At 35.2% G+C, this 72089-nt stretch overlaps 3 protein-coding genes, 2 long non-coding RNA genes and 1 pseudogene across 8 annotated transcripts; 4 read left to right on the top strand and 2 right to left on the bottom strand.

Moving 5' to 3' along the window:
* The first annotated feature begins 20838 nt into the window (after positions 1-20838).
* LOC101893056 (cap-specific mRNA (nucleoside-2'-O-)-methyltransferase 1) lies at positions 20839-23470 on the top strand. The gene is made up of 2 exons (XM_005175389.4): positions 20839-21657; positions 21724-23470. The coding sequence occupies exons 1-2, from the start codon at positions 21015-21017 to the stop codon at positions 23415-23417; spliced, it is 2337 nt and encodes a 778-aa protein (XP_005175446.2). The 5' UTR covers positions 20839-21014; the 3' UTR covers positions 23418-23470.
* A 3162-nt stretch (positions 23471-26632) lies between these two features.
* Positions 26633-31361, bottom strand: LOC109612370 (uncharacterized). Its single transcript, XR_009342278.1, has 2 exons — positions 27907-31361; positions 26633-27851 (listed from the first exon to the last, which is right to left on the bottom strand). It is a non-coding gene; the product is annotated as an uncharacterized LOC109612370 (long non-coding RNA).
* A 7930-nt stretch (positions 31362-39291) lies between these two features.
* Positions 39292-39931, top strand: LOC101891313 (cap-specific mRNA (nucleoside-2'-O-)-methyltransferase 1-like; annotated as a pseudogene).
* A 3239-nt stretch (positions 39932-43170) lies between these two features.
* On the top strand, positions 43171-56106 carry LOC109613909 (uncharacterized). Its single transcript, XM_059122934.1, has 5 exons — positions 43171-44238; positions 50501-50838; positions 50897-50978; positions 55771-55866; positions 55941-56106. The coding sequence occupies exons 2-5, from the start codon at positions 50698-50700 to the stop codon at positions 56033-56035; spliced, it is 414 nt and encodes a 137-aa protein (XP_058978917.1). The 5' UTR covers positions 43171-44238; positions 50501-50697; the 3' UTR covers positions 56036-56106.
* LOC131802596 (uncharacterized) lies at positions 50164-65378 on the bottom strand. Of its 4 annotated transcripts, XR_009342281.1 has the most exons (4): positions 65306-65378; positions 65117-65242; positions 62840-63913; positions 50164-50330 (listed from the first exon to the last, which is right to left on the bottom strand). It is a non-coding gene; the product is annotated as an uncharacterized LOC131802596 (long non-coding RNA). The 4 variants fall into 4 exon arrangements; XR_009342280.1 differs by lacking the exon at positions 50164-50330 and having other exon boundaries at positions 62648-63913; XR_009342283.1 differs by lacking the exon at positions 50164-50330 and having other exon boundaries at positions 62648-63913; positions 65117-65256; positions 65322-65378.
* A 40-nt stretch (positions 65379-65418) lies between these two features.
* Positions 65419-69661, top strand: LOC131802595 (uncharacterized protein K02A2.6-like). The gene is made up of 2 exons (XM_059122933.1): positions 65419-69488; positions 69555-69661. The coding sequence occupies exon 1, from the start codon at positions 65516-65518 to the stop codon at positions 69059-69061; it is 3546 nt and encodes a 1181-aa protein (XP_058978916.1). The 5' UTR covers positions 65419-65515; the 3' UTR covers positions 69062-69488; positions 69555-69661.
* Positions 69662-72089: the final 2428 nt, after the last annotated feature.

Below are 72089 nucleotides of genomic sequence, written 5' to 3'. Positions count from 1 at the left end.
CGGACGGACAGGGCTAAATCGTCTTAGAATTTTACGCTGATCAAGAATGTATATACTTTGTTGGGTCTAAAATGATTATTTCGATGAGTTACAACGGAATGACGAACTTAATATACCCTCCACCAAAAAAAGTATGGGGCATTTGTTGTTAGCATATTTGATGTTAAGAGACTCTAGCTTCAGGGTTCTGTTTCTCAAATTAATCATTCTGCCCTAGCTTATAACTATCGTGCCATGCCAATAAGTACTTTATGAGATATGTACACATATATACAGTATAATATATTTAAATAACACAAAAGGTTAGATAGCAACAAGTAATTTATCTCATAAAGTAATTATTGGTATTTAAGTGTTTGTGTTATTTACAAATATATCCTGTCTTAATTTTCATACCCTCCACCCTACATATATTATATATATTTTTATACCCTCCACCAAAAAAGGTAACTCATCGAAATAATCATTTTAGACCCAACAAAGTATATATATTCTTGATCAGCGTAAAATTCTAAGACGATTTAGTCCGTCCATCTGTCCGTCTGTTGTAATCACGCTACAGTCTAAACGAATTAAGATAGGAAGCTAAAATTTTGCACAGATCTCTCTTTTGTCTGCAGGCAGGTCAAGTTCGAAGATAGGCTATATCGGTCCACGATATCGTATAGCCCCCATATAACGGTACCCTCCGATATTCGATATTTTGAAGATGTTAGCCACATTTTTCAATGGAAATGTCTGACAATTCACACAAGAAGTTCCTTGTGGGTACTTTATACCTCGGCAGAGAATTGTTCATATAGGTCCACGATATCGTATAGCCCCCATGTAACGGTACCCCCCGATATTCGGTATTTTGATGATTTTACCCACATTTTTTAACGGAATTGTCTGAAAATCCACACAAGGAGTTCCTTGTGGGTGCTTTATACCTCGGCAGAGAATTGTTTATATAGGTCCACGATATCGTATATCCCCCATATAACTGTAACCTCCGATATTCGGTATTTTGATGATTTGACCCACATTTTTCATCGGAATTGTGTGAAAATCCACACAAGGAGTTCATTGTGGGTACTTTATACCTCGGCAGAGAATTGTCCATATAGGTCCACGATATCGTATAGCCCCCATGTAACGGTACCCCCCGATATTCGGTATTTTGATGATTTTACCCACATTTTTTAACGGAATTGTCTGAAAATCCACACAAGGAGTTCCTTGTGGGTGCTTTATACCTCGGCAGAGAATTGTTTATATAGGTCCACGATATCGTATATCCCCCATATAACTGTAACCTCCGATATTCGGTATTTTGATGATTTGACCCACATTTTTCATCGGAATTGTGTGAAAATCCACACAAGGAGTTCCTTGTGGGTGCTTTATACCTCGGCAGAGAATTGTTTATATTGGTCCACGATATCGTATATCCCCCATATAACTGTAACCTCCGATATTCGGTATTTTGATGATTTGACCCACATTTTTCATCGGAATTGTCTGAAAATCCACACAAGGAGTTCCTTGTGGGTACTTTATACCTCGGCAGAGAATTGTCCATATAGGTCCACGATATCGTATAGCCCCCATGTAACGGTACCCCCCGATATTCGGTATTTTGATGATTTGACCCACATTTTTCAATGGAATTGTCTTAAAATCAACACAAGTAGTTCCTTGTGAGTACTTCACCCCCTGAGAGAGAATTGTCTATACAGGTCCACGATATCGTATATCCCCCATATAACGGTACCTCCCGATATTCGGTATTTTATGATTTGACCCACATTTTTCATCGGAATTGTCTGAAAATCCACACAAGGAGTTCCTTGTGGGTACTTTATACCTCGGCAGAGAATTATCTATATAGATCCACGATATTGTATAGCCCTCATATAACGGTACCCCCGATATTCGGTATTTTGATGTTTTTAGCCATATTTTTCAACGGAATGGTCACAAGGGGTTCTTTGTACACAAGGGGTTCTTTGTGAGCACTTTACCCACCGACAGAGAATTCTCTATATAGGTTAACGATAACGTATAGCTCCCATATAACGGTACCCCGCGATATTCGGTATTTTGATGATTTTAGCCACATTTTCCAATCGTATTGTCTGAAAATCCACACACGAAGTTCCTTGTGAGTACTTTACACGCAGACATAGATTTGTCTTTATAGGTCCACAATATCGTATATCTCCCCATATATCGACACCTTCCTATATTAGATATTTTAAAGATTTTAAAAGAATTTTTATTGGATTTTATTTTTTTGAAAATTTTCTAATTCGTTCCAAATGGTGGAGGGTATTCAAAGTTCGGCCCGGCCGAACTTACTGCTTTTTTACTTGTTTCTTATCAATTTTTAAATAACACAAAAGCTTAGGTAGCAACAAGTAATTTATCTCATAAAGTACTTATTGGTATTTAAGTGTTTTTGTTATTTACAAATTTATCCTCTCTTAATTTTTATACCCTACATAGTATGGAGACGATATTAATTTCGTCCTTCCATTTGTAACTCGTCGAAATAATAATTTTAAACCCAACAAAGTATATATATTCTAGATTAGCCTAAAATTCTAAGACGATTTCCGTCCGTTCATCTGTCCGTCTGTTGTAATCACGCTACAATCAAAACGAATATAGATAGGAAGGTAAAATTTTGCACAGATCTGTCTTTGGTCTGCAGGCAAGTCAAGTTCGAAGAAGGGCTATATCGTGAGTACTTTACCCCCTGAAGGAGAATTGTGTATATAGGTCCACGATATCGTATAGCCCCCATACAACAGTACCCCCCGATATTCGGTATTTTGATGATTTTAACCACATTTTTCCATAGAATTGTCTCAAATTCTACAAAAGGAGTTCTTTGTGGGTACATTATCGCCTGGAAGAGAATTATACATATAGATCTACGATGTCGTATAGTCCCAATATAACGGTACCCCCGATATTTGTTATTTTAATTATTTTAGCCACATTTTTCAATGGAATTCTCTGAAATACTATACAAGGAGTTTTCTGTGAGTACTTTACCACCTGAAGGAGATTTATATAGATAGGTCCACGATATCGTATAGCCCCCATATAACGGTACCCCCGATATTTGGTATTTTGATGATTTTAGCTACATTTTTCAATGGAATTGTCTAAGATTCTACACAAGGGGATCTTTGTGAGCACTTTACTCCCTAAAATAGGTGCACAATATGGTATATCCCTCATATAACTGTACCCCCGATATTCGGTATTTCGATGATTTTAGCCACATTTTTCAATGGAATTGTCTGAAATTCTACACAAGGTGTTCTTTTACTCCCTGAAATAGAATTGTCTATATTGGTCCACAATATCGTATATCCCCCAAATATCGGCATCTTCCGATATTCGGTATTTTAAAGATTTTAACAGAATTTTTAATGGATTTTTTTTTGAAAATTTCCAAATGGTAGAGGGTATTCAAAGTACGGCCCGAACTTACTGCTTCTTTACTTGTTTTGTCCAACAATAAGCACATTTTTCTTATTCCATTTTGAATTAGTTGTTGCTATTTTGTTTTCCTATCCTTTTTATTATTTACTCTTGCATTTCAAAACAGAGTTGACATCGTACGTTTTTAAGAAAATCAAGCGATTTGATTTTGGTTCAATTTAGAATTCAATGGACTAAAATGTCGTCTTATAAATGTAAAATTTTATATATTTGCAATTTGCTTCTGAAATTAGTGAAATAGGTAGAGATATCTGGCATACTTATTTGAGGATGTCTCGTTTTAATTTTATTTATGAGTAATTTCCAGTATTGTATGAGATATTGACTTCTCCACTTTTATCTGAAACAAAGCTTAAACGGAATTCTAACATATAGTAACTCATTGAATTCAGAAACACAGTTGTCAATGTTTACACAAACTACCATAGAGGCATTACGTGGGGTAAAAAATTTAATTTTGTATGGTGAATCATTCGTTAATTTGGGAGCATTAAACACATCACGGAACAACTCTAGTTTAGTAAAAACTCTTCGATTTTTTCGAAAATTTTCCCAGAAGTAGGTATTTTTACCCTGATTCCGGGAAACTATTTTTTTCTTGGGTTCAAGACCCGGCCTGGACCCGGATCATATTACCCAATATAGACAACATAGGTATCCTTGGAAAGCTTATGAAAATATCTATCCAACAAGTTGTCACATTATCGATTTTTTGTACTAAATTATAGCTGACACTTTTACCTTTCCAAAATGCTACAATTTATGCGAATACCTTTTTCGGGTTCAAAGATTTTTTCAATCCGCATAACCAGATTCTAACCAGTTCAGTAAAATTATGTTTTCAGTAAAAAAATGTTTATTTCGCGTAGCCGTCGTTGGAATTACAAAAGTTTTCTAAATTTGACACTTTTTGTAAATAGCCAGCCTCCGGCCGGTGCTTGAGATTTGCTGCTCTGGGTATGTCTCACACCGGCTAACGCGAACCAAAGTTTTCTAAATTTGATACTTTTGGTAAATAGCCGGCCTTCGGCCGGGGCTTGAGATTTTCTCCTCTGAGTATGTCCAACACCGGTTAAGTCGAACCAAAATTTTCTAAATGTGGTGCTTTTGTAATCCAACGACGGCTACGCGAGATAAACCTTTTTTTTATTGATAACATAATTTTAATGAACTGGTAAGAATCGGGTTATGCGAATGGAAAGACCCATATCTCTGGACTCAGTAAAGGCATTAGCACAAATTGTAGCATTTTTGAAAAGTGAGAGTATCAGCTATAAATTGCCATCAATATTGTTGACCCCATAATGAGCCCTTTTTGACCTTTTGGGGGTTTTATAAAAAATCCGGGTCCAAAAAATCAATTATTTTAATATAACTTCCGAACCGTGACCAATTACCCCATCATGAGACCACTTGTTGGAAAGGCATTTCATAAGATTTCCAACAATACCTATATTTTTTAGAAAACACAATATAACAACATAATTGGCAATTTTGACACACACAGAGATACACATGGGTTAAAAAGTAACACCACATATCTAAAACCATCATCGCCTGATATTGTAAATCTCGTTGAATAAACCCGGATTAAGCAATAAATCCTGACAATGAAGGTTACAATACATTTATATGGTTAACCCACTGGATTGGGATTAAAATTGTCATATACTTTACGTATACTTCAAATAAATCCTTTTAAACTAAATTTAAAGCTAAGGGCTGTCCGCCCTTCTCGAAAAGACCAAAACCCTTAGGCTTAACCAGGAAAGTGTTTCATCCGATTTTGGGAGTGATTCTCCTCTTTCTGATGAGGAGCTCGACATCACCGTCATACCCTCATCTGAGAGATGAACCAGTCCAAGAAACTGGAGAGGTTGCTCATATCGGTGCCGAGGTGAGGCCAATACTCGACGAAGGGACTTCATCGGAGCACACCGATGCTACCAACCTCCGGTTTAAGGAAGGCGTCGTGGAAAGAGGCACTAATGCCAACCGCGACGATGCCGGATCGAACGAGGGTAAAGCAAGGAGGGGCTACAAACGGTCGGTGAGGTATTGCAAATGCTTCTTTGGTCGCGACTCCCTACAGATTACGGAGAGTGAAAGGACCCTGATCAAGACGAACCTGAAGGCAGTGCGAAAATTCGAAAAGAATCATCCGCAACTGCCAAAATGTTCTCTTGAAGGGGAACTTGCCTTTCATCTTACAGACCTCGGGAAGAAGGTGTGTCCTGTTGGGGGCAAACCTACGTGTCCTGTTGGGGGCAAACCTACGAACGAGGCTGGGGTGGGAAGCAGTAAAACTCCTGAGATTGGAATAACAGCTTCGGCTGTTGCACCAACGACGGAAGTATGCGCTGCTCCCACCGTATCTGGCGCAGGAAAGCAGAAAAAGAAAAGGAAGAAGAAGACCACTGACGGAAAGAATGCTCCGGTGTTTCCAAAGGAGACCAAACACTCGTCGCGGTTAGCACTGAAGATAGGACGGTCAACTGAGGAAAGTTGACGGCTTCTTTCCTGCTATTGGCGAGAAGGACGTTGCTAAGCCAGCTCAGACAGCCTCTACGGCCCTAGGCCTGTAACTGCTAAACCTTCAACCGCCAACCCGCAGCGTTCGAGCCAACCTAACAGGAAGAGGAAACATTCCAAAACCACCTACCCGGACAACCTCCGTGTAGCAGTCATCAACCGAGCTCAGCCGGAAGGCAAGATCAGCGAAAGTCGGTGGTTTCTCGTTGAGGACCGTCTGAGGGAGTTGTTTTTCCTAGGGGAAAATCCTTCACGTTTAGTCGGTTTAAGTACGGATGGGCGAGGCCTGGTCGTCAAAGTATCTATCGATACAGCCGGCCAGGACTACCTCCAGGCTCGTGGGGGTAAGCTGCACTTGGCATAGGATGGATTCGATTCCGCCTAAGTCCGATGTCGCAGTAAAAGGAAGGAAGCCACGGCTGCTCAACGTTGTGCAGATTAATTTGCACCACTGTAAGGCAGCCGCAGCTGAACTTCTCTTGTCCCTCACTAAGTTTGAAGTAGACATAGCCCTGGTCCAAGAACCCTGTATAGTCAAAAATATGATGACTGGGAGTTAGCGGTACATTACCTACGTCACCTCCAATGGAGATAAGGTTAGAACGTGTATCGTCGCTAAAAAGGACCTAAATTTAATCTTCCTCAACAATTTCAGCGGAGGAGACCCCACGGCGGTTGGGATGGAAGCACGAGGTGGAAGGGTACTCTTTTTTGCTTCCATCTCAACAGGGGAAATGAGGCGACTTTTCAAAATAAGAATAGGGAGGAGCTCATTGATCTCACCCTTACTAACTTTAATAAATCACTCATACTGAGCTGGAAAGTGTCGGCAGATTGTTCCTTTTCGGATCATCGGAAGATAACATTCCAGTTATTCGTAGAGGGATTGCATCAAAAACCGCATAGGAACCCGAGAAAGGTTCGATGGGATAAATTTGCGGAGCACACTGCATGGAAGCTGAGATCTACTGGTTATCTCCCGGTAGACTCCGCCTCTAATGTGGACGAGTCCGTCAATTTATTAACTAAAATCCTGATTGGGAGCTATGAAAGAGCTTGTCCGCTTACCTTCCCGGGAAAAAGGTGCCAACCTGCCTGGTGGTCGAAAGACCTAGCCCAGCTCAGGAAGATAAGCAGACGCGGACTGGGAGGCTTACAAATCAGCCTTCAACAAGTACAACAGTGAAATCAAGAAGGCCAAACGAAGGTCTTGGGTTTGCTTTACTGAGTCCATAGAAGTTGTCAACGCAGCATCCAGATTCCGTAGAATGCTTTCAAAGGACCCCAAATCCATTGGTTGCATAAAGCGGAATAACGGTAGCTGAACTTACTCTGGTCTGAAGACACTCAACCTGATCTGTAGATCTAGAGATTGTGAGCTCAGTGAAACCACCCCTATGTCACTTTTTCCCAATTCTGCATGAGCATTATTTTCGGAAATTTCAGCAAAACTGGCTATTTGGAAGGGGATGTAATGTCTCCAAAAAGATCTGGCCGGTGATCTCCGAAAGGAGGTCAAGGTCACTCATATCCATAACAAAGCTGGACTTGCAACTTGTGGTAGGCCTAATTACAGAACACTGCAACATTGAGGCCATGACATTCAAATGGGGGTGTGACGATACTGAATACGGCAGACTTTGTCAGGACGAGGAAGAAATTGAGACGGTGGAACACTTACTATGCCACTGTCCAACTCTTATAGGAGCGAGACAGAGGGTAGGCAAATTCTGCCGGATTTGTCCGACTTTTCATTTTAATCATTTTAGACCCAACAAAGTATATATATTCTTGATCAGCGTAAAATTCTAAGACGATTTAGCCCTGTCCGTCCGTCTGTTGTAATCACGCTACAGTCTAAACGAATTAAGATAGGAAGCTAAAATTTTGCACAGATCTCTCTTTTGTCTGCAGGCAGGTCAAGTTCGAAGATAGGCTATATCGGTCCACGATATCGTATAGCCCCCATATAACGGTACCCTCCGATATTCGATATTTTGAAGATATTAGCCACATTTTTCAATGGAAATGTCTGAAAATCCACACAAGGAGTTCCTTGTGGGTGCTTTATAGCTCGGCAGAGAATTGTTTATATAGGTCCACGATATCGTATATTCCCCATATAACTGTAACCTCCGATATTCGGTATTTTGATGATTTGACCCACATTTTTCATCGGAATTGTCTGAAAATCCACACAAGGAGTTCCTTGTGGGTACTTTATACCTCGGCAGAGAATTGTCCATATAGGTCCACGATATCGTATAGCCCCCATGTAACGGTACCCCCCGATATTCGGTATTTTGATGATTTTACCCACATTTTTCAATGGAATTGTCTTAAAATCAACACAAGTAGTTCCTTGTGAGTACTTCACCCCCTGAGAGAGAATTGTCTATACAGGTCCACGATATCGTATATCCCCCATATAACGGTACCTCCCGATATTCGGTATTTTATGATTTGACCCACATTTTTCATCGGAATTGTCTGAAAATCCACACAAGGAGTTCCTTGTGGGTACTTTATACCTCGGCAGAGAATTATCTATATAGATCCACGATATTGTATAGCCCTCATATAACGGTACCCCCGATATTCGGTATTTTGATGTTTTTAGCCATATTTTTCAACGGAATGGTCACAAGGGGTTCTTTGTACACAAGGGGTTCTTTGTGAGCACTTTACCCACCGACAGAGAATTCTCTATATAGGTTAACGATAACGTATAGCTCCCATATAACGGTACCCCGCGATATTCGGTATTTTGATGATTTTAGCCACATTTTCCAATCGTATTGTCTGAAAATCCACACACGAAGTTCCTTGTGAGTACTTTACACGCAGACATAGATTTGTCTTTATAGGTCCACAATATCGTATATCCCCCCATATATCGACACCTTCCTATATTAGATATTTTAAAGATTTTAAAAGAATTTTTATTGGATTTTATTTTTTTGAAAATTTTCTAATTCGTTCCAAATGGTGGAGGGTATTCAAAGTTCGGCCTTACTGCTTTTTTACTTGTTTTCTATAGTCTACTCTTATATTTTCCTAATTAGGATGAACACAATGGACCAAAAGGTCTCCGAGTGGAGTGGCTGTATTTCTTACAACGACGCATCCTTTAACCTAACCTATTGTGGCGTGCAGTGGAACACTGGATTCGCTCTCTATTCGTTGTTAAACCCTTAACTATGAAAAAACTATTTAATTCTTCACACAAAATTTCCTGAGCGAACATATTTGTACATTATTCAAATCAAAGCACTTCCACAACCACGAAAAAATATGTCCCATCCCTAACAAATGAGAGCATTTATCGAACAAAAAAAATAAATTATTACAATTAAAAAAATTAAAAATCGAAAAATTTAATGAAATTTTAAAAATTTTTGGGAAGACTGAAAATTATGAATGAAAACTACAATGTTGAATGGCGTATGTACATTCAAACGAAAGTACATCTTGTTTTCTCTCTCATTCGAGGTACGCATTTGTCCACGAGTTGAAATTTCCACAGCAAAGTGCAAACAAAAAAGGTAATATCGTCAAAATTTTGTATCGGCAAAAAAATGTTTGACAAGTGTCTCTCCAGCTGAATTTAAAAATAGAAAAATTCAAAAATATGTTCAAAATGTCAACATTTACACAAAAAGTTGAAAACGCGAATGAAAATTGTAAAATTAATGATATAATAAATCATTGGGAAGAAAACAGCAATTTCTTCTTTTCATATTAGTGAGAATTTCAAGTATTTTCGTATAAATTCCCATTAAAATCAACAAACAACATTTTTGAAAAAAAAAAAAGAATTATTTTACTATGAATTACTAATCGGGTTAATTCATGGTAAAAGAATACAGGTAGTCACATCGGTACAGCTGCTGGTACAATGAACTGTCAAACCAACTTTGTAAGTGAATTTTTTTAAATACAAAATTATTTAAAATTGTAAACATTTTTAAAAATGCATATCATAATAGCCTACGGATGGCATCGTATAGGAAAACATATACAAATCTACTTATTTTTGGAAAAACATTTTGAAAATGTTGATATATCAATGTTCCCAAACGCTGATGCATCTACCTGTATTCTTTTGCCATGGGTTAATTCGTGTACAGAATTCTGAGAGCGAACAACGTGATTGAAAGTGTAATGAGAACATAGCATAACCCAACCTACACATACGGTCATTTCCAGAACTGCAACAATGTAAAAGTTGTAACAACGGTGATCGACTTTTTCTTTATAAAGTCGAAAAAAAAAAATTGCACCTGCGTGAAATTAGCAACGTTGCTAACTATCGAAATTTCACATTTAATACTTTTTTTCAACTGTGCGTCAGAGAAAAAACCTTGAACTGATTTGAAAACAAAATTAATTTATAAAATTTTGAATGAAAAAGTCCATGAAATTAACAAATTTTGTTCGATAATGAATTCTCATACCCCAGTTATTAATTCCATACATAACATCGTAAATCAGTTTATTATGCAACAACATTTTCAAATTCTGATATTTCACTAGTGGTTAGGACGGAAATCTGGCTCTAGAAGCCTCCATATAAAAACGTCCAAAAAACTGTGAATGCCAAATTAAAGTGGGAGCCCTTACGAGTATTTTGGCATACAAAATGTTCCCCAAGTCAGTTTTTGGTAGAACAATTTTTCCAATTTTCTCATATTCCACTGGTGGTCAGGACGGGAATCTGGCTCTGGAAGCCTCCATATAAAACGTCCAAAAAACTTTGAATGCTAAATGAATGTGGAAGCCCTTACGAGTATTTTGGCATATAAAATGTTCTCCAAGTCAGTTTTTGATAGAAAAAATTTCCAATTTTTTCGTATTCCACCGGTGGTCAGGACGGGAATATGGCTCTGGAAGCCTCCATGTAAAAACGTCTAAAAAACTGTGAACGCCAAATGAAAGTGGAAGCCCTTACGAGTATTTTGGCATATAAAGTGTTCTCCAAGTCAGTTTTTGGTAGAACAGATTTTCCAATTTTCTCATATTCCACTGGTGGTCATAACGGGATTATGGCTCTGAAAGCCTCCATATAAAAACGTCCAAAAAACTGTGAATGCCAAATGAAAGTGGAAGCCCTTACGAGTATTTTGGCATTTAAAATGTTCTCCAAGTCAGTTTTTGGTAGAAAAAATTTCCAATTTTCTCATATTCCACTGGTGGTCAGGACGGGAATATGGCTCTGGAAGCCTCCATTTAAAAACGTCCGAAAAACTGTGAATGCCAAATGAAAGTGGAAGCCCTTACGAGTATTTTGGCATATAAAGTGTTCTCCAAGACAGTTTTTGGTAGAACAAATTTTCCAATTTTCTCATATTCCACTGGTGGTCATAACGGGATTATGGCTCTGAAAGCCTCCATATAAAAACGTCCAAAAAACTGTGAATGCCAAATGAAAGTGGAAGCCCTTACGAGTATTTTGGCATTTAAAATGTTCTCCAAGTCAGTTTTTGATAGAAAAATTTTCCAATTTTCTCATATTCCACAGGTGGTCAGGACGGGAATATGGCTCTGGAAGCCTCCATGTAAAAACGTTCAAAAAACTGTGAATGCCAAATGAAAGTGGAAGCCCTTACGAGTATTTTGGCATTTAAAATGTTCTCCAAGTCAGTTTTTGGTAGAAAAATTTTCCAATTTTCTCATATTCCACTGGTGGTCAGGACGGGAATATGGCTCTGGAAGCCTCCATGTAAAAACGTCCAAAAAACTGTGAATGCCAAATGAAAGTGGAAGCCCTTACGAGTATTTTGGCATATAAAGTGTTCTCCAAGTCAGTTTTTGGTAGAACAGATTTTCCAATTTTCTCATATTCCACTGGTGGTCATAACGGGATTATGGCTCTGAAAGCCTCCATATAAAAACGTCCAAAAAACTGTGAATGCCAAATGAAAGTGGAAGCCCTTACGAGTATTTTGGCATTTAAAATGTTCTCCAAGTCAGTTTTTGATAGAAAAATTTTCCAATTTTCTCATATTCCACAGGTGGTCAGGACGGGAATATGGCTCTGGAAGCCTCCATGTAAAAACGTTCAAAAAACTGTGAATGCCAAATGAAAGTGGAAGCCCTTACGAGTATTTTGGCACTTAAAATGTTCTCCAAGTCAGTTTTTGATAGAAAAATTTTCCAATTTTCTCATATTCCACTGGTGGTCAGGACGGGAATATGGCTCTGGAAGCCTCCATGTAAAAACGTCCAAAAAACTTCACATTTAACTAAATGAAAGTGGAAGCCCTTACGAGTATTTTAGCATATATCATGTTCTCCAAGTCAGTTTTTGGTAGAACAGATTTTCCAATTTTCTCATATTCCACTGGTGGTCATGACGGGATTATGTCTCTGAAAGCCTCCATATAAAAACGTCCAAAAACTGTGAATGCCAAATAAAAGTGGAAGCCCTTACGAGTATTTTGACATATAAAATGTTCTCCAACTCAGTTTTTGATAGAAAATGTTCCCAATTTTCTCATATTCCACTGGTGGTCAGGACGGGAATATGGCTCTGGAAGCCTCCATGTAAAAACGTCCAAAAAACTTCACATTTAACTAAATGAAAGTGGAAGCCCTTATGAGTATTTTGACATTTAAAATGTTCTCCAAGTCAGTTTTTGGTAGAACAAATTTTCCAATTTTCTCATGTTCCACTGGTGGTCATGACGGGATTATGGCTCTGGAAGCATCCATATTAAAACTTCCAAAAAAAAACTATGAATGCCAAATGAAAGTGGAAGCCCTTACGAGTATTTTAGCATATATCATGTTATCCAAGACAGTTTTTGGTAGAACAAATTTTTCAATTTTCTCATATTCCACTGGTGGTCAGGAGGAGAATCTGGCTCTGGAAGCCTCCATATAAAAACGTCCAAAAAACTGTGAATGCCAAATGAAAGTGGAAGCCCTTACGAGTATTTTGGCATATAAAATGTTCTCCAAATCAGTTTTTGGTAGAAAAAATTTCCCAATTTGGCTCTGGAAGCCTCCATATAAAAACGTCCAAAAAACTATTGTGATTAGAACTAAATGTAAGATTGAATTGAAAAATATTTAATACATTTTCTAACAAACACTTCGATTTAAGACTTAGTTGACAAAGGTCAGCATGTATGGGCATGTATGGGGTTAAGTTGCGTATCGGATGTGAGAATTTTATCAATGGCAGCGGACAGTGTTGTAAGACCTAGAATGCAGCGAGGCTGACCAACCATTACATTTGTAAACTGATGACAGAATTCGTAATCTAAAATATAAGAAAATTGGTAAGAAATTAAAAACTGACTAAAACACAGCAAATTTCTCGTATTTCTGCAACAAATGCCGGTGTGGATCAGGTCAATGCAAATTGCTAAACTGTCACAATTTTTGAAAAGTAAGCTGCTCATCCTTTTATACCCTCCACCATAGTATGGAGGGTATATGAAGTTTTTCACTTCGAAATATACATGTTAGACTCCACAAAGTATATATATTCTTGATCAGCATAAATTGAATTGTCAAACCAATTTTGGAATTGAATATGTTGAATGAAAAATTACGTAAATTTGTAAAAATTGTTGTAAAACGCAAATTATATTCTAAAATACTCATAAGGGCTTCCACTTTCATTTGGCATTCGCAGTTTTTTGGACGTTTTTATATGGAGGCTACCAGAGCCAGATTCCCGTCCTGACCACTAGTGGAATATTAGAAAATTGGAAAATTTCTCTACCAAAAACTGACTTGGAGAACATTTTATATGCCAAAATACTCATAAAGGCTTCCACTTTCATTTGGCATACACAGTTTTTTGGACATTTTTATATGGAAGCTTCTAGAGACAGATTTCCGTCCTGACCACCAGTGGAAAATCGGAAATTTGATAATTTTGTTCTACCAAAAACTAATTTAGAGAACATTTTATATGCTAGAACACTGCTAAGGGCCGCGGAAATTCGTCGTATGGAACACAATACCGACGAAATAGAAAACAGCTGATGAAGTTGTTTACTTGTTTGCTCATTTGTTGACTACAATAAATTATACAAGAACTCGTAATTCTTTACGTTCTCTATTTTAATTTCATCCACCCTTCACTGATATCCATCTTCACTCAGGCGCAAGTACACAAATAAAAAAAATTAATTATGTTTTTTTATACGGGTAACAGATAGTAGAGTGACCATAACAAATTTTAAAGTAAAAAGTAACTTTATTTACTAAACACATAAAATTCGTACAAGTATGGCCACCTTGTACAGTTTTGATCGCCGTTCGCCGGCGTATGAAATGGAAATAAATCTAATTGAGTTCGCGGCGTCCGACGAAATTTTTGCCGGCGCCGTGATTGTGTGCATTTCCATATACACATGTGTTTTCTTATTTTTGACGACGAACATACGCCGCGAAAAATTCGTCGTTCGCTCCAATTGTGTTCCTAGCATCACGCAGGTAATTCTTGCAGGCATCTGTTATAGCATGTTTCCATTGGAAACCGAACAACGTTGTTCGCTCTCAGAATTAGGTACACGCATTAACCCGTTCATACGGCACGATTCGTAATTCATAGTAAAATAATTCCTTTTTTGAAAAATTTTGTTTTTATTTATTTTAATGGGAATTTATACTAAAATACATTAAATTCTCACTAATATGAATAGAAGAAATTATTGTTTTTCTCCCGAAGATTTATTATATCATTAGTTTTACAATATTCATTCATGTCTTCCATTTTTTGTGTAAATGTTGACATTTTGAACATATTTTTGTATTTTTCTATTTTTAAATTTGGCAACCCTGTTGTGATTAGTCTCAAAAAATTGTGGTGCTTTCGAAAAAAATTATAAGTTATAGAACAGTGTGGCTTGTTTGTTCGGGATACCGTAGTATTTTGTTGTTGCAAAATGGTCAGGCTTTATCCCTTTATTGTTGTTTTTATAAAAACAACGTTTGTTTATTAGTGGAGAACGATGGTAATGTTTACCAGGGGGTAAGGAAGGGAATACCTAGGTTTCGGAAAGAGCCACCAATCCTCATCAGTTCCCTTGTTATTTGTCTGGGATATTCTCCCCAGAAGTTATTTTAAAAATAACTTCTTGTTTTATAAAAACAACAATAAAGGGATAAAGCCTGACCATTTTGCAACAACAAAATTATTAGTTATATTTTTTATTAAATTAATTAATCTCGTAAAAAAGTATTTAAAAGTGTTCAATAGTGATTTTGTAACTCAAAGTGATAATTGGTGTAGTGTTTAAAATCTTGTTTTGTGTTTTAAAGTAATATCAATGTTCAAATTGTGTAGTTTAACATTCTCTTTTATTCTCATTCTTTTGTTACATTAGCTAATTAGTTGTTGTAACATATCGTCTTGTTTGTCATTTCTTAAGAGTTACCAACATTAAAACACAATTAAAAAAAATTAAATAAATAAGTAAAAAAAAACAGATCTAATCTTGAAAAATATAGTTGTAACTTGTGTATTAAAAAAGAAATAATTATAATTAAAATAAATAAAATGTCGTGCCCTTTTGAATTGTGTAATATTGTTGCAGAGGATGAATTGTGTGTTACCTGTTGGTTTTGTCTTAATCAATGGCATGCAAAATGTGCTAGGATTAATGCAAAAGTCGTAGACACAATTAGAAATAATGTTGGTGTTCGTTGGTGTTGTGTGCAATGTAGGAAACTCTCTGCAGACTTTTATAATTTTGTAAAGGATTTGCAGTCGGAATTGACATCGATGAAAAAAGATTTTTCCTCACTATCACTCCGATTTGAGAATTTCTCTACATTGTTTGAGAAATACTAAGAAATAGATGAGTTTGTGTCGTCACCGCCAGTTTCTGGCCAGAAACGCAAAAGGCTGCGAAAAAGGCACCAACTAAGAAAATGCCTAGTCACAAAGCAATAGTTTCTGTGGAGAACACTGTTCCACAACCGGTTTCAGTTAATACCACTGATACAACTGAGACTGGACGTGAACAGTCGTATGCCAGTGTTGTTACAGACCCAGTTCCGGTAGATAACAGCGGTATAGGTAAAGGGGTAAATAATCCTGATGTTATGAGTATTGATAGTGAGGTTTCTAAGAAAACCTCACAATCTGAATATATCAAAATGCTGAAAACCTCACAATCTACTCGTGGCAGACATGAATTACCACTTCCTTCACTTATCACTAGTGATCGTCCCGAGACTGCTACTGGCAAAACTCAACCTGTCCAAAGATCATTATCTATGGCCCCCGCCATGAAAATGATATTTGCAACAAGGTTTGCACCAGAAACAATAGCCGATGACTTAAGCTATTATATAAAATCAAAAATTAAGGAAGATTACTTTTTGAGATGTTATAAGCTCGGATCTGCATTTTCTGAAAGTAGATCTTCTTTCAAAATCGTTGTGCCTGAAAATATTTTTGTACAGTTGATTTTAAAAGAATTTTGGCCTGCTGGGGCATTTATTAAAGAATTTTTAGAGTGATCCGATAATTTAGCTCAGATTCGGTGCCAAAAAACTAAATGACTCATTTTCTATGTGCTATCAGAATGTAAGGGGGCTTAATACAAAATTAACCAGTTTATATACTGATAGCATTGGTTTCAATTATAATGTATTGGGTTTCTCCGAAACTTGGTTAAGAATATCTACATTAAATAGTGAAGTTTTATGTTCAAAATATCAAATATTTAGAGCAGATCGTGTTTGTAAAAAAGGTGGTGGCGTACTTATTGCAGTTGATACCAAATATACCACTAATTTAATTGATCTAAACCATTAGGTGGCTTCCAATGCCAGATTCTGAAGCTTTGATTCCTTTACCATCCGAAATGAACAGTACCCAGTATACATTTGATGTTATAAATAGTTTGTGTGACTTAAATCTTTATCAAATAAACAGTGTGAAAAATTCCCACGGCAAAATTCTTGATTTGGCGTTTGTAAATATAACACAGCATTTTGATAAATTCAGAATTCCTCCAATATGCTCTCCTGAAGATATATACCATTCAACTTCATATACCTCCATGACCCACAGTTATGTAATTGAAGAAAGTCAGTCCGACTCATTTAAAAATGTCCTTACTTACAAAAAAAACTAATTTTCGAAAACTTAATAAATTCATTTCCTTCATTTCCTCCGTAAATTGGGCATCTGTGTGATTGTGTAACAGCTATTAAGATTTAGAATATGTAATTGATAAATTTTATGATATTTTAAATAGATTTAAACTGGAATGTGTACCAACCACTAGACTTAAAAATTCAAATAAATATCTATGTATAACCCCTGAGTTATCAAGTTTAAAAATTCTAAAAATAAGCTTTTTCGTAAATATAAAAAATCAGGCTTAACAACTACACTAATTACTCTGTTGCTAGGTCTAAATATACTTTAAAGTCTCGAAGATTGTATAATCTTTACCTAGACAAGATTAAAAATAATTTTAAATCCAATCCTAAATCTTTTTATGATTTTGTTAATCTAAAACGAAAAGTCTCCTCAAGGACCTCAGTATTGAAATATAACAATAAGGAATTTGTCACAGGCACAGATATTGCTGAATGTTTCGCAGATTTTTTTGTCCCAGCCTATTCCAGTACATCTTGCCAAATTAAAGATTCGTATCCCTATAAGTTATCACAGGCTGATCAAATTTGTATTCCTTTTCTACAACGTCAGGATGTGTCCAATAGTCTGCGTAGTTTAAAATCGATTAAATGTCCAGGAACGGATGGCATACCTAATATAATTCTTAAATATTGTTCAGAAGCATTAGCACTTCCGTTAACTATATTGTTTAATTATTCACTTAAATTTGGTCACATTCCTACTTTCTGGGAAAAATCTTATATCATATCTTCACATAAGTCTGGTAGTCTTACTAATGTGTCAAATTATAGAGGAATTGCAAAATTAAGTGCCATTCCAAAATTGTTCGAAAAATTAATTACTGCAGTAAATTCACAGAAAATTCAATCTATATTGAGTCAATATCAGCATGGTTTTCGTAGTGGTCTTTCAACTAAAACAAATCTTATACAATTTACGTCAACAGTAATAAAAGGATTTGTTCAGCGTAAACAAACTTATACAATTTATACTGATTTTAGTAAAGCTTTTGATGGGGTTAACCATGAACTCCTAATATATAAATTAAATTATATGGGTTTCAACACAAACTTAGTCAAATGGATATCATCTTACTTATAAGATAGATCACAACTAGTTTTGTTTGAAGGGTATCTATCCAAAACAATTAACGTTCCATCGGGTGTTCCGCAAGGAAGTCACCTTGGACCGGTCCTCTTTCTTTTACTTATCAACGATTTACCTAATTCCATAAATTACTCGAAATTGTTAATGTACGCAGATGATGTTAAATTATTCATTTCCCATAATTGTGATAAACGAGCTAGTTTACTTCATAACGATTTAGATAGTCTCTTTAAATGGTGCAGGTTAAATTGTATGGAGTTAAATTTAAGCAAATGTAAGCATATGTGCTTTTCCAGATCTTCTTCTCTGATATTACAATATAATATTAACGGTCATTCATTATCAACTGTAAATTCATTCGTCGATCTATGCCTCTTGATGGATCCAAAACTAAATTTTAATAGCCATGTAATAATAATGGTAAATAAAGCGAATGGTGTTTTAGGTTTCATTAAACGGTGGGCAAAAGAATTTTCTGATCCATATATAACAAAACAGTTATTTACGTCTCTTGTTAGATCTATATTGGAATACGGTTCTGTTGTATGGGATCCTCAATACGCAATATACTCAGATAAAATAGAATCCGTGTAAAAACAATTTCTGCTATTTGCCTTACGAGGTTTACATTGGAATAGTGATTTTGTTTTGCCTTCTTATGCTAGCAGGCTAAAATTAATTAGATTGCCTACACGTAAAAGCAGACGTATTATGTTGAACTCCATGTTTGTACTAAAACTATTAAATGGTAATATACCTTCAGATTACCTAATCTCATTTATTAGAATTAATGTTCCGTTTAGATCTAGTAGATACTACCAATTATTATATACTGATTTTCACCATACGAATTATTCAATGGGCGAACCTCTTAGTAAAATGTGTGTTAACTTTAATTCTGTGTACTGTAATGAAGATTTTGGTATGAGTTTAGAAGTTATTAATTCTAGAATAATTTTATTTTTAAACAATTAACATACATGTTTTATTATTTGACAATTTTTTTAAAAATTTTATTAAATGTTTCTATTTTCAATTTTGAAATGTCATAACTTATTTTTTCGATAAATGCTCTCATTTGTTACGGATGGGACATCTTTTTTCGTTGTTCTGAGAGTCAACAAACAAAATTTTTGATAGAAGCAATTATTTTACTATGAATTACGAATCGTGCCGTATGAACGGGTTAATTCGTGTACCTAATTCTGAGAGCGAACAATAGTTGTGTTCCAGAACCTGCAAATTAGTACCAATTAGCACTAATTCTGCTACAACGCGTTCCCGTACTCAAAAAACTAGCAAAACTTGCAGCTCTCTCGAGAAAAAAATGGCGCTGAGTGGTGCACATTTCTGCTCGTTTTAGCTACATGAATTTGGCCGAGCAGAAATGTGCATATTGTAAATTTGACATTTCATTGGCAGGGCTAACAAGGTTGAAAAATGTATTGATACATTTCAATTAAGAAAATGATCAACTTGAAAACTAAAGGAAAAACTAATATTTGTCGTGCAAAAAACAAAAAGAGAAAATATGGAGCAACTGATGTATTCACTTTTGGATGATTCCAGCAGTGAAGAGGACTGGCTGAATGAGGAATCAGATTATTAATTATTATTATAAATTATTAATTTTAACTTATCGTCTTCAATACTCATTTTTTAAATGTTGGCGCTCTTTTCAGTAGGGTTTCACCAGTCCGATTTAGGCTGTTTACTTTTGGAATTTTGAATTTTGACATTTTATCGCATTTCTGCTAATTTTCCGTTCCCTTATTTTTTGAGCAAACCTAAATGAGAATGACAATTCGAACTGTTCTCTCTTCTGCTAGTTTTACTACTAAAAAAGTACTGGAACACAACTAATATGATTGAAAGTGCAATGAGAACATAGCTCTACATTGAATCTACTAGTTTTGAAATATCTTTCGATATCGTACACGGAAAATCGATTATCGTAGTAAAAACTTGCAGTTCTGTAGTGGAATCATGGTAGAAGAATACAGGTAGATGCATCAACGCTTGGGAACATTGATATGTCAAAAAAAAAATTAAATGTTCTATCAAATACAAGTAGATATATATTTGTTTTCTTATACGACTACATTTGAAGGTTACTATAATTCGAGTTTTTCAACAATTTTTGCAAATTTAAATAACTTTTCATTCAACATATTCAATTCCAAGATTGCTTTGACAGTTAATTATTATTATTAATTAATATGCCTAGCTATGATGCCAAGCTGCTTTTGTACCATCACCTTAAAGGTGAGAATACATAAAACGCTTTTTTGACTGGCTTAAGTAAACGGCTGGCTGCTTCGTAGAGGAACAAAGGAGTTTTAGGTTGGCTTAGTTCGATTTTGGCTCTAGACTCCTTTGTTATTTTCGAAGAAGCCAGTCGACGATTTAAGCCAGTCAGAAAAGCGTTTTTTGTATTCTCACTTTAATTCATTTGTTGACCGACTTTTGTCGGTAACTAAAAAATTAGTTAGAGAATTCCACTATAGATCACTAATATTAGGGTTGTAAAAACTATCAAACAATATACAGGAGTAAAAATATCAAAACTATCGATAGCATCAATCTACTGTTTGTTAGCTCCAATACATACACCCGCTAATATCTATAAAACCAATTTATTGTCAATAGTATTAAAAAAAAAACAAATAGTCGAAAAGGGTTCAACATTGTATCGTTGCTGCCTTAGTCTTGATTTTCAACTGTATCAGTTTCATTTAATAAAAAGAACCACAAAATGGAGGAAAACATTGAAACAGACTTGTACGAAAGTCCTCCCAAAAAAATGAAAACAGAATGGTCACGAAGCTATTCAAATAAAGCCATGGAAATGATGAAAAAGATGGGTTATGAAACGGACAAAGGTCTTGGAAAGCAAAGTCAAGGTCGACTTGAACCAATAGTAGCATTTCAACAAGATGGTAGAAAAGGCTTAGGCTTAAAGCAGGGCACCTTTCTAGCTTTGAGTGACAAGTGGGACATAAGTTCAGAAGAAATCCTTATTCCTGAAGAAGTTTCTTGGATTTCAAGCCCGTGCGCTTTCCCATTCACGCTAGAACACCTCTTGACTTTTATAAAATACGGCGCACATAAGAGAACTTTGGAAGGTGAAACACAATTCGTGGAGCCGGATATATTAGAGGGAATACTTGATGCGAAAAACGTGTTTGATAATCTTAATGAAGTTGATTTAAGAAGAGCCCGCTCGCGCAGTAATCCTTTTGAAACTATACGTAGTTCAATATTTCAAAATAGAGCAGCAGTTAAAATGGCAAATATTGATTCGATGTTGGACTTTATGTTTACCAACCCTAAAGATAGCACAGGCCTTACGCTAATACAAGACAATGATTTACTCTACTTTGCAGATATTTGCGCAGGTAAATAATGCTGAAATCTAATTTACTAATAGGCCTATCCTAAATTATTTTCTATTCACATAATAGGCCCTGGAGGATTTTCCGAATACATTCTATATAGAAAATCATGGGAAGCTAAAGGTTTTGGTTTTACGTTAAAAGGGCCAAATGACTTTAAATTGGACAAATTTTTTGCTGGATCTCCCGAATCATTCGATCCCTATTATGGAGTAAATAATGATGGCGATGTTTACGTGGAATCAAACCAAGATTCTTTCAATAGTTATATACGCAAGCATACTAGCGAAGGGGTGCATTTTGTAATGGCTGATGGTGGGTTTTCGGTCGAAGGAGAAGAGAATATTCAAGAAATACTTTCTAAACAGCTTTATCTTTGTCAATGCCTAACAGCGCTAAAAATACTTCGCAACAAAGGAAGTTTTGTGTGTAAATTGTTTGACATATTTACACCATTTAGTGTAGGCCTGATATATTTAATGTACAAATGCTTTGAACGTATTTCAATTATTAAACCAAACAGCAGTCGCCCGGCGAATTCCGAGAGATACCTTGTCTGTCAGTGGAAAAAAAATGATACACATACGATTAGCCATTATTTAAATCACATCAATAACATTTTGAATCAGAACAATGATGAAGATGTACTCGAAATTGTTGATTTGGATCTTATAAGAGCTGATACAGATTTCTTCGATTACATTAAGAAATCGAATGATGCAATTGGAAAAAATCAAATTCTGGGGTTAAGAAAAATTACCGCATTTTGTAACAATACACAGCTTAAAGAAATGAGACAATCAGAGTGCCGAAGGAAATGTCTTGATTTGTGGAATTTGCCGGATAAATTAAGACAAGCTCCAGAAAATAAGTCCATTGAAAAGTTTGTTGAGGAGTTTCTTTGCGACTGGTTTGATGATAAAGCCTTTTTTCACTCATCGTCAGACGAAATTTTGTCCATAGATGATTTATGCAAAAAAATTGACAGTGTGTATGACTGGTTTTTTGTACCAGTAGGAAGAAGAGAAACAAACGCAAATGCTAGTAGTTTCTTTATTTGTACGACCAGGGGCAAATTATTGCGGTATACTGATATGCGGAAATGGGAACCAGTTGACCATATGTTTGAGATATCTCCCAAATCACTTTTTTATGGAGAATTAGTGTTTGAATACAGCGGGGAAGGTCGAACACAAACAAGAATTTGTTGCCTTCATATTATTGACGGCATTCTTTTGGGAGGAAAAGATATACGTAGGTTACCTTTAAGTGAACGTTCTAAAATGTGTGAAAAGTTTGCTAAAAGTGTGAATAAACCGTATAAAGAAGGCAATGTGCTCATAGTTCGCAGCAAAAAATTGTTTAAGCTGAGAGAACTAGAAAACTTTTTTATGGAAATGCGACATTACACATTAAAAGATAATTCTTCTCGCCTAGGTATTTCTTTAAATAACGAGAATAGCAAATTTTTCGTACCTGGTGGTTTATTATTACTGTGTGAGATATGTCACAATTTTTCATCAAAGATGTCCAAGTCACGGAACGTGTTATATTACGTAGATAAAATGAAAAAAGTATCTTACTATAAAGATCAAATGCCAACCGAGGTGCACAATATTCTGTATGCTTCATTTCGTAACACTTTTGCGAGAAGATTAATTTGGAAATGGACCAACACATGTCAGGTGGAGGAGCACAGTAGAAGAGTGGATGATAAGGTTTTGTATCGGGATGACCTTAAACACTTTATTTTTAATAGATAAAATTAAATAAATGTAATATAATGAATAAAAATATATTTTTTATTAAATACCAAGTTTTCAGATTACCTATCTATTATATGAGTCAGGCCGTAATATAAGATGAAAGTGTGGCTTAAGTTTAGTTTCGGGGCTACGCTCGGATTGTAACTCGGTTACGGCAAAGTAATTTTTCATGAGGGAAGTACCCGGTTATTCCACCCGAAAGTTCAGACACAAAATCGGGGTTTTATCCGGTTCTAAATAAGTGGGTTTCATTTGAAAGGAAATACCTATCCAACAAGTGATTATATGATGGTGTTGTTTGAACCGGTTCCGGAGTAATAAAAGTATTTTGTACCGCAATTTTTTGAAAAAAACTAAAAATCGAAATTGGACCCCTTATTGTATAAAAAATCGACCTACTACATTTTAGCCTAAACTCTTGCCTTTCCAAAATGGTGCCAAATGTGTTGATATCTCCTGTAGTTTATATATATTAGCAATAAAAATAATGAAATTCAGATTTTCTGCACCAATAAATATCTAACTTTCATATTGATTCGGTGTTTGACTTTGTTTGCCAACACAGACCTTCCACTAATACAAGATAATGATTTACAGGTAAACAGCATTCGAAAATAAACAGTACACAAAAATAAAAATAAATTATTTTCAAAATCAATGATTGGAAGACGCGTAAATTGTGGGACTGTTTAGATCACATTTTTGTAAGAAAATCTAGGCATTTCATTCATTTTTCCCGCTATTCAACAGATTTAAAATGAAGATAAATATTGAATAAATGAAAACAACTTGTGGTATGCAAATCGTAGTGCACCGGAGCCGGAGCACTAAAAAAACGTAGTGTTCCGCAATCGGAGCATTAAAAAATCGTAGTGTACCATATGCACCACATTAAAAAATTTAAATCATAAATAAAATATTTTTAGTTTTTAGAACAGTGTTGCTTGTTTGTTCGGGATACCGTTTTTCACATCTACATTCATTGTTTTTTCGGTACCACAAAATAACAGGTACATTATTTGCATAATAACCCATTACAATGCAACGACTTAAATACCCTTTTTCGCGGAAAATCCCCATATTTTCCTACTTTCTTCAATTTCGCAACAAATCCAAACATTAATGACAAATAAAATAAATTCAGCTTATATTTCCATAATATTGAATTTTATTAGTTTTTTTTGCATTATCAAAAACATCAAACATCTAATTTTTTGTGGTACACTACCGGCACATTCGCCATGTGGTACACTACTATTTTGTAGTGCTCCGACTGCGGAACACTACGACTTCGTAGTGCTCCAACTGCGGTACACTACGTTTTTAGTGCTCCGACTGCGGTACAGTACGATAATCGTTGTGCTCCGGTACAGTATCACTAAAATATTTTTAAGGATTGTGCTCCGGTAAGGTACATTATCTTAGTGTACCACTCCACCTCGGAACGGTACAGAACACTACGGTACAGTACCATACTGTTTATTTTCGAAGGCTGAAGGTAAATAACGTTGAAATCTAATTTACTAATCCAATTTATTTTCTATTCACATAATAAGCTGTGGAGGATTTTCCGAATACATTCTATATAAAAAATATTGGGGAGCTAAAGGTTTTAGTTTTCCCTTAAAAGGGCCAAATGACTTTAAATTGGACAACATTGGACAATCTCCAGAATGGACAATCTCCAGAATAATTTGGTCCCTATTATGGAGTAAATAATGATGGCGATGTTTACCTGGAATCAAACCAAGATTCCTTCAACAGTTATATACGCAAGCATACTAGCGAAGGGGTGCATTTTGTAATGGCTGATGGTGGGTTTTCGGTCGAAGGAGAAGAGAATATTCAAGAAATTCTTCCTAAACGGCTTTATCTCTGTCTATGCCTAGCCGCGTTAAAAATAGTTCACAACAAAGGAAGTTTTGTGTGTAAATTGTTTGATATATAGCATTTTCAGATTAAATGAAACCTTTTGCAATTAAAATGAAACTTTTTGCAACCGAAATTAAACTTTTTGCAAATCAAATGAAACTTTTACATTTATAGTAGGAAAAATAACAAAACATTTTTATTTTTAGTAGGTTTAGAGCCACCAATCTTCATCAGTTCCCTTGTTTTTTGTCTGGGATATTCTCCCCAGAAGTTATTTTAAAAATAACTTCTATGACAAAAAACATTTTTACCCAAGTGACGAGATCGTAAGCTCAATAGAAGAGGAACCAAAGAATTAAATAAAACTAAAATTCTTTTGGAAAGTCTTCTAAATCTTACAACCGCACTTATAAACATTTACATCTTTCTCCACTTGTTATGCTTTCGTTCAACCTGAACGAAGTACACTACCGGCACATTCGCCATGTGGTACACTACTATTTTGTAGTGCTCCGACTGCGGAACACTACGACTTCGTAGTGCTCCAACTGCGGTACACTACGTTTTTAGTGCTCCGACTGCGGTACAGTACGATAATCGTTGTGCTCCGGTACAGTATCACTAAAATATTTTTCAGGATTGTGCTCCGGTAAGGTACATTATCTTAGTGTACCACTCCACCTCGGAACTGTACAGAACACTACGGTACAGTACCATACTGTTTATTTTCGAAGGCTGAAGGTAAATAACGTTGAAATCTAATTTACTAATCCAATTTATTTTCTATTCACATAATAAGCTGTGGAGGATTTTCCGAATACATTCTATATAAAAAATATTGGGGAGCTAAAGGTTTTAGTTTTCCCTTAAAAGGGCCAAATGACTTTAAATTGGACAACATTTTTGCTGAATCTCCAGAATAATTTGGTCCCTATTATGGAGTAAATAATGATGGCGATGTTTACCTGGAATCAAACCAAGATTCCTTCAACAGTTATATACGCAAGCATACTAGCGAAGGGGTGCATTTTGTAATGGCTGATGGTGGGTTTTCGGCCGAAGGAGAAGAGAATATTCAAGAAATTCTTCCTAAACGGCTTTATCTCTGTCTATGCCTAGCCGCGTTAAAAATAGTTCACAACAAAGGAAGTTTTGTGTGTAAATTGTTTGATACATAGCATTTTCAGATTAAATAAAACCTTTTGCAATTAAAATGAAACTTTTTGCAACCGAAATTAAACTTTTTGCAAATCAAATGAAACTTTTACATTTATAGTAGGAAAAAGTAACAAAACATTTTTATTTTTAGTAGGTTTACAATTAAATCAACTAATTATAACTTATGTATATTAAAGAGGATTTTTTATTGATTATTCATATCTACATTTTTATATTATTACTTAAACTTTCAATTATTGTAATAACAAATGGTTCTTTATTGATTTGATATAAAATATTTCCATATTATTAAATTTCAAATGCTTAACTCTAAAAAGAGAAATTGAAACAAATGTTGGCCTTTATAGATATGGACAGGACTGATATGAGAAATTAAGCTTTACTGCAACGTTTTATAGTTATAGCATACTATAAATCTTACCTAATAAAGGATTCCCGCTTCACAGCTTTATTGATTATGGAGATAGAGCAGTCTTGCTTTGTGAATGGTTTGCTCTACCGCGTACACAATGTAATGCCTTATTGAAACATCCCGGTATCATTTTCAATACCAAACATCCTAGACACAATACAATGTTGTGCCAATTTTCAAAGCTCTTTATCAAATTTCATCCCAAATCGTGATTTCAATAGACAGACAGGTGGACATCATTAACCCTTGCCTGACTTTTTCTTTCTCAATGAAAAAATTTTATATGTTGTATTTTAGGACCCTTAACAAAGATTGTTCTACGACTTTTCACAATTTTGAGTTTTGGACATTTTAGGGGAGGTTTTGTGTGTTGGTTCTTTGAAGAACCACCAGGCACTCAGTTCATTTATTCAATGTTTTGTATGATATTCTAGAAAGAAGTTTTTTGGTTATTGGAAACATAATTCTACCTCACATTTAATGCAATACACTGTTGTTCTAGATGTGCAATTGGGCATTTTACAACGAGTTTTGCCTGTTGTTAGGTATTTCGGGAAGTGGCCAACATTATCAAACCGCACGTCACTAGGCGGCATTACTACCCGAACTCGTTTTGACACATTTTCAGGGGTCTCACATTCTCCAGTGCTTCTTGGACGTCCTTTCCTTATGGATTGTGTGCCAGATTTTACTAAAACTTTGCTGACGTCTACGAAAAATTCGTGCAAAGTCAGCATTTTATCTGTACGATGAGATGAAGAGAATTGGCGTTTATATAAAATCCATGCATTTATCATGGCCATGTCCATCATATGGTATATAAGACGATTTGTCCATTTGCGTGACTTTATTATTATGCGGCTTCTACCAAAGCACGAATCCATAACATCAACACCTCCCATGTACTTGTTGTACTCGTGGATTATCGCAGGGCACTGAATATTTACGGTACACTTTTTTTGTCAAATCTAAAGAAAATAAAAAAGTTATATTCAGTAAGTATTTGTTGAAAGTATAAAATACCTGGCAACCGTAGGCGTGTCATCAGTTTCGTTTGCATTTGTCGGTTTCAATTACTTGATGCCAAGCAAAGTCGATGCCATATTTACAACTTTGTTGTCCCTCCATGCTATAGTAGTTACATCTATACCATGAATACTGGTCATATATTCTTCACAGTCTCCTCGATTGGGTAATTTTTCTGGCAATTTGCAGCCAGGAATTCGGTTACGTCGAACTGTTTCAAGCCCATAGATTCCCTGGGTGCGTAAATAAGCGAACAAAGGAATAGTAGTGTAATAGTTATCGAAGAAAATTCTGTAGTTCTTGAAACGCGGAACTCTACGAGCAAGCCGCACCACAACATTTGCTGCTGCTCCCAAGTCTGGTTCATTGTCCAAAACATGGTCTTCATTGCCAGAATAAATTTCAAAATTATAGCAGAATCCCATATTGTCACACATCAAAAATAACTTATTGCCCCACGGGTGAGGCCTGTCTGGCAAGTATTGTTTCAAAAAGTGCTTAATTTTTGTCGCACAAATTTGTTCATCCACACACTAACGACTTCTTTTTGGAACAGAGTCAAAGTTTCGATTTAGGGCATCAATAAGCGGACGAATTTTATATAAACGATCAATGTTTGATGAATCAGTGTTTTGTGGACGCAATCCTCGTCGACGTGAAGGAGCTGGTTCTTGAGCTGACGGACGTGGCATCTTACTTTTGCCATTTAGATGCAAAAACAGGCGTACCTTGTCATATCGATTTCTCGTCATGATATTCATAATAGTCGGTATGCCAAATTCACCCCAATACGTCCTGATACTTGGATACTTGAAGACGGACATAAAATATGTAATGCCAAAAAAGCGTTTTCTTCCGTCTGGCGTTGTATATAGAGGTTTCGATGAATCGTTTTGAATTGCGTACAAATTGCTTTGGTCTACAATATTAGAAATTATATCGTCATTTACAAAGTAAGAAAAAAAAAATTTGAAAGGTGTATCTAGCACCATTATTTCTGTTGTCAATTCAGAATCGCTGCCAAACTGAACCCAACTTGCATGATTCTGCATATGGTTTTTCTTCCAGATACATTTTTTAAACTCGGAAGAGTCCTTGTCAATTGTGATATCTTTGTAAAATGTTGCAATTTGATGCCAGCGTCTGCTATCTCCAGTAACAACAATATCTTCATTTTGAACACTCTCATCAGCAGTTGGTTCCACACTCACAACTTGTTCAGCATCTAATTCGTTCACATTTTCGAACACATCATCCTCCAACTGATCAGTGATATTCGCATCATCATTTGTCACTACATTGAAATCGGGATCGTCGTCGTCGTCAAAATCTGATATATCGCCAATTTCACTTACTGACCATTCAAAATCATTGACTTCAAACTATTCAGCCGTGGTAAAATCTTTGTATTTACGTGGCATTGTTCTATGAAAAATTAAAAAATTACACTAAAACAAGTAAAAAAACATTAAGTTCGGCCGGGCCAAACTTTTAATACCCTCCACCTTAGGGTAAAATAAACATTAGAAGAAATGTGGCAAAAACCATTAAAATGCCGATTATGGGGAGGTACCGTAATATGGGGTCTACACCAAAACGTGGACCTATAATTACAATGTTTCGCCACACGAACTAGGACCCATTATGGCCCACAAATACCAATTTTTAGACAAATCAGTGAAAAAATGTGGCAAAAACCATCAAAATACCGAATATCGGGAGGTATCTTTATATGGGGGCTATATCAAATAATGGACCCGTGCATGCAATGTTTCGCCACCGAAGCTGGAACCAATTATGACCAACAAATACCAAATTTCAGACAAATCCGTGAAAAAAATGTGGCAAAAATCATTAAATTACCGAATATCGGGAGGTCCCGTTATATGGGGGCTATACCAAAACGTGGACCTATAATTAAAATGTTTCGCCACACGAACTAGGACCCATTATGACCCACAAATACCAATTTTTAGGCAAATCAGTGAAAAAATGTGGCAAAAACCATCAAAATACCGAATATCGGGAGGTACCGTTATATGAGGGCTATACCAAATCATGGACCCATACATGCAATGTTTCGCCACCGGAGCTGGAACCCATTATGACCAACAAATACCGATTTTCAGACAAATCCGTGAAAAAATGTTGCAAAAATCATCAAATTACCGAATATCTGGAGGTACCGTTATATGGGGGCTATACCAAATTTTGGACCCATACATGCAATGTTTTGCCACACGCTCAGGGACCTGCTATGACCTACAAATACCAATTTTAAGACAAATCCGTGAAAAACGTGGCATAAATCATCAAAATACCGAATATCGGGAGGTACCGTTATATGGGGACTATACCAGAACGTGGACCGATATATCTGATTTTCAATACCAACCATCCTAGACACAATGCAAATAGCTCTGCTAAATTTTGGAGCTCTACGTCAAATAATGTGGGCTGTATCGTGATTTCAACAGACAGACAGACAGACAGACAGACGGACAGACAGACAGACAGACAGACAGACAGACAGACAGACGGACAGACAGACGGACATCGTTAAATCGACTTAGAATTTTATGCTGATTATGAATATATATACTTTATGGGGTCTAAGACGAATATTTAAGGATGTTACAAACGGAATGACAAAGTTAATATACCCTCCTTTCCAAGGTGGAGGGTATAATTAGAAAAAGACGCTAAAGCACTAACGCATTTCACTTCTCTAATCCAATCTCCAATCCCACGGCGGCCGGTTCTATGTACCGGATTGACTCGGAGGCATATTTCTCCGACCAGGGGCCACCAACCCAGCAAATACATGTTCGTGTTCGTCCATTTTTCTGATGTGGGAGCAACATTACCCGGGATGTTTGCTCCGTATTCTCTTGGTCCGAGCCGGGATCGTGACCAACCCCGGACCTTGGTTCTGCTCCGTTTGTCGTAATCGCATCCACCACAGATCGGTTTCGGTGAGATGCAACGGATGCATGGAGTGGGTGCATTTCCGGAATTGTTCCGGCCTAAACCGGATATAGGAGTATAGCGATAGAGACTACATTGCTTCCTGCTGCGTCAATGTAGACCGCAGTGAGTCTTCATCTTCGGCGTCCTCATCGTCGTCGCAATATGAGACTCCCCCGCAATCTCCTCAACAGCAATCTACGCAGCAGTTGACGCCACACATTGCTGTTCAGGTTCCGGATAATGCTTCATTTCTCCAATTTAATTGTGATGGTCTCAGAGGTAAGATCAACGAAATTGTAAGCTTTATGAGTCGGAAGAACATCAAGGTCGCAGCGACCCAGGAAACGAAGCTGAGTACCACCTGCAGGCTTCAAAGTTGTGATGGATACAACGTACTGAGGAAGGATCGCTCCAGAGGTGGAGGTGGAGGATTAGCGTTCCTTTTGCACCACTCTGTCCAGTAAAGACCTATCTCGCCTGAGCTTGACTCTAGTGACCCGTACATGGAATGTATGGGGGTAGCGGTCAAGTGTGGAACCGCCGAGGTAGAGGTGCTCAACGTGTACATTCCGCCGTTAAATAGCTGTGCCCCACGTTATATGCCTAATATCAGTTCACTACTGGTAGGCAATAACCGTCTGGTGCTAGGGGATTTCAATGCCCATCATGAATTATGGCATTCCGTCCTAGGTAATGACCAGAGAGGCATGGCGCTGACTGAGCAAATTGATAGCTCCACGTTTTGCACAGTGAATGAGGACGCGCCCACCAGATTAAGGGGAGACTGCCACAGTTCTCCGGACATATCCATCGTGTCCCCAGGTCTGACAAATGACGTAACTTGGCAATCAGTCATTTCTCTAGGCTCAGACCACCTCCCCATTATTATCGCCATCAACAGACCACCCGACTTCATTGACTCTGAACGCCGCACTTTCCTTGACCACGGGAAAGCTAATTGGCAAGAATTCAGAGAGTATACCAATCGCCGCTTCAGAGAACTGCCCAACCCATCTGATGTTCAGGTAGCGGATAGGTGTTTCCGGGACATCATCAAAGCTGCAGCCGCTCGCTATATACCTGCTGGTCGAATACCTGAAATAAGACCAAATTTCCCAGCAGAGGCAGCGGGATTAGCAAACGAGCGAGATGAGTTTCGCCGTACTAACCCTAATAACCCCAGAGTCAGGGAACTTACTCTGGAGGTAAACATGTTAGTAGGTGAGCATAAGCGGAAAAAGTGGTTAGAACATCTGAAGCATTGCAACATCGGTACCGGAACGAGTAAATTGTGGGCAACGGTTAAGTCGCTCTCGAACCCTGGGAAAAAGGACGATCGGACATCTGTCTCATTCAACGGCGTAGAAGTGACAGATCTGAAGAGGTGCGCGTGTTATTTTAACCGAAAGTTTGTAGAGCACTCCGAGAGTGACAGGGCGAAGAGAAGGATCCTACGCCGTGTACGATCCCCTCCAGCCGAGGAGGTACAACCACAATTTACGTTGGCAGATGTTGCACAGGTCATCAGAAGCGCAAAGTCATCCAAAGCGCTTGGTCCTGACGGAATCTCAATGGTGATGTTGAAGCAACTGGATGAACCAGGAGTTGAGTATCTTACAAAGCTTATCAATCTGTCGTTAGCCACCCTAGTAGTTCCCGATGCCTGGAAATTGGGCAGGGTGGTCCCGCTACTGAAGCCAGGCAAGGATGCCAGCAAAAGTGATTCATACAGGCCGATATCACTTTTGTCCCCAGTAGCAAAGACGCTTGAGGCTTTACTCCTCCCCAGCATAAGAGAGTGTTTCCCAGTAGCCGATCATCAACACGGATTCCGGAAATTGCATAGGACAACAACAGCTTTACACGCCATTTCCACACATGTCAGTAGAGGTCTCAACCAGAACAGGCCGTGCGATAAAACAGTTATGGTGGCACTTGATTTATCAAAAGCCTTTGATACAGTCAATCATGCCACACTGTCCGAGGACATTGAGCGCACCACCCTCCGGCCAGGTTTGAAACGTTGGATAGTAAACTACATGTGTGGACGCCAGTCGTACGTGGAATTCAGAAACAAGAAGTCGAGCATCCGTAGAGTTAAACAGGGAGTTCCCCAAGGTGGGGTGATATCTCCGGAACTGTTTAACCTCTACCTTTCTGACATTCACGCCCTCCAGACGGCATAGAGATTATAATGTACGCAGATGATTGTACGTTGTTGATCTTGTTGATCTTACCGCCTTTTTCACTGTGAGGAATATGAAGATATCCGCCACTAAGTCGACGGCCACACTGACTGCGGAAATGGGGCTATCCTTGAATGTGCAGGTCGATGGTGCTATTATTCCGACCACCAACTACCCCAAGGTATTAGGGGTCACATTCGATAGCCTTTTTAAGTCGTCCGCGCATACCATAGCTATCTGCGACAAGATTAGAAGTAGGAACAAGGTCCTCAAGTCTCTGGCCGGCAGTACTTGGGGAGCTGATAAGGAAACCTCGTTGACCTCTTACAACGCGATAGGCCGGTCTGTGGTAAACTATGCGGCTCCGGTGTGGTCCGCCAACGTCAGTGCTACGCAGTGGAAAAATGTGCAGTCCTGCCAGAATGCCGCCCTTAGAACCGCAACAGGGTGCCTTCTCATGACACCTGTCGATCACTTACATGAGGAGGCGAAGGTCTTACCGGTGCGACAGCATAAAAAATACTGTCAATGCAATACCTGATTGGGTGTTATAGCCATTAAAGCCATCCAAATCACCATCTTGTGGATAGGCAACGTCCGCCCAGGCACGTTTGGCAAGACCTTCATGATCTAGAGAGAGAGGTACAGAGGTATAAGAGAGAGCCTCTAGATCAACAGGCCTATTAAGCGGGATTGAATAGTATTCACTCTAATGCGGTCGCTGAAGCCATTGTAGGATATAGAGTGAATACAGTGCTAGAAGACCATCCACTCCCGTCGCAGCTGAAGAACGAGAGCTGCCCCGACAAACCCGAGTAGTCTTGGCTCAATTACGATCCGGATGGTGCAGCCGCCTAAATTCCTACTGGGCCCGGATTAACGGCGACGTGCAGAACATCTGCCAGCATGTGGCACAGGCCCACATGACACGCTGCACCTATTTCGCCGCCCAGCCAAGCCTACTCACCTAACTCCAGTCTCGTTATGGACACAACCCATACAGGTTGCGTCCTTTTTGAGACTGGACTTAGAGGCAGAACCTGATTGAACTGAGTCCGAAAATTGAAACCGAACGAACACGGATGTATGAGCTGCTACAACAACAACAACTTCTCTAATGAGTGCCTACTGGTTCTTTGAAGGACCGATTGACTTTTACACGAAAAATACAAACAAAAAAAATTTATATTGCTAAAAAGATACTTACATGGTTTGAATATAGTGTACAAATAATAAAAATTAATTTTATTTGGTTCTTTTGGAGCAAAAGTTTTGATTTCAATCAATTTGAAAAAGCACGATTTGTTCACTTTGAAGCTTTTGTGTGTTTTTCTGATGAACGTCAAAAATCAGGTGTTCGGCACCAAAAAGCATATGATTTTCATTTTCGCTAGATGGCATACATTATAAAGAGAATATTTGCAGAATTGATTGCGCAAAAAATTGAACAGTTTTGAAAAACAAGTCTCTAAATTTGAGGTTCCTGAAGGGACCACCAGGCTATTAAGGGTTAAATCAAATTTGATCATGGTTGAATATACTTTTTGGGGTCTACGACGAATACTTAGAGGTGTTACAAACGGAATGGCAAATTTAATAAACCCTACTTTCCATGGAGGAGGTTATAAAAAGGTATCTAATTCGAGTCTTTTGGAGGAAAGACCTTGAAAAACTTTTTTTTAATCTTTCTGCATCTGAGACCATTAAATTATGATGTTAAACGTTTTATTTCTTTCATTTGTTGTAAATATAATGAACTGCATCATTCCATTGCAAACGCAGCATCGATGCATGCAAAACCTCCTATGAGATAGACAAGAGATATGCTGACAATATTGTTTGTCCAAGCTGAGGAGAGGCCATATATTTTATAAAATGTTCTGCCAGGAAAAGATCTTATAAATTTAAATCCATAATGACCATCAACAAAATTCCGCAAAAGCAAAGTCAAGGACGACTTGAACCAATTGTAGCATTTCAACAAGATGGTAGAAAAGGCTTAGGCTTAAAGCAGGGCACCTTTCTAGCTTTGAGTGACAAGTGGGACAAAAGTTCAGAAGTAATCCTTATTCCAGAAGAAGTTTCTTGGATTTGAAGCCCGTACGCTTTCCCATTCACGCTAGAACACCTCTTGACTTTTATAAAATACGGCGCACATAAGAGAACTTTGGAAGGTGAAACACAATTCGTGGAGCCGCATATATTAGAGGGAATACTTGATGCGAAAAACGTGTTTGATAATCTTAATGAAGTTGATTTAAGAAAAGCCCGCTCGCGCAGTAATCCTTTTGAAACTATACGTAGTTCAATATTTCAAAATAGAACAGCAATTAAAATGGCAAATATTGATTCGATGTTGGACTTTATGTTTACCAACCCTAAATATAACAAGATAATGATTTACTCTACCTTGCAGATATTTGCGCAGGTAAATAATGTTGAAATCTAATTTACTAATAGGCCTATTCTTTTTTTTTTCGAACATTCCCACGCCTCACATTCCCACCCCTGCCGACCGAGGCGGCGACCTCCCTTTACGGAGGGATCGCGTACACATCATGATCCGCATCATAATGGGAATTCAGTAGGAAATTGAAAACCAGCTACAGAATCTAATTCATTAGCTAGTTTGTCAAATAATAAAACATGTATGTTAATTGTTTAAAAATAAAATTATTCTAGATTTAATAACTTCTAAACTCATAAAATCTACAAAATCAAAATCTACATTACAGTACACAGAATTAAAGCCAACACACATTTTACTAAGAGGTTCGCCCATTGAATAATTCGTGCGGTGGAAATCCGTATATAATAATTGGTAGTATCTACTAGATCTAAAGGGAACATTAATTCTAATAGATGAGATTAGGAAATCTGAAGGTATATTACCATTTAATATTTTAAGTACAAACATGGAGTTCAACATAAAACGTCTGCTTTTAAGTGTAGGCAATCTAATCAATTTTAGCCTGCTAGCATAAGAAGGCAAAACAAAATCACTATTCCAATGTAAACCTAGTAAGCCAAATAGCAGAAATTGTTTTTGCACGGATTCTATTTTATCTGAGTATATTGCATATTGATACGTAACAAGATACGTAAATAACAGTTTTGTTATATATGGATCAGAAAATTCTTTTGCCCACCGTTTAATAAAACCTAAAACACCATTTGCTTTATTTACCATGAATCTACAGTTGATAATGAATGACCGTTAATATTATATTGTAATATCAGAGAAGACGATCTGAAGAAGCACATATGCTTACATTTGCTTAAATTTAACTCCATACAATTTAACCTGCACCATTTAAAGAGGCTATCTAAATCGTTATGAAGTAAACTAGCTCGTTTATCACAATTATGAATAATTTAACATCATCTGCGTACATTAACAATTTCGAGTAATTTATGGAATTAGGTAAATCGTTGATAAATAAAAGAAAGAGGACCGGTCCAAGGTGACTTCCTTGCGGAACACCCGATGGAACTTTAATCGTTTTGGATAGATACCCTTCATGGTTAACCCTATCAAAAGCTTTACTAAAATCAGTATAAATTGTATCAGTTTGTTTACGCTGAACAAATCCTTTTATTACTGTTGACGTAAATTGTTGTAGTGTTGTGTATTGTTGCAGTTGAAAGACCACTACGAAAACCATGCTGATATGGATTCAATATAGATTGAATTTTCTGTGAAATTACAGCAGTAATTAATTTTTCGAACAATTTTGGAATGGCACTTAATTTTGCAATTCCTCTATAATTTGACACATTAGTAAGACTACCAGACTTATGTAAAGGTATAATATAAGATTTTTTCCAGAAAGTAGGAAAGTGACCAAATTTAACTGAATAATTAAACAATATAGTTAACGGAAGTGCTAATACTTTTGAACAATATTTAAGAATTATAGTAGGTATGCCATCCGGTCCTGGACATTTAATCGATTTTAAACTACGCAGACTATTGGAAACATCCTGACGTTGTAGAAAAGGCATACAAATTTGATCAGCCTGTAATAACTTATAAGGATACGAATCTTTAATTTGGCAAGATGTACTGGAATAGGTTGGGACAAAAAAATCTGCGAAACATTCAGCAATATCTGTGCCTGTGACAAATTCATTATTGTTATATTTCAATACTGAGGGTTTGAGAAAATTTTTCGTTTTAGATTAACAAAATCATAAAAAGATTTAGGATTGGATTTAAAATTATTTTTAATCTTGTCTAGGTAAAGATCATACAATCTTCGAGACTCTAAAGTATATTTAGACCTAGCAACAGAGTAATTTATAGTAGTCTATTGTCAAGCCTGATTTTTTTATATTTAAGAAAAAGCTTATTTTTAGAATTTTTAAACTTGGGGTTATACATGGATATTTATTTGAATTTTTAAATCTAGTGGTTGGAACACATTCCAGTTTAAATCTATTTAAAATATCATAATATTTATCAATTACATATTCTAAATCTTTATAGCTGTTACACAGGCGCCCACTTTACGGAGGAAATGAGGGTATTAAGTTTTCGAAAATTAGTTTTTTTTTGTAATTAAGGAAATTTTTAAATGAGTCGGACTGACTTTCTTCAATTACATAACTGTGAGTCATGGAGATATATGAAGTTAGATGGTATATATCTTCAGGAGTGCATATTGGAGAAATTCTGAATATATCAAAATGCTGTGTTATATTTACAAACGCCAAATCAAGAATTTTGCCGTGGGAGTTTTTCACACTGTTTATTTGATAAAGATTTAAGTCACACAAACTATAACATCAAATGTATGGTACTGTTCATTTCGGATGGCAAAGGAATCAAAGTTTCAGAATCTGGCATTGAAAGCCACCTAATGGAAGGCATATTAAAATCACCAAGGATCAGAATGCGATCGGAATTTTTCATTTTTTCAGTGATTAAATTTATTGCTGATAAATGCTGATTATAAATGTCAAGTGAAGATGAAGGGGGAATATAAGAGCAAGTTACAAACTATTTAGATCTGTCCAATTTGATGGAAACACCAACAAATTCTATATCAAGAAAATGATTTAGATCAATTAAATTAGTGGTATATTTGGTATTAACTGCAATAAGTACGCCACCACCTTTTTTACAAACACGATCTTTTCTAAATATTTGATATTTTGAACATAAAATTTCACTATTTAATATAGATATTTTTAACCAAGTTTCGGAGAAACCCTATACATTATAATTGAAACCAATGCTATGCTAACCAGTATATAAACTGGTTAATTTTGTATTAAGCCCCCTTATATTCTGATAGCAAATAAAAAATGAGTCATTTAGTTTTTGATTTTATATAATAGATTATGTCATCGGCCGTTGTTTCTGGTGCAAACCTTGTTGCAAATATCATTTTCATGGCGGGAGCCATAGATAATGATCTTTGGACAGGTTGAGTTTTGCCAGTAGCAGTCTCGGGACGATCACTAGTGATAAGTGAAGGAAGTGATAATTCATGTATGTCACGAGTAGATTGTGAGGTTTTCAGCATTTTGATATATTCAGAAACCTCACTATCAATACTCATAACATCAGGATTATTTACCCCTTTACCTATACCGCTGTTATCTACCGGAACTGGGTGTGTAACAACACTGGCATACGACTGTTCACGTCCAGTCTCAGTTGTATCAGTGATATTAACTGAAACCGGTTGTGGAACAGTGTTCTCCTCAGAAACTGTTGCTTTGCGACTAGGCATTCCCTTAGTTGGTGCCTTTTTCGCAACCCTTTTGCGTTTCTGGCCACAAACTGACGGTGACGACACAAACTCATCTAATTCTTGGTATTTCTCAAACAATGTAGAGAAATTCTCAAATCGGAGTGATAGTGAGGAAAAATCTTTTTTCATCGATGTCAATTCCGACTGCAAATCCTTTACAAAATTATAAAAGTCTGCAGAGAGTTTCCTACATTGCACACAACACCAACGAACACCAACATTATTTCTTATTGTGTCTACGACTTTTGCATTAATCATTAATCCTAGCACATTTTGCATGCCATTGATTAAGACAAAACCAACAGGTAACACACAATTCATCCCCTGCAACAATATTACACAATTCAAAAGGGCACGACATTTTATTTATTTTAATTATAATTATTTCTTTTTTAATACACAAGTTACAACCATATTTTTCAAGATTAGATCTGTAGCTGGAATTTTTTGGCAACTCTTATAAGATGACAAACAAAACAAGACGATATAATTTATTTTCTATTCACATAATAGGCCCTGGAGGATTTTCCGAATATATTCTATATAGAAAATCATGGGAAGCTAAAGGTTTAGGTTTTACGCAAAAGGGCCAAATGACTTTAAATTGGACAAAATTTTTGCTGGATCTCCCAAATCATACGATCTCTATTATGGAGTAAATAATGATGGCGATGTTTACTTTAAGCAAACCAAGATTCTTTCAATAGTTATATACGCAAGCATACTAGCGAAGGGGTGCATTTTGTAATGGTTGATAGTGGGTTTTCGGTCGAAGGAGAAGAGAATATTCAAAAAATACTTTCTAAACAGCTTTATCTTTGTCAATGCCTAACAGCGCTAAAAATACTTCACAACAAAGGAAGTTTTGTGTGTAAATTGTTTGACATATTTACACAATTTAGTGTAGGCCTGATATATTTAAAGTACAAATGCTTTGAATGAATTTCAATTATTAAACCAAACATCAGTCGCCCGGCGAATTCCGAGAGATACCTTGTCTGTCAGTGGAAAAAAAATGATACACATACTATTAGCCATTATTTAAATCATATCAATAACATTCTAAATCAGAACAATGATACGATACACAGCTTACAGAAATGAGACAATCTGAGTGCCAAAGGAAATGTCTTGATTTGTGGAATTTGCCGGATAAATTAAGACAAGCTTCACAAAATAAAATAAGTTTGTTGAGGAGTTTCTTTGCGAAGCCTCTTTTCACTCATCGTCCGACGAAATTTTGTCCATAGATGATTTATGCAAAAAAATTGACAGTGTGTATATCTGGTTTTTTGTACCAGTAGGAAGAAGAGGAACAAACGCAAATGCTAGTAGTTTCTTTATTTGTACGACCAGGGGCAAATTATTGCGGTATACTGATATGCGGAAATGGGAACCAGTTGACCATATGTTTGAGATATCTCCCAAATCACTTTTTTATGGAGAATTGGTGTTTGAATACTGCGGGGAAGGTCGAACACAAACAAGAATTTGTTGCCTTCATATTATTGACGGCATTCTTTTGGGAGGAAAATATATACCTAGGTTACCTTTAAGTGAACGTTCTAAAATGTGTGAAAAGTTTGCTAAAAGTGTGAATAAACCGTATAAAGGAGGCAATGTGCTCATAGTTCGCAGCAAAAAATTGTTTAATCTGAGAGAACTAGAAAACTTTTTTATGGAAATGCGACATTACATATATGAGTCAGGCCGTAATAATTTTTCGTGGGGAAGTACCCGGTTATTCCACCCGAAAGTTCAGACAAAAAATCGGGATTTTATCCGGTTCTAAAAAAGTGGGTTTCATTTGAAAGGAAATACCTATCCAACAAGTGATCATATGATGGTGTTGTTTGAACCGGTTCCGGAGTAATACAAGTATTTTGTAACGGAATTTTTTGAAAAACCTAAAAATCCAAATTGGACCCGTTATTGTATAAAAAATCGACGTACTACATTTTAGCCTAAATTCTTGCCTTTCCAAAATGGTGCCATGTTGATATCTCCTGTAGTTTATATATATTAACAATAAAAATAATGAAATTCAGATTTTCTCCACCAATAAATATCTAACTTTCATATTGATTCGATGTTTGACTTTGTTTACCAACACAGACCTTACACTTATACAAGATCATGACTTATAGGTAAACATTGTTCGAAAATAAACAGCACACAAAAATTAAAACAAATTATTTTCAAAATCTATGATTGGAAGACGCGTAAATTGTGAGACGCGCAATTTTATCATGAAATTGAAAGATGGAACTGTTTAGATCACATTTTTCTAGCAAATATAGGCATTTCATTCATTTTTCCCGCTGTTCAACAGATTTTAAAATGAAGATAAATATTGAATAAATGAAAACAACTTGTGGTATGCAAATTTGACAGGAAGCGGACATAGCCTAAGGGCAGTATTTCTGTGTTTTACAAAGCTGTTCTACCTCCTTATTGTACCATGACTGTACTGGAACAGTATCACCAAAAAAAAATTTTAGCGGTGGTGTAAAATAAATTCAGCTTATATTTCCATAATATTGAATTTTATTAGTTTTTCTTTTGCTTTATCAAAAACATCAAACATCTAATTTTTGTCACAAATCGTAAACAACGCATATGTGGTACACTACCGGTACATTATTTTTTAATGTTCCGCCATGTGGTGCACTACTATTTTGTAGTGCTCCGACTGCGGTACACTACGTTTTTTAGTGCTCCGATTCTCGTTGTGTTCCGGAACAGTATCACTAAAATATTTTTCAGGATTGTGCTCCGGTAAGGTACATTATCTTAGTGTACCACTCCACCTCGGAACTGTACAGAACACTACGGTACAGTACCATACTGTTTATTTTCGAAGGCTGAAGGTAAATAACGTTGAAATCTAATTTACTAATCCAATTTATTTTCTATTCACATAATCAGCTGTGGAGGATTTTCCGAATACATTCTATATAAAAAATATTGGGGAGCTAAAGGTTTTAGTTTTCCCTTAAAAGGGCCAAATGACTTTAAATTGGACAACATTTTTGCTGAATCTGCAGAATCATTTGGTCCCTATTATGGAGTAAATAATGATGGCGATGTTTACCTGGAATCAAACCAAGATTTCTTTAACAGTTATATACGCTAGCATACTAGCGAAGGGCTGAATTTTGTAATGGCTGATAGTGGGTTTTCGTTCGAAGGAGAATAGAATATCCAAGAAATTCTTTCTAAACAGCTTTATCTTTGTCAATGCCTAGCAGCGTTAAAAATACTAAATGAAACCTTTTGCAACCGAAATGAAACTTTTTGCAAATCAAATAAAAGTTTTAGAATTATAGGAAAAATAACAAAAAAAAAAAAAATTGTTAGTAGTTTTATTATTAAATCAACTAATTATAACTAAGATATAGTTAAAGAGGAATTTTTATTGATTATTTATATCTGTATTTTTAAAATATTATTTCTTAATTTTTCAGTTTCCATAAATCGCAAGTGTAGATGCAGAAGGATTAAAAAATGTTTTTTAAGGTATTTTCTCCAAATGACCCGAATTAAATACCTTTTATAACCTCCTCCATGGAAAGGAGGGTATATTAAATTTGTCATTCCGTTTGTAACACCTCTAAAAATTCGTCCTAGACCACCTGTCTGTCTATTGAAATCACAATATTGAGCCGACATTTGATGTTGAGATTTGAAATTTGGCACAACATTGTTTTGTGTCTAGGATGTTTTGTATTGAAAATGATACCGAGATTTTTAAATAAGGCATTACATTGTGTACTGCTCTCTATAATCAATAAAGCTGCGAAGCGGGAATTCTTTGTTAGGTAAGATTAATAGTATACTATGACTATAAAACATTGTAGTAAAGCATAATTTCGAATATCAGTCCTGCCCATACTTATAAAGGCCAAAATTTGTTTCAATTTCATTTTTTAGCGTTAAGCATTTGGAATTTAATAATATGGAAATATTTAAATTAAATCAATAAAGAACCATTTGTTATTACAATAATTGAAAATTTAAGAAATACTATAAAAATGTATATATTAAAAATCAATAAAAATTCCTCTTTAACTTTATAATAATTATAATTAGTTGATTTAATTTTAAACCTACTAAAAACTAATTTGTTTTGTAATTTTTCTTTGTATAAATCTAAAAGTTTCATTTGATTTGCAAAAAGTTTCATGTCGGTTGCAAAAGCTTTCATTTCAAATGCTCCCAAGAAGTTGAAGATATGGGTATGGAGTTTAAAATTGAAAATAGTTTAGAACCTTAAACAAATTTTAGAAGTAGACTATTTTCAGAAGACATTCGAGATGGATTCCTTTCAGAATTATAATTAAAAAAATAATTCTAATTTCAGATACGACCAAGACCACCGTGGACCTTTTAATTCGTATGTGGATAGATCGAGTTAGAATGTAATGTCTCAATCAAATCTATTGTTTTGTCAAGGACCATTAAATGAGTAGTATAACAGGAAAAATGGATGTCATCAAGGTTTGGAAGACTAAGATTACCTGTAACAGCAGTACATCAAAGAAAAAAAACAATTTTATGGATAATAAGGCAATACTCAAAGAAGGTTATATAGCCAAATTGTTTGCATATTTGGTATCCAAAGTGGAATTATTTTCTTGTACCTACGAATATACCTAACGATGAGTTGGAGCGTGCCATTAAGTTAATAACGTGCCATTAATAACGAAATGACCCAAAACCGAAAGTTAAAATACCCTTTTAAGGGCACCGAAATCCCTGAGACCATTAAATTATTTGAATATACCCGACGTGATGTAAAACGTTTTATTTCTTACGGCATTTGATGTAAATATAATGGACTGCATCATTCCATTGCAAACACAGCATTGATGCATGCAAAACCTGCTATGAGATAGACAAGAGATATGCTGGCAATATTGTTTGTCCAAGGAGAGGAGAGGCCATATATTTTATAAAATGTTCTGCCAGGGAAAGATCTTATAAATTTTAAGCCATAATGACCATCAACAAAATTCCGCAACATGAAGCATGAATCAGGTATAAGCAATTATATGGTGGTGTAGATAATAATGGAAATAATGAGAATATCGTAAATAGCACTCTTGGATAGTAGCAAAAACTTGAACAAGAAGGTAAGCGGCACCCAAAATAATACTGCAGTGACATAAAAATGATGCACGAAGGAAATTCGTTCGCCAACGGAGCTAAAGTTAATACGAACAAACAAACAGAGCAGGAAAATGCAACTAGAAGTATGAATGAATATCGAAATGCATTAACAGAGGATGAAGTTTTTAATTCTGCTAATGGTGCCGCGATAAATACATAAATTATTTGAGATTGAGAAATTTATGATTGGCATCGCGAAAGAAATTAACGACAGTGAAAAGTAGCCTGAAATTCCTAAGGTATAAAATTTGTAGTCAACTTATTGGCATTGAATTATAATTTTAACACGAGTAAACAAGATAAGAGTGTAGCAGAACAATTGGATTATTTCTATAATTTACTTAAAATAACCATCTTAACAGATAGTTTAAGCGGAATACAAGCAATTAAGTCAAAACATCATAAAAATCGGTTGATAAATGAATTTATCAATATTTCTAATTCATATTCAATTAAGGTGTTACTTCAATTCATTCCGAATCGTTCAAATAGTACCCACAATGAAATTGTAGATTAAGCGGCAAAATGGGACTCTTGAACACATATATATGCCAATAGAAGATGCTATAAAAACAATACAGGAAAAAATTTTGGATGAATGGTCGAATCGAAGCTCTAAGAGATAAATTGTGCCCCATTATCACTAAGCATGGTCTCGGATACTCGAAATTTATGAAATATCTCTTCCATTAGAAATTTAATTACATTTGCAGATGTGGCTTCCTTCATGGCCTTCAAAAAGTGAATTTAGAAAAATGATATACCGCAATGAATATGTAAGCATCTCCTTTTTAGACCGATGGGTTATACCACTTAGCAACCAGAGTTTCCATCTAAACTCATCCAGTATGAGGTAGCGATTTTTTAATAAGTAGCCATCCTCCACTTTGAGGGTTGGCAGTTTCTCTAGATTTGAGGTAATCGTTTTCATCAAATCCAAATATTCTTCATTCCCTGCGTATCTTCTTAACACTTATAGGTGCCGTGACAACATATCTGCTACAATATTTTCAGACCCTTTACGATGTTCGATTTTTAAATCATATGACTGTAACTGTAAAGACCACCGGGTCGATCTTCCACTTAGGTCTTTAAGATTCATAAGCCATTTCAACGAGGCATGGTTGGTTATCACCGTTAATGGCATCATCTCAACGTATGGTCTAAATTTCTTAATGGCCATGACGACAGCTAAACATTCTTTCTCCGTCCGCTATAATTACGTTGACAGGAATTTAGCTTTAGTGAATATAACGCTTTTTATCCAGGTGGCTCTCATCATGTTTTGCATAGTCAACAAATAGACAAATGAAAATATAGATCGTTGTCTATACATAGACAAATGAAGATATAGACATCGAAAAGTTAGTTTTGTCTTTTTACCCAGGTGGCTCTCATCATGTTTTGCATAGTCAACATGCTGATTTACGCATTCAACACACTCGACTTCGAACCCACTGTTGTTTAAAAATTTTTAGTTCTTTCAGAATTATTTGAAATGATATGCAACAAGTCTTTTTTATTTTATCAAAATCATAAAAAGTTAACGAAATGCATATATTTATTTATAGCTCAACAGACTAAATTCAATTTTTTGCCTGTACCGGTGTATTGGTTTCCTTGTGCGCCTAAGTTTTCATGTCGCAGTAGAACGCTATTTTTATAACTCAATGCAAAAAAGTTCATATTCACTCTGAATGTAATGTAATCTCTCAATTTCCATAAGAAAAGATTATTGATAGCATTCAAAATGTGTTTTTTTGTCTGTGAATGTTGTCAGTTTTAAAAGAATTGCAATTACGTTAAAATTTAATTTTTGAAACATTACAATTTTGTCAAAATATTTATTTAGATAATAATATAGTAATTTATGCAATGTCGTTTGATGACGATTTCTTCAACAAAAACAAATTATGGATTTACAAAAAAAGAAAAAATCCATAATAAATCGTTAAGCCGAATTCAATCCGAAATAAAGTAAAGAGGCCCACCTGTATTAAGATCATTGTCAGAATTACTATCAAAACAAATGCAACTAAACACGTTGTTACATGAATTTTAAATAAATAAACAAAAACGCGAAAAAAATGATAGGCCAATAGTCCTCTTCAAAATTATACATATATTTTTTAGGATTTATTTCGCAACAAGAAGTGTACATTTTCCATGTATAGCATGCAATACAATTTTGTTTGTAAATTGAATATTTGAATTTGAATATTTTTTAAACAATTTTTATATATCAACATACCAAAAATATTTTAGACAGCAAGGTACAATGAATTGATGGTAGGGCACTGCTTGGTTTAATATGTCAAGTTTAGTTGCGTATGTGTGTGTATGCTTTACAATTATATTATTAATTATATTTTTAGGAAATATTAAAATTCAGTTGTAATCACAATGCTTATTACAACAAATGTATGGACAGAATTTTCACTATTTGCTGAAAAATAAATCATTAAAGTTTCGAAAAGAAAACTTGACAATGCAACAAGTTGTTTTGTTTCTCTGACAACTTGTTTAATTTTATGGAACTCAAACTTTTCTCAATTTTGCCTTTCTTCGTTTAAAACTAAACATTTGAAATCTGAATAAACTAACCTTGTCACAATTAAAACAAATCCAACTCCGAATTATGAATTGGGGAAGATCGAAAAAACTCAGTCTAATGGTTACTTACCCTATTGAGTCAATCTTGATCTCAATCGCAATTTTCCAAGAATGCCATTTAAAATGTTGAATTTGTGTTGGTTAAAACTTTGTCATAAGAAAATAGAAGCCTCACATAGATCTTATTATTGTGCAGTAATTTGATAATCAAAACAAAACATATTACGTAATGTACAATTCAGAATAGAAATTTAAAGTAAAAAAAATTTGTTTCTGCTTTATCCTTTTCTTCCAACAGTCCATTCCGAATTGGTAGGAATGGCCACAATCACTTCAGTTGTTTTTTAGTTAAAAGCGCAGTAACTAACATCACTTATAACATATAACAGATTTTGTGAAAGAGAATTGTCTATATAAGTTCACGATATCGTATATCCGCCATATAACGGTACCCCCCGATATTCGGTGTTTTGATAATTTTAGCCACATTTTTCAACGGAATTTGCCTGAAATTCTACACAAGGAGTTCTTTGTGAGTACTTTACCTCCTGACAGAGAATTTTCTTTATAGGTTAACGGTACCCCCGATATTCGGTATTTTGATGATTTAAGCCACATTTTCCAATGGTATTGTCTAAAATTCCACACAAGGAATTCCTTGTAAGTACTTTATCCCCTGGAAGATAAATATCTATATATGTCCACGATATGGTATAGCCCCAATATAACGGTACCCCTCGATATTCGGTATTTTCATGATTTTAGCCACATTTTCCAATGGTATTGTCTGAAATTCCACACAAGGAGTCCCTTCTGAGTAATTTACCCCCAGACATAGATTTGTTTATATATGTCCACAATATCGTTTAATGGATGTTTTTTTTTTTTTTTTAATTTTCTAATTTGTTTCAAATGTTGGAGGGTATTTAAAGTTCGGCCCGGCCGAACTTATTGCTTTTTTACTTATTTGTTTTCGGTAATGAAAAACCTTTCTAAATGTTGTTATTAGAGGTTTTCTCAGAGAGCGAAGAAAATCTTTGCTGCAGTCACGCAAAACATGGACTTCAGTGTTGGGTAATTGAGTCGGAGACTTCCTCCAATGCAGTGGAGGCCATGAATTTCAACCTAAAAACTAAATCAATTTTGAGATATTAATTAAAAATGATTTGTTAAATTCCATACAGATAACTTACCATATCAAATGGTGCCAAAGTGCCCATCATTATTGTCTGGAATCCTCTCAAACTTCCAACATTTTCGTACATGGTACGAGATGGTTTAGGCGATGGCCTTCTTTTCCTACTGCCCACTGGTGGGGGCCATGAATTTTGAACTGAAAAATTTATAAATATTAGTTATAAAGTTTTAGCATGTCTTGAACTTGACACGTTTGTTTTCCTCCCTAGCTTCTCTGTTAAGCTTCCTTTTCTTCGACCTGTTTTGCCTTTGCTTTGCCTCTTAGAAAGACAATTTTTTCGCCAACCATTTGCCATTTTTCATAATTAGAAGACGTAGGAGATACATTAGGTGTTGTTTTCTGTGTTCTTTACACTTTTCATCAGAAAGGAACCAGGGAAATACGTCTTTTATTTTTCGTACTATGACATTAAATGTTAATGTCCTGAGTTGTTGTGTGTGGGGAAATGTTTCAAATATATTTTTATACCAAAAAATAATAAATTGGTATACGATGAACGTTTCTTGATTGGGGTTTACAAGATCAAGTTTAATATTTGGATTATAATTCTTTAGCTTAATGAATAGTTCGCTACGACATTCGTCTGTAGTCGCCTTTGTCATAGCGGCGTGGCAATTTCGGCATTTTATTTTATTTGGAATGTGTTTAGCATTGATAGCATTTCCGTTTCAATTTTATCCCTTTGTTCAGGGTGCATGGCAATGGGTTTCTCGGTAGTGCTGATTGACCAAACCAATTATTTATCATCATCCGTTTCGCAATTTTTCTCCGAGCTTCCGCGTGCGCTGTTTAAAAACTTTTGAGAAGTATAACGAGCAATGTAGTACCTTAACTCCCTTACAGAGGGGTGAGTGTTGTTCCCTTGTGCCAGGAATCTAGAGAAAGCGTTCTCCAAGGCATCCTGACTGAGTTTTATTTTTTGTAGTCAACATCGTCACAGTCCTCGAATACTTGTTCAGCAATTAGAGACATACCCTTCATTGTCTGAACTATCCCATCGACACACCTTACTCCTCTGCTCTTCACGGTTAAGTTATTCAGGCACGCTATTGCTTGGTGGAAATACTGATTTTTCTCCGAACAGCCTCTACGCATTGGTTGATTATAGGGATTGGGAGAGGACTTGCTTTTAACATTCAGTTGGTCAAACATATCATTTAGGACTTGCAGGAAATTGCTGGTGGTTGCTGTTTCAGGCGCTTTGTGACCATTTGATATTAATGTTATTATGGCTATAGATAATGTGCGACTAAAAATTTGGGTTGCTCTAGCGACATTCATCTTGTCCCAGATTGACAAATATATATGTCTCTCTGTTAACTTGGGACATAACTTTACATTGAAATTTTTCTTATCACATTCAAATACCGCTTCAATGTACTTTTTCAATATAGCAATGCCATCAACCTCAAAGGTATTAGAAAACATATTGTTTCTCATTGACTTAAAAAAGTGAGGATAGTCCCAAAGAAAGGCGATTTTTTTCTCCTTCTTCATAAAATAATGGGAACTTTCATTGATACATAGGAGGCTGTGTAGACGCTGGTTGGAGCTACCTTGATCACATACGATTCCCCTTATTTCCAACCCAATTCTATACAGTTCATGTATTTTTTCATATAACAGAGTTTTAATTGTTTCTCCCGTAACAAAGCTGTTTATAGCATAAAAATTGGTTACAGATTTCCAATTGCTACAAAAGCCTTTGGCCATAAATGTCACAGTTTTTGAAGCAATTTTTGATGTTCTTTGGCCACCTCCCAAATCTTCAAAGCCATCAATGGTGTCATCCGCTTTGTTATACTCCAATTCTTTTCTTATTTCAACTTCGTCAAATTGATAACATTGTTGTCAATGCCAACTTCAACACGTTTTATGGTCTGCCAGATCATTAAACTCGAAGGATATGGTAGATTAAAGTTAAACACATTTCTCAAAAAGTTGTAACCTTTCCTGCTTGTGAGGTATAGACATTGGGCCATATTTTCCTGTATATTTGAACAATATGAGGTGGTTCCACAAATCATTTTTGAAAAATGAGTAGCCTTTTTATCTGCCACATCCTTTAAGATTATAGAATTTGAATGTAGGTTATTTAACGCCAATGCCAGTTCATCCACCTTCTGTCGCAATTATCTTCCTCCCGTTCACGAATGCTTATATTTGTCACATGCTCCGTTCTATCAATTTCCAGACAGTTTCGAAGTCTTTGAATTTATGTGGTCAATTTTCTGTTGACCTGGATTGCCTCTTCCAATTTTTTTAACTTTCTGGACATTTGAATGGCAACTACATGTGCATGGTAGTTCAGACGGTTCAGGATCCTCCTCCTTTACAATCGTTTTACATAGAATGCCTACATTCCTTCGTTCATAGCACCGCAAAGGTACTTTAGTGCTTGAGAATTTATTAGTGAATGAATCTCAGGTTAAACGATTTGCCAATCTTTACTGTCAATCTCTTCCTTAGTAATTCTTAACTCGGTGGGGAGACGTTCCAGTAATGCTGGAGCTGGTGGTTCTATGGAAGTATACAATTTGAATTTATAAAATGCATATTACAGGGGAAAATTTAAAATTTTAGTAATTTTATTACAGAGTTCAACTATTTTGCAAAAAACATAAAGCCACGGAAAATATATTTGTCTGTAAATTAGCCGATTAAATTAATGTAGTCTCATATCTTTCCAGGCGAAATAAAGACACATGTATGCCAGAAACCATCCCTTTAGGGTAAGGGTCGTGAAGAGCTTTACCTAAAAAAATTTTTTTTTTTGAGGTCAACCAATATTTGCTGACAATGCTTAATTAACACATACATATCTTCAAAAAGTATTCATGTAACATGAAACATAAACACAAAACTATATGGAATCACAATTTAACGAATGGGTACCAAATTCAGCTTAGAAGCAAGCATGCCAAATTTGGTGACAATCGGTTCACGTATATCAATTCCTCCTATATATGTGCTTCATCCGATCAAGATTTTATATTGGCTCTACAATCCGTCCAATTCAACAAATGTTGTAAGTACTAAGTTTCCGTTCAAACTACATTAAAATATACATTTTTGTTTTTTTGCAGAAAAATTTGTCAGCTAGTTATAGTCTTGATTGTAGCCCTCAAATGGCGCGGCAGCTTCTGATAAACACCAATGGAAAAAAAGGTACAAAATGATTCTCAGTGTTAACAAGTAAAAAAACTATAAGTTCGGCCGGGCCGAACTTTGAATGCCCTCCAAACCATTTGAACGAATTTGGCAATTTTCAAAAAAATAAAAATTGTGTTAAAATCTTTATTTAAAAAAAGCCACTACAACATTCAAATGCGAAACTAGAAAAAAAAAATCGGTGAATAATGTAGCTAAAATCGTCAATATAGGGAGGTAATATTATATGGGGGGCTATACCAAAATGTGAACCTGCACAGACACTTTTCTGTCATATTTCTTTTTCAAAACAAGTAAGCAAAGTCTATTATTATTACATTACGGTGCCGACCATGTGATACCCTTCAACACTACAATATGTTGGAAGCCCCCTTATGTCGAAATTTTTTTTGGATGATTTCGATTTTGAAATAATGTCGTAGCGCCCTACCCAGATATTACCCTTATTTACGCACTCCACCCTGTTGTTATGTATTCGAAATAAATTCACAAAAGGGGTGGTCCATTTTACAGCTAAATATAATTAGATGGTCATCCAAACTGCTCAAATTCTTTCCTGTTCTTAACTTTCCTCATTCAAAATTCCGTGTCGATTGGTTTTCAATTGTGCATTTTCTAGAGGATCGGACGATAATTGCGACCTGTAAATAATACCTTCAAGACATACTGGTGGGAGTATAGAAAACCTTCAGAGAGTTACAATTCAAAAGTGTAAGTCAAATTTAACAAATCGCATGACAAAAATTGAAAACATGTAACAAAAAATATTCACTTTTGTTGTTGCAAAATGGTCAGGCTTAATACCATTATCGTTGTTTTTTTTATAGAAACAACGTTTGTTTATTATTGAAGAAAGATGGTAATGTTTACCAGGGGTAAAAGTACGTTTATATATATGAGGGTTAACTCACTGGATTTGGATTTAAATTGTCATATCCATTACTTTTACTTCAAATAAATCCTCTCAAAGTAGGTTTCAGAAAGAGCCACTAATCCCAGGAGCTATTAAGAAAAAAAAACAATAGAAGAGGAACCCATGAATTAAATGAAACTAAAATTCTTTTGAAAAAAACTTCTAAATCTTACAACCACACTTATAAACATTTTCACATCTCTCTCTCTCTCTCTCCACTTGATATGTTTTCGTTTATCTAAACGAAATGCCATAAGCATGTAAGTTGGTTTTATATATTACAAAAACAAGTAAAAAAGCAGTAAGTTCGGCCGGGCCGAGCTTTGAATACTCTCCACCATTTGGAACGAATTAGAAAATTTTCAAAAAAATAAAATCCAATAAAAATTCTTTTAAAATCTTTAAAATATCTAATATAGGAAGGTGTCGATATATGGGGGGATATACGATATTGTGGACCTATAAAGACAAATCTATGTCTGCGTGTAAAGTACTCACAAGGAACTTCGTGTGTGGATTTTCAGACAATACGATTGGAAAATGTGGCTAAAATCATCAAAATACCGAATATCGCGGGGTACCGTTATATGGGAGCTATACGTTATCGTTAACCTATATAGAGAATTCTCTGTCGGTGGGTAAAGTGCTCACAAAGAACCCCTTGTGTACAAAGAACCCCTTGTGACCATTCCGTTGAAAAATATGGCTAAAAACATCAAAATACCGAATATCGGGGGTACCGTTATATGAGGGCTATACAATATCGTGGATCTATATAGATAATTCTCTGCCGAGGTATAAAGTACCCACAAGGAACTCCTTGTGTGGATTTTCAGACAATTCCGATGAAAAATGTGGGTCAAATCATAAAATACCGAATATCGGGAGGTACCGTTATATGGGGGATATACGATATCGTGGACCTGTATAGACAATTCTCTCTCAGGGGGTGAAGTACTCACAAGGAACTACTTGTGTTGATTTTAAGACAATTCCATTGAAAAATGTGGGTAAAATCATCAAAATACCGAATATCGGGGGGTACCGTTACATGGGGGCTATACGATATCGTGGACCTATATGGACAATTCTCTGCCGAGGTATAAAGTACCCACAAGGAACTCCTTGTGTGGATTTTCAGATAATTCCGATGAAAAATGTGGGTCAAATCATCAAAATACCGAATATCGGAGGTTACAGTTATATGGGGGATATACGATATCGTGGACCTATATAGACACTTCATTTTGAGGAGGTAAAATGACCACAAGGAACTCCTTGTGTGGATTTTCAGACAATTCCGTTCAAAAATGTGGGTAAAATCATCAAAATACCGAACATCGGGGGGTACCGTTATATGGGGGCTATACGATATTGTGAACCTACATAGATAATTCTCTGCCGAGGTATAAAGTACCCACAAAGAACTCCTTGTGTGGATTTTCAGACAATTCCGTTGAAAAATGTGGGTAAAATCATCAAAATACCGAACATCGGGGGGTACCGTTATATGGGGGCTATACGATATTGTGGACCTATATAAACAATTCTCTGCCGAGGTATAAAGTACCCACAAAGAACTCCTTGTGTGGATTTTCAGATAATTCCGTTGAAAAATGTGGGTATAATCATCAAAATACCGAATATCGGGGGGTACCGTTACATGGGGGCTATACGATATCGTGTTCCTATATGGACAATTCTCTGCCAAGGTATAAAGTACCCACAAGGAACTCCTTGTGTGGATTTTCAGACAATTCCGTTGAAAAATGTGGCTAAAATCATCAAAATACCGAATATCGGGGGGTACCGTTATATGGGGGCTATACGATATTGTGGACCTCTATAGATAATTCTATGCCGAGGTATAAAGTACCCACAGAGAACTACTTGTGTGAATTGTCAGACATTTCCATTGAAAAATGTGGCTAACATCTTCAAAATATCGAATATCGGAGGGTACCGTTATATGGGGGCTATACGATATCGTGGACCGATATAGCCTATCTTCGAACTTGACCTGCCTGCAGAAAAAAGAGAGATCTGTGCAAAATTTTAGCTTCCTATCTTAATTCGTTTAGACTGCAGCGTGATTACAACAGACGGACGGACAGGGCTAAATCGTCTTAGAATTTTACGCTGATCAAGAATATATATACTTTGTTGGGTCTAAAATGATTATTTCGATGAGTTACAAACGGAATGACAAAGTTAATATACCCTCCATACCTTTTTTGGTGGAGGGTATAAAAATTTTCACTTGCATTTTTTTCATATTTTTATACCCTCCACCATACTATGGAGGGTATATTAACTTTGTCATTCCGTTTGTAACTCCTCGAAATACTCATGTCAGACACAACAAAGTATATATATTCTTGATCAGCGTAAAATTCTAAGTCGATTTAGCGATGTCCGTCTGTCTGTCTGTCTGTCCGTCTGTCCGTCTGTCCGTCTGTCTGTCTGTTGTAATCACGCTATCTTTCGAATAAATTGAGATAGATGGCTAAAATTTTGCACACATGTTTATTTTTCCAGTAGGCAGGTTAAGTTCGTAAATGGGCCATGTAGGTCCACGTTTTCATATAGCTCCCATATAACGGTACCTCCGGATATTCGGTATTTTGATGATTTTAGCGACGTTATTCACCGGAATTGTTTCAAATTTGGTATTTGAAGTTCCAAATGGATACTACACCCTAAGATAGAAAATTGTCTGTGCAAGTCTATGTCTTCGTATAGCCCCCATATAACGGTACCTCCCGATATTCGGTATTTTGATGATTTTAGCGACATTATTCACTGCAATTGTTTCAAATTTGGTATTTGAAGTTCCAAATGGATACTACACCCTAAGACTGAAAATTGTCTGTGCAGGTCCACGTCTTCGTATAGCCCCCATATAACGGCACCTCGCTATGTTCGGTATTTTGATGATTTTAGCGACATTATTAACCGGAATTGTTTTTGAAGTTCGTTATGGGAACTACAGTCTGTGACAGAAAATTGTCGGTGCGGGTCCAGTTTCGAATTTGAATATGGTAATGGCTTATGACAAACAATGCATATGTATGTCCACGTCGTATAGACCCCAATATAACGGTTATATTCGGTATTTTTAAAATTTTAACAGAATTTTTTAAGGATTTTATTTTTTGAAAATTTCCAAATTCGTTGTAAATGGTGGAGGGTATTAAAAGTTCGGCCCGGCCGAACTTACTGCTTTTTAACTTGTTTGTCATATTTTTTTGTCATATTTTTTATCGCATGCATTTTTGTGACTGTTTAATGAATTTAAAAGATTTTTCCAGGATTAAAAATATAGAGGAAATTTTCGCTTTTTTACATGAAAGTTAATGTTTATTTTTTCCAGTAAATATTGTCCGATGTTCATCGAAATTGCTAGGCTTCTGCCCTGCCATAAACTCTAACTAACTCCATGCGAAATTCCGTCATCTCCAAAAAGAATAGGCCATTTTCAATTTCGTGAGGATCGGGCCATAATTGCGACCTGTAGCTTGATTACAAATTAACATGGGCAGACGGACGGACGGACATACATAGTTACATCGTCTCAACTTGGCGAGGTAGGAAGGTCCATATGAAGTTTCCTGTGTCGGAAACCATTATTTCGAAGTGTTTCATAATATTTGTAGGGTATTACTATCGCAATGTTTTACGCCCTGCCTTCTTGGCGCTGCGTAACGTAAAACTTCGAAAACAAAGTATTTCAAATAGGAAAATAACTTACTGACAAACGTTATGTTTCTAATCAAAAAAATTTGTGCATATTTTGTTATTTTCAATTGGTTTTGAAGAATGTAAATGCACTTATTTATATTTGGAAATCGAACCAATTTCTATTTTTTCTTCTAGATCAAACCAAACCGCCCTTTAATTGCAACTACATTAAATACACTATTGGTGATTTGAATATGGGAAAGTATTCTCTATCAGTTCACAGAAAGAAACGTAAGTAAAGATTTTTTTCAAGGCACTGCTGATTTTAAACCTAAATTAATCTTTCAAATATTTTTTCCTAAAAGCGTTGCCTAAACTTCGACGAATATTTAACTCCCCCTCTGTTGTAAAATGTTTTGCACGTTCGTATTACCTAAATACGGCAGGCCCATATTTTTAAATGTACCAATTAAAACGTTGTAATAATTGATCAATCTTCAAACTTCTCTCAATTGCTATATTTTTTGTATTATCATCACACAAAAAATAAATTGTTTAATTGTCAATGTTGAAAATGTTAAATTTTGAACTTTTGGGCACCCGGCGTGTTTTACTTGTGTGGTGTAAAACGTACAAAAAGTACGTCGAATTTTAGATAATGCTGTTAAGTTTTAATGAGAATTCATTCTGATTAAAAATTAATATTTTTCTCAGAAGTCCAATGACAGATTTAAACTCCCAATCTTGAATTATGATTATTGAAACTGTTGACCCTTTATGGGGGAGGTTCCTAAGCAGTTGGCCAATATTCGTATCTGACCAAAGACTAATGAAAATATTACAATGTGCCAGATTTGGATTATATCAAGATATGTGCAATTTTTTGGAAAATGTGGAAATATGCGTCTGGTAACAGATATATCTGACCAAAGTATTCCATTTTCATATTTCATCTAATAGGGCTGAAAGTATTGGTATGGGCAAAATTACAATTGAAAATTAATATCCAATTTTATGCGAAATCGTAAATTCCATATTCATATTAGGTTCTTGGTTAAGAGAAATATATAGATATAGCAAGTTGTCAAGAATCGCTGACTTGTTTCGCAGGTTATGAGAGATAAAAGTATTGCAAAATTGTTAGCCTTTGTGAGTGAGGTACCAGAAGGGGTTCGCAGATATATATCATCCTCACAACAGATCTTGTGTTAGCAAAAATGTTTGTATGTGGGAAATTTGAAGAGATGATTAGATGATTTTTTCGCTTTCTTTGAGCGTTTTGTTTTTCAAAATCTTGGACCCTATGTGGGGGATGTACCATCTTACACACACACTTTCACACTTTTCACATTGTAATTGTTGTTACTACTGACCTGGAAGTGCTCCCATCCGTAGTTTCATCTTGCCGATGTATTCTGCCAAAAAATGGTTATCACATATTCTCATATGCTTTTTAATTTTTAAACTGTCTATTTGTAAAATTTCACATCAACCTTTTTAATTGTCGAATCCGGTAAAATGGTCATTAAGTGGAAAAACAAAAAGGTGCTTGAATGATTCGCAATTAAAAATACACTTTTTTGACATTTTTTTATATCACAATGTTTATTATTAAGAAACAAATTATAATTTAAATTTCAAAAGCTCAATTTTTAAATTAAAATTTTACACAATTCACACAATTTTCGTAACCAACACTTCACAGCTTTGAAACCAGAATAACTTAAATTTTCTAAAATTTTACTTTTGAAACTTCTTAAAATCATAGACTACTAAGACGATTTTTCAAATAAAACGTAGGTAAATTATTAAAGTACTAAATAATATTTACCACAATTATTTTGCAAAAATTCCCATTTTTTCAATTTGAAATTGTTCCCTTAAGTCATGGATTGCCATGATTATTTTTCAAAAAACGAAAAAATTAAATTCTACGAAATGTCTTACTTTCAATTCTGTTGTCCCAGCAACATAATCGAATGCAAGGTTCGACGATTATAAAAATACCAACAACTTAGTTATTATTTTGTATTAGCTTTAGTGTGTAGAGTGTTATTTAAAAAAACTTAATAAATAATTGAAATTTAAAGTGGGTTGGTATAGTTTTATTTCATACATAGCATTACATGAAGAAAAAAAACAGGAAGAGGGTGTGGACTGATGTAGTTAATTTTATGTACCAGTGATCCTAATAGGCACTATGCATGCTATTTGTGCACTTACACTTACATAGCACTTACATAGACGGGCATATTTGACTTGACTTTAAAATTCGAAAAAAAAAATATATATATATACTAGCTGAACCCGGTGCGCTTCGCTACCCCTTATGATTTTATATGCATTCAAAATTTTATTTATAAATATATGTAGGATAAAGAAAAACAAATTTAAAAATTTAAAAAAAATATTGCACTAATTTAAAGCGTTATTAAACAAAATCATTACAAAAGCAGTAACATGACATGCATACACGAAGGGTTTGTCCTTTGGATTTATTTATTTCATAGCAAATACCAAGCGTGCAAGAAAATTGCAATTTTTTTTAAGTAGAGTGGTTTTTCTATCGCAATTAGTGAATTCGAGATAGCAACATACTTCGCCGTAATAAGCGTATTTCAAATAAATTGTTGTGTTGTTTTTTAGTGTTAGCCTAAGGCGTTGTGGGTCAATGGTTCTTATTAAAATCATATCCCAATCTGATCCGATTTAAATATAATTTTAAAAAAATTACTTTTACACCAAACTCCGCCACACCTTTCATATTTCATTGAAATTGGTGCGTCAAATATGTGAAATCGGCCGAGAATACATATATGGGAGCTATATCCAAATCTTAACTAATTTCCAATTAATTTATCACATTTATTATTATCATTGAAATCGGTCATATATATCGTGTTTGGTGCATAATATGTATGAAATCGGCCGAAATATATATGTTAGCTATATCCAAACCTCAACTGATTTCAATATAATTTGGCAATTTTTTCTGGTACCAGATTTTGTCTCTCTCGCTTTGGGTGCATCAAATATGTGAAATCGGCTGAGTATATATTTGGGAGCTATAATCACATCGGAGCGTATTTGAATATAATTTGTCAAATTTATTTTTGTACCAAATTTAGCCACTCATGCCGAATTTCGTTGGAATCGGAAATACGTATCGTGTTTTGTGCATCAAATATGTGAAATCGGCGGAAAATATATGGGAGCTATATCCAAATCTGAACCGATTTTTATATAATTTGACTAATTTATTTTCTAATCAAAATCCCGTTACATATTCCAAATTTCTTTGGAATCGAACATACATATCGTGTATGGTGCATAAAATACATGAAATCGGTCGAAAATATATAGGAGAGCTATATCCAAATCTGAACCGATTTTAATATAATTTGACAAATGTATATTTGTTTTAATTTCCGCTACACATTCCAAATTTCATTGAAATTAGAGATACATAGCGAGTTTGGTGCATCAAATACATGAAATCGGTCGAAAATATATATGGGAGCTATATCCAAATCTGAACCGATTTCAATTTAATTTGACAAATTCATTTTGGCTCCCAATTCCGTTACTTATTTTAAATTTCATTACAATTAGAAATACATGTCGTGTTTGGTCCACCAAATACATGAAATCGGCCGAAAATGTATATGGGAGCTATATCCAAATCTGAACCGATTTCAATATAATTTGGGAAATCAATTTTTTAGATAAAATCTATCACACGTTTCAAATTTCATTAAAATTGGGGATACATAGAGTGTTTGATGCATCAAATGCTTGAAATCGGCCGAAAATATATATGGGAGCTATATCCAAATCTGAACCGATTTCAATATAATTTGACAAATTTATTTTCGGATTAAATCCCGTCACACATTCCAAATTTCATTGGAATCGAACATTCATATTGTGTTTGAGGCATCAAATGAACGAAATCGGTCGAAAATATATATGGGAGCTATATCCAAATCTGAACCGATTACAATATAATTTGGCAAACTTATTTTTGTTCCAAATTCCGTTACGTATTCCAAATTTGGAGACTGTATCTTCAACCAATCAATATATATGTGCATATAAAATCTAAATTTTTGGGAGGTACCTCCGATTCTGATGCTATATCTCCAGTTCCAAGTGGAAATTCAAAAATGTATATAGCCTATGTTACTTTCAGGCGATGTTGCAGTATATATGGACATTTTCAGGAAAATCTATTCAGCGGTTTTCGAGTCCATAAATTACAAACAAACAAACATACAAACATTTTCCTCTTAGATATAGATATATATATATATATATATATATATATATATATATATATATATATATATATATATATATATATATATATATATATATATATATATAGATATATATCGTAGGATCACTGGCATAGACAAATGAAAATAAAGACAACGAAATGCTCTCACCGTTTATCTTCGAAAAAATTCGGTTCAGCAGATGTCGTCTATATCGTCGACAAATTCAGGAATAATAATGTAAAATTGAAAAACGATGAAATGTGTTTTCGAAGTCGAGTGGGTTGAACACGTAAATCAGCATGTTGACTATGCAAAACATGATGAGAGCCACCTGGATAAAAAGACAAAACTAACTTTTCGTTGTCTATATCTTCATTTCAAAATATCTTCAAATTCAATGATTGGAAGACGCGCACATTAAGGGACGCGCATTGAAGCTATTCGCCAGTTTTGCCATATAATTCACAGATCGAAATATTTAGATCATATTCTTAAAAAAACTATTCTTATGCCATGTTTACGTTAGAACTTTTTGTAGGGTTAACCTACTTTGAGAGGATTTATTTGAAGTGTAAAGGTAAGGTCACATTGGGCAAATATTTGACGAAAAATGTGAAATATTTCTTTGTCACAATCTGACCACCAAATATTATTTGACGGTAAATACAAAAACAGCTGATTTTGGGAAAACAAAATTATTTGCTGGAAAACAAAAATTTGACCAATGTGTCCATAGTGTGAACATATATGATCAATTATTTTCCTATTTTTTGGTCAAACATTTATTTGACGGTGCAAATGTTTTGTAAGGTCAAACAAGGGAAAATATCAGTTTAAAACATTGGGCAGCATTTTGCTTTAAGAACAGTAGCATTTGTAGCATGATGTTTAATGAATAGAAAAACAAACGAATACAATAAGTGGCTTTGTTTATTTGATATTTTTGAATTAACTGAATTTGAATGTTTCGTAAAAAATGTTTATATTTGGTCTGTTCCAGAACTGCGAGAATGTAAGTGTTTTTACTACGATAACCGATTTTCCCTTTATTATATCGAAGAAAATTGCGAAGCTAGTAGATTCTTGCAGGTTCTGGAACAGGATATAGGTAGATGCATCAACGCTTGAAACAATGATATGTCAAAAATTTGGAAATGTTTCGACAAAAATAAGTAGATTTTTCTATGTTTTCCTATACGGCGAAAAATCGGAGGTTGCAATGATATATATTTTTCAACAATTTTTACAAATTTAAATAATATTTCATTCATTTTTTTCAATTCCAAAATTGTTTTGACAGTTCATTGTCCCAGCAGCTATGTCGATGTGACTACCTGTATTCTTCTACCATGATACAAACAAAAATGCAAAAAAAATTGTTCTGACAAGGAATTTATTTCACAACAGTTGGTCTTTTGCTTCCCTTCTCCAAATAAATTATAACCCGAAACTCCATTTTCTTTATGTCTCTCTTTCACTCTCTCTGTCTATTTCTCCCGGCCAAATAAACTTATGTTTCCTCACAGTTTGATCAAACAATTTAATGGGAAAATATATTTTACGAATGTGAACATGTGTCAAACATGTTTTCCCATAGCACTGTTTGACGCTGTTTGGTGACTGCTTGAACAAACAAAATCCGTCAAATATTTGACTGTAATGTGAACATCGAATCAACTCTGTATGAATTTCACATTTGTTCAGTCAAATATGGGAAAACAAATTTCGATCAAATATTTGCCCAGTGTGACCGTACCTTAAGTAATGGATATGACAATTTTAATTCAAATCCAGTCGGTTAACCCATTTATATATAAACGTACTGTTAGCGCCGTTTAAATGATTTTAGAAATGAGGAAAAATATTGAATAAATGGAAATAACTTGTTTGCATGCAAATTTGACTGGAAGCGGGTATAGCGTCAGTGCTACATTTCTGTAGTTTTCGAAGCTGTCCTACCTCCTTATTGTATCATGGGTTGACCTACTAAATGAGGATTTATTTGAAGTATGTAATTGATATGACAATTTTAACCCAAACCCAGTGCGTTAACCCATTTATATGTTTTTCATTTAAATTGAAATTTGAAGGCTCATGGGTTTGTTTCATTACTTGATCCAACGATACACCACTTTTATGTTTCACATTTGTACAAAAATCTAAAAATATATTACGAGATTCACTATACAAATTTTTAACAATTTCTTGCAAATATAAAAATGTCGTCTATTTGTAGGAAATAAAAACTCGAAACATTCCCAGTTCTTTGGGGTTTACCGTCTTATATTTTATGAAGCCTTATTTTCTTTGCAACTAAATTTCAGAGTTCTGCTACAGAATTGTTTCATTACTTGATCCAACGATACACCACTTTTATGTTTCACATTTGTACAAAAATCTAAAAATATATTACGAGATTCATTATACAAATTTTTAACAATTTCTTGAAAATATAAAAATGTCGTCTATTTGTAGGAAATAAAAACTCGAAACATTCCCAGTTCTTTGGGGTTTACCGTCTTATATTTTGTGAAGCCTTATTTTCTTTGCAAATAAATTTCAGAGTTCTGCTACAGAATTTATAAAGAAATAAAAACTGATTCAAAAACGTCAATTTGTCACATGACTATTAAATATTTTTAATAAAAACATTGATGAAAATTCCTTCAGAACTACCCACTTAGATTGGAAGAATTACAAACTTGGGTTAGTTATTAAATACAAATTAAAAACTATTTTTTTAACTCTAACCCCTAATCATTGTGTACCTTAAATGTATTAAAACATACTGCTTTGGCAATTTTTGTAAACAAATAACAATTTATTCCTTTATTCCTTATTAAATATGTCTCTTTTATTTTTAATTTCTTTCTACAGGGCTACAGAGATTGGTGCCGCTCAAAAAAAAAAAAAACATACTGGTAAAGAAAAAAAAAATATGTAAAATTGGTGTAATATTTATTTAAACATTTTTTCTGACTTACAATTTAGGTGCAAATAAGCAACCATCCAAGATTATGAATGGATATTTCTGCAACGAAACATAGAATTTTATGCTGATCAGGAATATATATACTTTGTGGGGTCGAAAATGTATATTTCGAGGTGCTACAAACGGAATGACAAACTTAATATACGCTCCATACTATGGTGGAGGGTATAAAAAGCAAGAAATTGGTTTATCATTTAGAATTAGTTTTAGTGTCGCCTTAGATAAACTGAGCCTTAATAATAAATCGCGTTTGATACATTAGTCATTAAGATTTGTAAATTAATAATTTTATTGTCGTTTTTATAAATTATTATTTTTTTATGTACTTGTATCTATAAATTACTGGAACTCATTAAATATTTTGTATTACACATTGTTAAATTGCCAACAAATATTATAACTTTTCAGTGAAATTACACACAAGGCATACTTTTTTATATTTTTATAAAATTGAAAGTATATTTTCTTCTTTCTAAATACTCAAGTTACGAATATTTGTCGAAATAAGTGGCCCACATTTTGTAGAACTAAATGTAACCCATTGTATTGTATCAAATTTAAAACTCTATCGTAAATTTTGCGAAGTGTAGAGCAAAATATTTTAGAACCTTTGTGTATGGTTAAGGCTATATATAATGGACTCTAAAAAAATTAGCTTGGTAACCCAAAACCCTTTTTGAGATGTTGATCTACTAACCGTATATTATCCACTTAGAACTTTCCAACCCCCAGATTGGCTGTTGCGCAATGTTGTTACTCGCTATTGCATAAAACGATACCTGTGATTTAAGTATGTATATGAAACATTTCAGATGATTTTTCGGAGGATATGAATCCTTTTTTTACTAAATTTTAAATTCACTCTACCATTTCGTATAGACCGCATATTGTTGTGTCTCTTTATCTTCGGTATTTCACTGATTGCAGTCCCAATGAATTTTGCATTTTTAGTTCTCATTGCACGGATTATAGGTTGGCGTTTTGATATGAACCCAATGCAGCTGTGTTGGCCATTTTTATTTGTTTGAATGTGTTCGCATCTTCCAGTTGAAGAACGATGTAGGACCTGTGGTTGGAAAGCTAGATGCCAATTCTAGTCATTAATATAATAATATTATTAAATAGAATTTAAAACAATAAAAAATAAATGCTATTAAGTCAATTATAGATCACTAAATTATTTCCGGTTTCATCTTAACTCAAATGAACTCTTCAAAAAGTGAAGTTGTACATAGATGTTGTACACAAAGTTGTATCGTTTGTGGCCGAAACATACAACTTGTTTACTCTGCAAGTTGTACCGACGGTTATATTGTGTATGGCTTGCATTACATACAGCAAAAAGCAAAAAGAAAAACGATAACTAATGTAAACTTCAATAAAGCATGTCAAGTTGAAAAAATTGTGAGCTATAAAAAAATTTCGGAAAAACGTCATATCAAATTTGCCACTAGTATTACTATAGAGTTAAATCAGCTGGGGTTTGATTCTACCTGTCATAATTATACCATGCTTCTATGTGTAGAAAAGATTGACAAAAAAAAAAAAAAAAAAAAAAAAAAAAAAAAAACAGAAGAAAAATAAATTTGTGGATTTTTGCAATGAGAAAGTCCCTTTTTTCTCTGAAATCATCTTATTCGTATAGTTCCACTTACCCAATAAAAACATAAAATCGATTTATACTCACCAAAACACACAATACATTATATTAGAAAACACTAAAAGCGTACATTTGAAAATAGTAAGTCAAAATGGAAAAAAATCATGCAAAATAAAACATTACAATTGTACATTTCAAAATTCAAAATGAAAATGATAAAATTATTTTTACAATAACAAATTTTACTTTTTCCGCAACCCCAATTGAGGTAATTCTCCATTTCTTTATTTTACCATACCATTACCATTACATTAAATTGACTGCATTGCTCACTGGCTACAACAAAATACCATCCGATCAGGTTTACCAACTATACACATATGTATGCATAACCTACAACATATGGAAAATTACACATATGTATATATTTACCAGGAATATATACAAAATATACAGTTTAAACAAAAAAATGCATAAACTATTTTATTTCGAAATGTAAAAAGTGAAACCATTACTTACATAAAATAGCTAAATGGATATTTCCATATAATATAAATTCTTACCTTGCTTTAAAATTGCATTAAACAATTTTTAATACCATAAATACCTCTTCAATCACGAAAATAATTCACTTTGCTCATTAAATTTTATAGATTTTGAACCACTTACCCATTCAAAAACCACGTGCATGCAAAATTTAGACAAGGTATACATATATGTTGACAGTAATGAAGCCAGAAACAAAAGACCAGCAGTCTTTTACCACAATCCAATGCAAGCGTAGAGCAATAAAACCTAAAATTTCAGCACTAGGTAAATTTCTATTAACTTTAACGAATTTTGTACTGTTTAACACACTGGTAGGATTTTTCACCTTAAATCTCCAAAAAATTATTTAGCCAGGAAAAAACATTGATCCTTGATTTGAACTTGTTGTATACGTTACGTATTCAGTAACTACTAAACTACTATCGATGTAAGCATATGTAATAAACACCATCACTCAGTTGTTATGAGTTACCTGAAGGCAACAGTTGTTTTACTAGCAGACCGGGATATATAACAATTATGGCGACGAGTGAACCAAAACCGCGTGGCAATTTTCAAATGGAGCCATTTGATGAAAAGGCTACAACCTGGAATCGTTGGGTGAAAAGATTTGAGACGGCGTTGGCGATTTTTGGTACGAGCGAGGCGATGAAGGCTAAATATCTATTACATTTCATGGGTACAGAGGCTTATAATAAGCTATGTGACAAGGCTTTACCCTTGATACCAGAGGAATTGCAGTATGATAATATTTGTGAATTGCTGGAGAAGCATTATAACCCTAAACCCAATGAAATATTTTTGAACTTTAAATTCCACTCACGTAAGCAAGAACCTACAGAATCCGCCGCAGAATATTTAGTGGCTTTGAGACATCTAGCAACGGGCTGTGGATTTGGTGAATACCTGGACAAAGCACTGAGGAACCAGTTTGTGTACGGCATAGGGAACAGAAAGATTCAAGGCCGGTTATTGGAAAAGGACGATTTAACATTAGATGATGCAATACATTTGGCAAACATGTTTGAACAAGCTGAAAAGGGGTTCCAGGAAATGAATAAGCAGCAAGAAGCCGTTGACATGGTGAATATGAGAAAGACAAAAGAGAGGGAGAAAAGAGTCAGAGAGACAGAACAAAGAGCGAGATCGAAACTGAATACAAACTGTGACAGATGTGGCAGCAGTAAGCATAATTCAAACGATTGCCGTCACATAAATTCTGTATGCAATTTTTGCAGAAAGAGAGGCCACTTAAGGCGTGTGTGTTTTAAAGCAAGATCTACAATGAAACAAATATCTGACGGCGAAGTCAGTGGAAAGGAGGACTCAGAGCAAGAAGTGTGTAAGATGGAAAGTAATGGACAGAGCCCCAGCATACGGGATAAAATTCTATGTACATTGGAAGTAAATGATCGTAATATCACATTTGAAGTTGACACGGGAGCGCCGGTCACCATCATAAGTCTTGCCGATGCGTACAAATATTTTTCGAAGAAAATACGAATTCATGAACCAGATTTGGAACTCTATAGTTATTGCAAGACGCCTATAGATTGCGCGGGATACATATGGGTGAAAGTAAGAGCCAAAGACATAACAAAAGTCAAAATGTATTTAGTACGGGCCAATCGGAAACCATTGCTGGGAAGAGAGTGGCTGCGGTTAGTTAAATTGGACTGGCTGAAGATGTTAAAAGGAAAGAGTGTGTCATCGGTAAGCGTAAACAAAATTCAGGAGTCGGCGAATTTGGAAGGTCAGTTAAGGAGTATCTTGGAGAAATATCCAAATTTATTTTCGAAGTCAGTGGGCAAAATTAGGGGGTTTCAGGCGCGTTTGAATATTAAAACCGATGCTGTCCCGAAATGTATGAAGGCGCGACGAGTACCTTTTCCACTGTTGCAGAGAGTGGAAGATGAATTAGATGACCAAGTAAAAGCTGGATTATTGGAAAAAGTGGAACGTAGCGAGTGGGCTACACCAATCGTGGTGGTCAGAAAGAAAGATGACAAGATACGAATTTGTGGAGACTACAAGATAACGATCAATCCGGTCTTAGTGGTGGACAAGCACCCATTGCCTACAGTCGACGAATTGTTTAGTACAATGGCAGGCGGTGAAAAATATTCGAAGATTGACTTGTCCAAGGCATATCTGCAGTTAGAAGTACATCCAGATGACCAAAAGTTCTTAACCCTGAGCACACACAAAGGATTATTTCAACCAACAAGATTAATGTTTGGCGTTGCTAGCGCCCCGTCTCAGTGGCAAAGATTAATGGAGCAGTTATTAGCGGATATACCGGGTGTTAAGGTGTTCCTGGATGACATTAAAATAACAGCCAAGGATGAGAGGACACACTTAGACCGGTTAGAAGAGGTGTTAAAAAGATTAGACCGATATAATATGCGAATAAATCTTGCTAAGTCGGAATTTCTGCGAGAGAGTATTGAGTATTGTGGTTATGTGATTGATCGACAAGGAATTCGTAAGATACCAGCCAAGATTAAGGCTATTCAAGAAATGAGATATCCGGCAACCAAGGACGAAGTTCGATCATTTTTGGGACTAGTGAATTATTATGGTCGTTTTATAAAAAATTTGAGCTCTATAGTTTACCCTCTAAATCGATTACTGCACAAAGAAGTTCCATTTAATTTTGATGCTAAATGTAAATGGGCTTTCGAAGAAGTAAAGAGACAAGTGGGATCAGAGGTGGTGCTGACACATTATGATCCAAGAAAAAAATTAACATTGGCAGTGGATGCGAGCCCTACGGGTGTGGGAGCCGTATTGAGTCACGAATTTGGCGATGGAACGGAAAGACCTATACAGTTTGCATCGCAAACTTTAAATGCAACACAGAGACGGTATAGCCAAGTAGACAAGGAGGCATACGCAGTAATATTCGGGGTAAAAAAGTTTTTCCAATATGTATATGGAAGGGAATTTACTTTAATTACCGACAATAAAGCAATATCACAGATTTTTGCGCCTGACAAGGGATTACCGGTATTGTCTGCAACGCGTATGCAACATTACGCAGTATTCCTGGAATCTTTTGATTACAAGATTCGTTTGCGTAAATCTAAGGAGAATGGGAATGCAGATGCGCTATCGAGGCTTCCTGTAAATGAATGCAGCAAAACAATCAGCGAGATTGATCAAATTGAAATGGAATTAATTGAGAATTTGCCAATCACCGTCAAGGAATTAGGACAAGCCACAAAAAAAGATGCGGAAGTAAGACGTTTAGTAGACAGTTTGTCATATGGCCGGAAGTGTGATCCTGCCGACAGTTTTGGAATCGACCCATCCGAATTTAGCTTGCAACAAGGATGCTTATTAAGAGGCATAAGAGTGTATGTGCCAAAACCGCTGAGAACTAGAATAATACAAGAATTACATTCGGGACATTTTGGTGTATCAAAAATGAAGTCACTTGCCAGAGCGTATTGTTGGTGGAAAAATTTAGATAAGGACATTGAAAAAGCGGTTGCTGACTGTTATGAATGCCAGATCGGGCGACCAGATGTAAAGAAAGAACCGGTTCATTGCTGGTTACCTCCGAAGAAAGTTTTCGAAAGGGTGCATGTGGATTACGCTGGTCCCTTTTTGGGCAAATATTTTTTTGTACTGGTGGATGCTTTTAGTAAATGGCCGGAGGTAAGGATAGTTCGAGACATTACCACGGAGACAACAATCGAAGTATGTAGAAGTATATTTGCGCAATTTGGAATACCAAACATTCTAGTCAGCGACCACGGGACGCAGTTCAAAAGCGCGAAATTTCAAGAGTTTTTAAAACAAAATGGTATCATGCATAAGTTGGGGGCACCGTACCACCCTGCAACGAATGGTCAAGCAGAACGTTTTATACAAACTTTCAAGACCAAGTTGAAGGCAATGCCTCGTAAGGAGGAGTTACAGCGAAAAATTGATCAAATTTTATTGGCATATCGACGAGCAATTCACCCGGTCACGAATAAATCACCAGCTATGACAATGTTTGGGCGAGTTAGAGTTAGCAGTAGGAGACGCTGTAATGGCTCGGGATTATATGGATAAGCTTAAGTGGAAGCCTGGAATAGTAAGAGAGAGAATTGGTGATTTGCATTACAAAGTGAGGCTGGAAGATGGTAGGTGTTGGAACAGACACATTGATCAATTGAGAAAGATTAATGGCAGAGTAATGCTGGATAACGAAGTTGAGGAAACACATAGTGCTAGTTATGAGCCATCAGATTTGACTTTGGAGAAGAGAGAGAACCCTACAAGTATGAGTAATGCGGAACGAGAAGCAACAGACGAATGCGTGATGTCAGACAATCGAGATCAGTCCTTCGCAACGCCCCCAAGTTCTCCGGGGTCAGCATTCATCGGATTTGAAGAGCCAGCAGGGAATGGCGAGGCAGTCAACATAAGAACGAATCCTAGGAGGAATATACGGCGACCTCATCGACTAAATGATTATGTTATCGATACGGATTGAAAGGTATTAGTGTTCGGAGTTTTAGCTAATAGTATTTTATTGAATTCATTTTATTATTTTTGTTATAAGAGAGGGGAGAGGTGTTGTATACGTTACGTATTCAGTAACTACTAAACTACTATCGATGTAAGCATATGTAATAAACACCATCACTCAGTTGTTATGAGTTACCTGAAGGCAACAGTTGTTTTACTAGCAGACCGGGATATATAACAGAACTCGAGTTTTCTGGTCCTCAAGCTAAGACGCTAGCTCTGAGCTACCACAACACGAGTTTCCGGCTTAACAATATGTACTTATGTGTCCCAAACAACCAACATTCATATTCTTACTACAGTGATAACGAGTTTCATTTGTTATTGTAATGTTAATAATCGTCTTTGTTACAAAAGAAGGATCGTATCGACTTTTAACTTGGAATGTGAGCTTTATAAATTTTATCAATCCTTCTGACGAGTTTATTTTATCATTCAAGTTCGACCAATGGGTACAAGTAATATGGTTTGGATGCTTAATACAGTATTAGTTTTACAATTATCGTAAATATATAAAAAAACTGAATAATTTTATTTACTCTGCACAAATGGTCGCGAATTTACACAACAATATATAATAATTTTAAAATATTTTTTATTAGTAGTTTTTATTTTCTAGTTGTGATACTGGACAAATGGTTTTTTCATTGCAACATATAAATAAATAAATTAAACATTACGAAATGTTTGTATAATACTCATAAAAAACCGTATATGTTCATCTGCTGAACAACATATGCTAGGAACACAATTGGAGCGAACGACGAATTTCGCCCTACGCGGCGACAAAATGAGCCACGAAAATTCGTCGTATGGAACACAATACCGATGAAATTATAAAACAGCTGATCAAGTTGTTTACTTTTTGCTCATTTGTTGACTACAATGAAAATTATACAAGAACTCATAATTCTTTATTATTTCAGTTATGTCCATCTTCTCTATTATAAATTCACTGATATCCATCTTCACTCAGGCGCAAGTGCACAAATAAATAAACAAATTATTTATGTTTTTTATACGAATAACAGATAGTAGAGTGACCATAACAAATTCTAAAGTAAAAAGTAACTTTATTTACTAAAACACATAAAATTCGTACAAGTATGGCCACCTTGTACTGTTTTGTCGCCGTTCGCCGGCGTATGAAATAGAAATAAAGCTAATTGAGTTCGCGGCGACCGACGAAATTTTCGCCGTGATTGTGTGCACTTCCGTATACACATATGTTTTTTATTTTTGACGACGAACATACGCCGCGAAAAAATTCGTCGTTCGCTCCAATTGTGTTTCTAGCAATACTTTGTAGACAGTGGGAGTGTACACAACAAAATTGTAATTGTTTATTTAATTCAATCGAAGACGGTTTTTATCGAAAAAAAGTAAATATTTTGATACGTACTTTTTTCAATAAATATGTAGCTTCTTATTGCTTGACTATTTTTCTTTATTGACTTTTATAAAAGGGTTTAAATTAGCATAGCTTAAAGTTGTTTACAACAATTCTTTTAGTTACAAAGGACCACTAAACCCTCAACAAGCATACATGACAATTACTTTTACTTTAAAATCAGTTATTATGATTTGAATGTAATTTTAAGTTAGAAAACTTGTAAAACTATTTACAGTCTTACTGTAAACAGTATTGTAAACAATAATACAAGTTTTTATCTTTGCATTATAGATCCAATATACTTAAATATATTTACATATTTCCAATGATCATATCCAACCATCATATATGTCACTTGTTACTCATGTCCAAGTTAAGAAAATTCCATCAAGGAAAAGAAAGCGATGTGGAACCCTGTACAAATGTTCAAGAGTTTCGAAACTATTATTTAACTTTATTTAAATATTATTTAAATTAAATTTAGGCAGAAAAAAAATTAAATTAAAAATTGTTTGTGTGGGCGTTCAAATTTTTCATAATTTCCCACCGCCCTTCACATGTATTTTTTTTAGTTTTTCTTTCATATCCTTAGTATTGATTTACATTAGGCCTGTATACTTAAATTTATACAAACCAATTTGCTTTCACAACATTTCGTTCATTGGCTTCTTTTATATTACTTGGGTACGTTAACTCAATAAATTATAATTATTTGTGCAAGTTATAACAAAATCTTTTTCGATAAATGAAAAATACCCTATTTCCTTTACAAAAATTCCTTCATGATACAATAAAAAGGTTAGGAAGAGCCATGGTACAATAAGGAGGTAGAACAGCCTTGTGGAACTATAGAAATGCAGCTCTGAGGCTATGCCCGCTTCCTGTCAGAATTATTCAAAATTATATGCAACAAGTTGTTTTCATTTATTTCACATTTTTCCTCATTTTTAAATGACTTAAATAAATCGAAAGATGAATGAAGTAACAGGATTTTATTTCAAAAATATGATCCAAAGCTAAAATGGTTAATATCTTCAAAGCATTAATAATATTAACCAGATTTGTCATGGAATTGAGATAACATCCAGGCATTTCATTCATCTTTCGCGCTATTTCACTCATTTTAAAAATGAACCAAAAATATCGAGTAAATGAAAACAAATTTTTGCCTATAAT

Source organism: Musca domestica, unplaced genomic scaffold (genome assembly GCF_030504385.1).
Source record: "Musca domestica strain aabys unplaced genomic scaffold, Musca_domestica.polishedcontigs.V.1.1 22, whole genome shotgun sequence".
Lineage (NCBI taxonomy): Eukaryota > Metazoa > Arthropoda > Insecta > Diptera > Muscidae > Musca > Musca domestica.
This window is presented reverse-complemented; position numbering and strand designations above follow the sequence as displayed.

Bases quoted from the DNA above. Each gene is read 5' to 3' on its own strand.
- LOC101893056 (XM_005175389.4), top strand. From the start codon at position 21,015: ATGGAGGAAAACATTGAAACAGACTTGTACGAAAGTCCTCCCAAAAAA. The intron at 21,658-21,723 runs GTAAATAATGCT...TTCACATAATAG, and splicing joins CTTTGCAGATATTTGCGCAG to GCCCTGGAGGATTTTCCGAA.
- LOC109613909 (XM_059122934.1), top strand. From the start codon at position 50,698: ATGGGTACCAAATTCAGCTTAGAAGCAAGCATGCCAAATTTGGTGACA. The intron at 50,979-55,770 runs GTACAAAATGAT...TTTTTCTTCTAG, and splicing joins AAACACCAATGGAAAAAAAG to ATCAAACCAAACCGCCCTTT. The intron at 55,867-55,940 runs GTAAGTAAAGAT...TTTTCCTAAAAG, and splicing joins ATCAGTTCACAGAAAGAAAC to CGTTGCCTAAACTTCGACGA.
- LOC131802595 (XM_059122933.1), top strand. From the start codon at position 65,516: ATGGCGACGAGTGAACCAAAACCGCGTGGCAATTTTCAAATGGAGCCA.